General features: G+C 35.4%; 2 protein-coding genes across 2 annotated transcripts; both read right to left on the bottom strand.

Moving 5' to 3' along the window:
- Positions 1-15,187: 15,187 nt before the first annotated feature.
- Positions 15,188-24,054, bottom strand: LOC143632183 (structural maintenance of chromosomes flexible hinge domain-containing protein GMI1-like). Its single transcript, XM_077100757.1, has 36 exons — positions 23,670-24,054; positions 23,544-23,573; positions 23,375-23,461; positions 23,241-23,296; positions 23,073-23,147; positions 22,910-22,982; positions 22,771-22,822; positions 22,564-22,679; positions 22,396-22,464; positions 22,239-22,325; positions 22,047-22,097; positions 21,798-21,936; positions 21,660-21,721; positions 21,450-21,578; positions 21,237-21,330; positions 21,117-21,151; positions 20,944-21,022; positions 20,679-20,864; positions 20,453-20,611; positions 20,269-20,290; positions 20,051-20,159; positions 19,876-19,992; positions 19,454-19,774; positions 19,261-19,364; positions 19,010-19,187; positions 18,829-18,934; positions 18,617-18,711; positions 18,334-18,499; positions 18,154-18,239; positions 17,792-18,073; positions 16,621-16,815; positions 16,433-16,547; positions 16,144-16,354; positions 15,864-16,052; positions 15,474-15,785; positions 15,188-15,395 (listed from the first exon to the last, which is right to left on the bottom strand). The coding sequence occupies exons 1-36, from the start codon at positions 24,039-24,041 to the stop codon at positions 15,188-15,190; spliced, it is 4,767 nt and encodes a 1,588-aa protein (XP_076956872.1). The 5' UTR covers positions 24,042-24,054.
- Positions 24,055-42,100: 18,046 nt separating this feature from the next.
- Positions 42,101-45,671, bottom strand: LOC143632182 (uncharacterized). Its single transcript, XM_077100756.1, has 13 exons — positions 45,533-45,671; positions 45,308-45,469; positions 44,738-44,759; positions 44,552-44,666; positions 44,379-44,483; positions 43,977-44,297; positions 43,786-43,889; positions 43,442-43,557; positions 43,166-43,361; positions 42,900-43,088; positions 42,511-42,822; positions 42,214-42,428; positions 42,101-42,111 (listed from the first exon to the last, which is right to left on the bottom strand). Exons 1-13 carry the CDS (start codon positions 45,669-45,671, stop codon positions 42,101-42,103), a joined length of 2,007 nt encoding a protein of 668 aa, XP_076956871.1.
- Between the last annotated feature and the right edge of the window lie 26,418 nt (positions 45,672-72,089).

The following is a 72,089-nucleotide window of genomic DNA, read 5'->3' as shown; positions in this document are numbered from 1 at the left end:
AAACCCAAGAGTTAAAAATCCCAAAATAATTTCGTCAAAATAACATGTAAAAAATAAAATATTTAAAACGACGTTTATACGGTCATAAAACCTAGGTGTTGGTAGGACCCGAGCATTGCTGATCTCAGGCTTTGCATCGGTAAAATAAGGGTTGGTAATTGGTTGTCCGTCACTTGGACCAATGGTAGCCTTGCGTCACCAAAGTTCTCATTTATTATATAGTAATATTAATAATTGGTTTTTTAATATCATGGGTATTTTAGTCATTTTGTTAAAATTTAACAGAAAAGTTAACAGAATTTAATGTTAATACCCAAAACTCGTTACAAATTTGAAAGCTTAAAACCCAAACTTATCACTTTAAAACCTTAGTACCAAAATGTAAACCTTAGACACCATATATGTAATTGTGTCTTTTTTTTTATACATGATTTAGTTCTTAATATAACAAATTTATGAGTGACTATATTTGTAGGGTCAAGTTATTCTATAAATGAAGGCAAAAATGAGAAGGATGAGAAGGATTTTTAGCCACACGAAAAACCACAAAAAAATATAAAAAAAATTAAAAATCATAACTCAAATTTTAACAAAAAAACAAAAACAAATATGTTTCACCGTCTTCCTCGCTCTTAAAAAAACATAATGTTGAGGGAAAAAATCATTGTGTCTTTTTGTTTATCATTGTGTTTTGTGTTTATTTTCGTCATTGATTGTGTTTTTTCCTTGACATTGTGTCTTTTTTTTCTTGATATTGTGTTATATTACTCGACATTGTGTTATATTTTGCGATCTATTGTGACTTTTTTTAGTTATAATTGTGTCTTTTGTTCATTTTCATCATTGTGTCTTTTTTTCGGCGTTGTGTCCTTTAGGCATTTTTTTTGAACGGGAATAACGGGGCGTTTTAGTTTTTAAAATTTTTTTGTTTTCTATTTATATTTTGAGTTATGATTTTTTTATTATTATTTTAATTTTTTATGGGTTTCTGTGTGGTTACAAATCCTTCTCACTCTTCTCATTTTCGTATAACTTTTCCCATATTAATAAAATGTTAGTAAAATTGATATATTAATTATAGGGTTGAGTTACTCTACAAAGACAACTAAAATGAGAAATGTGAGAAATCATAATTAATTGGCATGTGTCAGGTGGGGACTAGAGGAAAAAGGATATAAAAGTAATAGTACATGTTTTCCCTCTCTAATTGATTAAAAGGTATAATATTTTATTATTTTATATGGACGAATATATATATATATATATATATATATGTAGTTTCCAGGATATATTATCATTTATATAAGATTGGTATGTACTTGAAGAACCTTATTTGTCACACAAACAACCATACGTGGCTATATCAAGAGTTATAAACATACATATATGTTACATTATCAAGAGTTACAAACAAACACGGACTAAAGATTTTAATTTTTGATAAATAATGTATACTGACCAATACAATCACAAATGTAGTGTACAAGGAATTACTTATTTGTAACATACTTGTATAATCTTAGTTATGTAATTTTTGTAATTTTCATGTAACATATGATCATTTTATTGATTGTATTTCACTTAATAATTAAAGTTTAAAATTTTCATCAGTTATCCGTGTAATACAGGGGCCTCAAACAAGTTTGACATATCCAAAAATTAAGTTTTTTTGTATTTATCATGTCCAAGTACTACTCCCCAAGTACACCCAACTCCCAGTCAACCGCCTAGCGACTTTTGCAACCTTGGACTTAACAACAACTGCCAACTGTGCGCCCGCGTCACGCAACACGAGTAAACCACCTGGTTTTCTCAAAACCATATTATTTTTATGCCAAATCAAATTATATATAAAAATTTTTAATAACTTATAATAAAAAAAACTTAGGTAGTGTTTAGTATGAAAGAATGGACGGTGGAATGAAATGACTTATTCCAATGGAATGAATTAAAACATATTTGGTTTTCATGTGGTAATGGAACGAGTTATTCCTTAAGGAATGAAACACTAGGATTTTCATTCCTTTAAGAAGGGGTGTTTTTTTTTCATTCCTTGAAGGAATGGAGATGACCCAATAATAATACTAACAATAATAAAAATAAAAATAATAATAAATAATAATAATTGTTATTATTAACATCATTATTGATTTGATTATAATATAACTATTATTATATTAGAATTATTATTATATTTAAATTTGGCGAGTTAACATTTCACAACATTCATGCGTGATTCAACGTTTTTACGATTATTTTTATTCGATTAAATAATCTCGTTGTAACGCGTGGGTTTTAAAAACTAGTTATTATGAATATTCATATTATTAATTATTACTATTATCTTCTACTAATATAATAATAATAATAAAGTGAAGGACCATTTCATTCCTACATGATAACCAAACATGACAATGAAATGTAATGATACATTTTATTTTTTTGTCCATTCCATTACCACGTACATTCCATTTTCTTATTCATTCCATTGCGCCATAACAGACATACCCTTAGTTTTAAAATAAAATATACATAGTAAACTATTGCATAAAAGAAATAAAAATGGTGTCAAGAAAATAGAAATTATTAATTTCTAAAATTAGGACATTATATATTTTTGTTATTTACCCAATTGCCAAATAATTTAACATTAAAATAAATGTAAAGTATTGGTCGTTAAAGCAAGGGTCCTGCTAGGGACACCTTCACACCCCTTAATACGCCGCGTATAGGTCTATACGCGGCGTATAGTGTACGATCTGACATCTAGCCTGAACGACAGTCATAGGGTTGTCGTATCATACCCTATACGCCGCGTATAGGTCTATACGCGGCGTATTGGGTTTGTATATTATTGGATAGCAAGCTTTAGGTTAAAAAGTGAGTTTGAAAAGAAGGAAGAATAAGTTCTTTAAGGTGCTGTTTGTTTTTTAAGACAAAAACTATCTGCAATCTGATTTCATTTGATTTGATGTCTGCATTGGCTGAAAATTAGCTACTTATCATACATATCACAGTAGATAGAAGTCATTTAACATCTGTAGACTAGTAAAATAGTTGGTGGTGGGCGATGGACGGTGGTGGTGGCGGACGGTGGGTGGTGGTGGGTGGTGGACGGTATTTGTGGCGGATGGTAGGTGGTGGTGGGTGTTGGTGGCGGATGGTAGGTGGTGTGGGTGGTGGTGGCAGACGGTGGGTGGTGGTAGTGGACGAAGGTTGTGGCCGACGAGTGGGTGGTGGTGGTGATGGATGGTGGTGGTGGTGACGGATGGTGGTGGTGGCGGATAGTAGGTGGTGGTGGTGGCGGACAGTGGGTGGTGGTAGTGGACGATGGTTGTGGCCGACGGGTGGGTGGTGGTGGTGGTGGACGGTGGTGGTGGGTGGTGGATGGTGGTGGTGGTGGTGGTGATGGGTGGTGGTAGTGGACGGTGGGTGGTGGCGGTGATGGACGGTGGTGGTGGCGGACAGGGGTGGTGGTGGTGGCGGACGGTGGGTGGTGGTGGTGGCGGCGCATGATAGGTGGTGGTGTTGTTGGACATTGAGTGTTGGTAGGATGTTAAAAAGTGTGAAGATGTGTAAAAAAGTTAAACAATAGCTTTTTTTTAAAACCATAAAAGCAGTTTGGAGATCTTATTTAAAAAAAAAACAGTCTTCAGAAACTTATGTCTGTGCGCCCGCAGACATAAGCCTCCTGCTGATGTTTTAAGCAAAAACAAACACCACCTAAATGAAATAAAGTAATATTCCTGCTGAACACGTCACGTAGCAACTACGGTCACTAAACAACACAACTAAATGGGCGTGTTGTGGGGTTTTTTAGCTTTAGAGGTGTGGATAGTTCAAGTCATAAAATCACCAAAACATGCTTAGGTAATTGTCACGTCAATTTTTCATAAATCCTTAAGAATACATATTTTCTCTACACCCATACAAATATCTTTACAAACCTTATTATTTCACACTATCATCACTTTTTAGATATTATTAATATATTAATCTAGAAGTGGCTGGTCTTGCTAGTGTTTTACCCATTTCCATTTTTATGCGTACAGTATAAGTCTTTATAGTATCTTTATTTTATGTTTGCAGGCCTGTTTATGTAACATTCGTAAACTTTTGAACCCAAAAACCTGACCCGTTAAAAAAAAAATTATATTATTAATTTCATTATTCAGTTTATTGTTATTAAATCGAATCAATAAAGTTACTATTTTTAGTTTTTGATCATTTATTTCATTCCGGATTAGTTTCATTTATTTTATATAATATTATAACTATCACTAATGCGCGAAACTCATCCTTAACCATGTTTTCTCCCAACTTGATTCACCAACCAAAGCCTAGGGACTAAATTACAATTAATTTAAACTTTGTTTTCTTTCTTCCATTGACGGTACTACCCCCTCCCCCTTTGGATTTCAGTCCCTCCAATTATGCGGGGATTGCTGGAATTGATCACCTATACTCATCAACTAATCCACCACGCATTTAATTTCGTGCTAAATATGTTAATCGACAACCAATTGATGCCTAATCTTCGTTAACAAACCCCGGGCTGAATCGACCCTGTAGCCCTATAAATACACATCTATAATGCAATTAAATGGTACCACACCCTCTCCACTGAATCCCGAAGCTAATGCCTATGTCAATTTTATAAAACAAAGCTTTCCTTGATTGATTTGAAGAAGTATTCTTGGCCGAAACCCTAGGTCACAATTCTCATTCAATCCATAACCAAATCAGGTAATTAAATAGAGTTTCTTGATCAAAATTTATAAGAGACCAAAATCCCTCTGTCAAATTCGATTGACAGAGGGCAAAACGTTTAGTTTGGATCGGATCTAGGGTTTGTTAGGAAAGAGGCATCGATATGAGTATGTGTTTAAGTATTTTATGTTGCAACAATCCACCAGGTTAGTCACATACCCTGGTGGTTGGTGCAATTCTTGTAAAGCTTAAACCTACCAGGAACATGGGTTCGGACCTCCCCTGGTCCGGTATGGTTATTTTTTTATTATATATTTATTTATTTATTTTATGTTTATTATTAGTATTATATATATGTAACTAATGTTATTCAAAACCATTTAAGGATCTAAACACCATTTATATCTCAAAACAAATTATCGTTTAAACTTTTTCGTACATGTGTGTGTATACATAATTTTATATTTTATATATACATAACTTTATATATATATATATATATATAGGAGATTTCTTTTGAGAACCAGGTTGAGTTTTTAAGTTACGCATCGAGTCAACTTATTATATAGGTGTAACGAACGTTTAAATCAGTGTAATCACCGTACATCTTTATTCTCTCTTCTACTTTAATTTTTTAATCACATTTAATCTCAACCAAATAATCTAATCTATTTTACTAAATATGTGGTCAAGAATGAAGTTCTTAAGTTATTAAAACTCAACAAGATTTTTAAAATATCTCTTCCCTATATATATATATATATATATATATATAAATTGTTTATGCATTTATTCAACTTTTTTAAAATTAGTATTAATAAAATAGTTTTACTCAAACCGATCTCTGCTAAGCTATTAAGAACAAGATTTTTGCTTAAAGCTTAAATATATATGTAATATTAAATAGACGATTTATAAAAATTTAAATTGTTTACATTTTTAACTCAACTTTATATCTTTAATAATATAAAAGATATGTAACACCTTATTGATCCCTAAATCCGTTAAACCCATCATGTCATGTGTTGTTCGTTTATATCATTAGAATATTCGTTTTAGTTATGCCTTTAAATTAGGACTCATCTTCGAAGCTTCTTGTGGAACTAACTAGTCCGCTTTACCCGCCTTCTCATTATCGCCTTTATTTATTTTAAGGCGAGTACATTCCTTTTTTTTTCTATTTGTTTTGGGGGCATTATAGATATTAGAAACTACTATTATTATATTATTTCACTCAAGCACAATTCCATTAATTGCGTGGTTATGATGTTGCTCGATTAATTATTGATTGCTATATGATTTATGTGTTCACTGTTTTATGGTTTGTTGGTATCTCATCATCATCCTTATCCTCATCCTCATAGTATAATCATACGCCGTCCGAGTAGACATATACAAATCTAGTGACATGTTCAAAAAGGCACACTTATTGGTTGCGAATCTATCCTAGTAAACATGTCCGAAATCTAGTGGCATGTTGAATAATATGCATCTATTTGTTTATATTAATTGATGTTATTCATTAACGCAAGGAATTGTTTTATTTCTTATTATTATTATTATACTAAATTGTGGTTACTCGCTCAACATGTGTTGTTGACATATTATTTTTACGCATAATGCAAGTTGTAAGAATTGAAGTGGAGACTTTAGATTTGGACTTTTGGCTAGTAAATAAAATAGAAAGAATGTTGTATTTTTCTCTTTAAATTCTTTGTGTGCAATTGTTTATGAATGAATAAAGTTAGATGTTGACACTTATTATTATTTTAGTGTCTTTGAACTATGATACAAATATTGTCACGTCCTGCCATGTTCCGCCATTAGGTTAGGGTGTGACGGTTTACACGTTCTTTCGGTCCTCTTCAGCATTTCTCTCTCTAAACATCAGAGCTCTCTGTCTTCTCTCTACTCGAGCCATTTCCATCCAGAGAGAGAGAGAGAGAGAGAGATGGACCAAGCTCTGTGTTCAATCCATTTCCGGTGACAAGGAGAGGAAAACGAATAGATGGTTGTTGGTCTGTTGTTAGTTTTTGTTTATGTCGGTGGACGATTTGAATCTATTGACTTCAATCTAACGATGATTTATAAGAACAACTGGTTGGTCATATGTCGCTGCAGCATGTCAGTGAAGGCAATGATGATACATCTGATACATTCGATTATGGACTAGTGATGTCAAGACATGTAACATAATGCACCGATAAGACTTAACCAATGTTGTAAAAGTTGGTTTACAAGGCCAAGTACTCCCAGAGTACTCGCTACAAGGTACGTCGTCGAGGGGAGTTTCTATAACTCCGCCTAGTTACTAATAATCGATCAAAGATGGTCAACCTTAGCCAGAATCACATGTAGTTAGTAAACTTGAGCCGATTTTCACATAAAAAATAAAACATAATTCTTAATTCTATAATATTATAACACAAATATCATTTTTTTTAAATTAATGATTAGTAATTTTTAGAATAATTTATTGTGTATTTATTCTATTTATATTGATATTTACATATTTTGTTATAAATATTAGTAAAGTAATGATATCTATCTACTCTAATAAAAGACTACCCACTATTGCCACTTGTCAATCTTATAGCCCTCATCACCTATTTTTCAACATATTTTAATATATGAACCCTTATCTTTTAAGTCATTTCAATATATGAATTTAAGTTTATTTTTATTGAATGTAAATCCTAACCAATTTATTCATTAACATTAATGGTGGGATTTATATGTTCAACTACAAATTGTTTTTAAACTTAGATGCGAGCAGCAGTGTATAATTTTTTTGTATAAGATTGGTTTCAAATTTTGATTTAAAATTTTCTTATATGCATTTAAACTCAGGAAAATGTTTATTTTTCTTAATTTTCTCAAAATATTTTGTATAAATATTGCAATCATGGAAAATACCTATTATATATATCTTGGTGTTTAGCATTAAATCATTATAGTTCTTTATTATAATTAGATCCATATGTATTAACGATTTACTATATGAACTATGTATATCATTTATTTATATGACTTTTTTTGTGTAGTATAAAGGGTTTTAGCAATACAAAGATCAAATTTATTTTTCAATATTTTATTTTATAACTCAGACCAAAATACTTCATAAACATATATTTTATGACTTGATTTATACTTTTTATATATATTTGAATATATATAATTTAATATGTTTTATAAGACAAATTACTTAATTAAAAGCATTCAAAATTTTAAACCAAAAAATCTATTTCAATCCCATTCCACTATTTTCTATTTCCAAAAATTATTTAGAATATTAAAACTTACAACATCATCTTCATCAGTTATTTACATAATTCGATATATTAACTTATTAATTTTATTTTTATACAAATACAACGAATTGGGGTTATGTTAATGTTACTTGTTGGTTAGTGCATAGTTAAAATGTTTATTATGGTTTATATTCAAAATATAAAGATATGCGCAAAATATTTTTAATTTTTTTTTTAAATTACAGTTATAACATTTATTATTAAAATATGTTATTAAGATTCACACCTTAATTATAATTATTTAATAGAAATATTTATTATTTTTATTTTTATTTTTACTTTTTTTATTTATAACTTAATCATGCTCCTCTTACATTTCAAGGATATTCCATTTTCACGTTAATTTAAAAAAAAATAGTTAATCCGGTTAAAAGTCATTTACCATGCTTCCATAAAATCTGATATCTTTGATTCTATATTTTTTCTTGCATGTGTGTGTGTGTCTATATATATATATATAGGGGATGGCTCATGCGAGAAGTCAAGTTACATCGAGAAGTGCGAGAAATCAATCTGGACCATTGATATGTGTAATCAATGGATTAGAAATGTTATGGCAAACTTGTAATTATGAAGATATTAATGTAACAAGATTTTAATGGAGAAGGGTAGTTTGGTATAGAGATGAGCATTTGCTACTTGGTACCGGTACAGAAATCGGTACCGTCGGTACCGAATCGGTACCAAAGTTTTGAGTTTCGGGATCGGTACGGTACGGGTATTTCCAGAATTTTTACCTTCAATACCGGTACCGAACCGAATATTCGGTACCGGTACCAAGATTTGGCGATTTTCGGGACCGGTATTTTCGGTACCGGTACCGGTCGGTACCGAGCTCATCCCTAGCTTGGTATTTGCCTTGTTGACTTTTCAAATGAAACTTAAGTCATTAATAACATTTATTTGTTATTATTACTAACTAATTGAATATTACCTATAAATTTTTTTAGTTGTTAATTTTTAATTGATGTTATAAATCAACTTAATGCTAAATAAATATAATTTTAATCAAATATTATAATATCTTCAATCATATTTTTTTAAATGTGTTAAATATTATATATTGAATATACAGATTTATGTACTACATACATAAAATAGTGTAGGTGGAAATCATTAAAGCGTATGTGAAAATTTTACAATTGCAGGCTATTAACATGATTTGTTATTTATTATATGTAGTTTAATGTGAAAATAAAAAAATAATTTATTTTGTACCGTGTAGGGTTTATATATGTACTGTGTGAGTGGTATCATGAATGTGTAAGTGAAAAATTTTACAAGTGTATGTTAATATCATTATCCATTTTTATTATATGTAGTTTAATGTAATAAAAATGTTTATTTTTTACTGTGTAGGTTCATATATGTACTGTTTACGTAGTATTTTGAATTGTATATATCTAATTTTTATCGTGTGTAGGTTCGCATATGTACTGTGTATTTGGTACTTCGAATTGTGTATGTATAATTTTGATTGTGTATAGTTTCATTTATTGTGTGTAGGTTCATATATGTACTATGTAGGTTCGTATATGTATCGTGTAGAGTATTTCGAATGATGTATGTGTAATTTTATCGTATGTAGATTCATTTGTGTAATGTGTAGGCTTGTATATGTACTATATAGGTGGTATTTCGTATTGTGTATGTGCGATTTTATTCATGTGTACATTCATTTATATATTGTATAAATTTACGGCGCTATTGAATTTTAACAACCATTATTTGGATATATGTATGAAATTCAAATTACAAGAATAAAAGTTTAGTATGGATAAATCGGAAAAAATGAATTTGATTAAAAAAAGAATTCAATATAGGTTGATTCTACTATATATTAAAAAATATTAAAACAAATTAATTGTAACTTCTCCATATATTATGACCTACCAAATATGAAAAATTACATCTTTGACTATAACACTCTTTTTCATTAAATAAATGATAAAATGAAAGAAAAAATGTGATTGGTTGGATTCATTTCTCGCACTACTCGCAATAAAAATAGTTCTGAAATGAACCTAATCCTATATATATATAATATATATATATTAATTAAATATTCCAAAAACTTCGCATAATAATAACTAATAACATGATATTAGTATTCCAAATTTGAAACGTTTCTTATCCAATACTTTCAACTATTTATAAATAAGAATCACTACCTTCAGTTTATGCAACTTTAAATTTTCTACTATTTTGCTAATTCAGAATAGTCACTGGTATTTAAACATGGTTTTAAGGTTAGTATGTCTTTGTCATTTTCTATTTATATAAATGAAATTTTAATTTTCGGTTTTATATGTTACTTAATTATACAATTGTTAATTGTAAAAGAATTATCGGCTTATATATGCACATACATATATATAGTAGATGTGCGGTATAAGAATTCATTGCTCGGACATAACCAGCACCAGATCGAGATATTAGTTTGATGAGTTTGAATCTCTCGGATCCGCGGTATCCGCTAACGGTAGCGATAACCGGAGCCCATACTTTGGAAAGAGAAGTGGAATTCGGCCATTGCTCCAACATAACGAGCAACGGATTGAGATATTAGTTAGGACTTACCTGAACAGGTTTGCACGTATGCTGGCGTGGATTTAGGTTCGGTGTTGACGATGACATTAACACGTTTGCTTAAAGCTTTCGTCATCTCCGGCATAATACACAATGAAGGCATAAACTCAAACAACAATTCATACAATAGCAATTCTCTTCATTATTTTTCTCTACTTTCACTCAATAGAGTACAAAACATGAAGAACAGACATTACTATGAAGAGAATTGTTGTTGTATGGATTGTTGTTTGAGTTTGTGCTTTCATTGTGTATTATGCCGGCGATAACGAAAGCTGTAAACAAACGTGTTAATGTCAGCGTCAACACCGAACCTAAATTCACGTCAGCATATGTGTCAACCAGTTCAGGTAAGTCCGGGCTAATATCTCAGGCTGGTGCTCGTTATGTTGGAGCAATTACCGAATTTCCACTTCTCTGTCCAAAGTATGGGCTCCTGTTACGCTGCCGTTAGTCGATACCGCGGATCCGAGAGATTCAAACTCATCAAACCAATATCTCGATCTGGTGCTGGTTATGTCGGAGCAATGAATTCTTATATCGCACATCTACTATATATATGTTTGTGTATATGTAAGCCGATAAATCTTTTAGCATACGCAAGATGATCAACTTACAATACTCACAATTAAACATTAAAGTAATAAGAAGCCTAAGCTTAAGCTTAGTGACGACTGATATGCGTTGAGTGAACCCTACTACCGTTGTCGGTGGTGGCCGAAGGCCAAGACAGCTGGAGTTTGAAGACATCGAAGAGCCGGATTTGAGATGCCGATACCGAAAGCATCCAAGAAAGGGTTCATTTGACACTGTTAGTTTTTCCCAAGGTAGTCGCTGTAACTTATCAAGTTGTCCATAACGGCATCAGCCATAAATTGGAAGGTCGCCTCGCAATGTCAATTTTCCCAGATAAGTCCTGCTACTGAGCGCCCTTTGCCGAGTTCCGAATGGTAATATGTTATTCATAAATAAAATAATATTAATAAAAATAATTGTAAATAACAAAAAAAAAGAAAAAAAACAATAAACATAATAAGACAAACTGGTGGGTTTTTCTAGAAAAGCCCCTAATACGCCGCTTATAGACCTATACGCGGCGCGTATTAGTTTGATGACAACCTGCCCTGCAAAAGCAAGGCTAGGTTGTCAACTCGTACCATATACGCCGCGTATAGATCTATACGCGGCGTATTGCTTTTGCTGAATTATTGGAGCCCGGCTCCCCTCCTTTCCTCTTCTTTCTATATTATATTATATTATATTATATTATATTATATTATATTATATTATATTATATTATTACTATTGTTGTTAATAAATTATATTATCTTATATTACACAGGTACCTACACAGGCTGATTGCGACGTCCATCGCGGGTCGCAATCAGGGTGCGGAGCACTTCAGCCTGCGCAACCTGTTTTTTTTAGGTGTCTGCTGACTCACACGCAATGCAACCTCGCTAGGGGGTTTGCAGACTATTTTGTCGGCTACCAGTTCAGGCAGGGACGAGGGTCCTTGATGGGTGGCGGGTACGTCACCCAGCTTGCGATATCTTTGGGCCATGGAGCCCTGGTAGATGGCCTGCGTATCGATCCGACCCCTCCGAGCGAGCTAGACTGCCTCCTTTGCGGCGGCATGCATATTGTGCGTTCGTTCACCGGGTCCAACGGCTCGTACGACCGACTGGTGGCCGGGGCGGGGGCACGTGTGCCTTACGTCCCGGTGCCTTTAGTCGAGCCTCCCCCGGTCACGGCACCGAAGGTGGAGCTTGTCCATGAGCCTGTCGACGCGGGGGAGGTGGCTGGCGGGGATTCGGACGACGGTGGTGATGGACGTGAGGATCCGGGCGCATCTCATGTACGTTTTAATATATTATCGTTTCTTTTAATTTGTCTTCGTATTAAACGTATTTATGTTGTTTTGTTGTTAAGGGCCGACGCAACACGTTCCACGCACATATCATGCGGTGCGTCTGGGTCCCACCACCGACGCTAGGTTGGAGGCCATTGAGTTGGAGATAAGGCAGATGTCGCGCCAGATAGACTGGCGGATGAGCCAGATGTCGCACCAGATCGACTGGCTTGTTAGCAGTCGGGTAGCGGAGCTGTCTGGACAGTAGTACACTGTGCCACCGCCAGCACCCCCCAGTTTTGACCATGAGGCGAGCACGTCTGGCGTGAGATGCGGACCGGGCGACGACGTGAATGCCGCGGACGGTTTGGGGCCTAGGCGCATGGGAGAGGACGACGCCGACGTTGGCGCGGCGTTTGGGGGCCACGACGACGGCGTGGGCATAAACATGGACGACTTCCTGCCGTATATTTTAATGTTATTTTTATGTTCTAGTTGTCGTATTTTCTTTTATTTGTACAGTTTAATAAGTCTATCAATATAACAATGATTTTTGGTATATATATGTGTTAAGTATTTTCACCGAAATAATATTAAATATTAAATAAATAATTAATATATAATGATAAATAACAATAACAATAATAACAAAATAAAAAACAAAAAAAAAATAAAAAAAAAACATAATAAGACAAAATTGGTGGTGTTTTCCAGAAACACCGCCCAATACGCCGCGTATAGCCCTACACGCGGCGTATTGAGCGGTGTTTTAGCAATCAGGGCGGTGTCCCTAGAAAATCCGTAAAGCAATGATATATACACGTGATTAATACATTGAAGAGGAAGGTCACATCACCGCTGGCAAAAAATCCCGCAAGGCGTGTAGCTTTAGGAAGTGATTCGACCAATATGTTTACTCTTTACTAAAGTAAACTACCCAAGTTTCGTATGGACATGTCCAAAAACATTGAAATCCAAAGATATATCAAACTCAAAGAAAACATTGCATAAACATAAAACACAAGGGGTGATGTTGATGGTGAGTTTAGACCAGCACTAGTCACGCACCACAAAATATGAAATTATTTTGATATTTTTCTTTAAAACGGACAATTTCAACCAGATTATGTTTTGGTCAACCTGTGTTGACCAAAGCCAAACTGTTTAAAAAAGATGAACCATCTAGACTCAGACTTGATTTGCTCTAAACCCATATTCACCCGTACTTGCCCGATTTGCTAGCATACCATTTACTATAAAATAAAAGAGTAAAGTGTCAAAATCGTCCCTAAGGTTTGATCAAATATGCAAATTTCGTCTAAATAGTTTATTTTTTGCTGTTGAACCATTGAGGTTTTTCATTTCTTGCCAATATCGTCCGAATCACTAACAGCGCTAGTATTTTTAACGTTAAATGAAGGGTAAATCCGTCTTTCAAGTTTTTTTTTATTATTGTATTGTTTTTTACCCACTTTATAATATATATTCTTTTAATTTTTATTCCATCTTATAAATCCTTATACCCAAACGCAATCATCATTCACGATCGGCAAACTTGATTCCTTATGCCACCATCAAATCAGAAACCAACAATTTCTTGTTTTCTTCGGCAGCAATCAGGATTGAGATGTTTTGGAGCAAATCGGAAAACCGCCATTCCGGTGAACACCAATCGATTTACATTTTAGGGCAAATTGGAAAACCGAAGAAAGCAGATCTGAAACTGTTAGCATGCTCAAAGTTTGCTATCGACTGGAGCAACAACAAAACGTAGATATGTGGTCGTTGAAGTAACGAAACAGATTTGTTGTGAAACGAGATCTGAATCGAATTAGGGTGTTGGTGAGACTACGACGGCGACGGTGATTATTAAGGTATAAACCCTTTCCCGGCGAGCATCAGATGGTGGTCTGTTGGGAGAGACGGTGATGTGGAGGATGACGAGGGCTCGGCGGCATGCTGGTTGTGTTGTAGTGGCGGTAGCTGTGGTCATGGAATGGGCTTAACAAACTAACGGTGGTGGTGACTGGTTACCATATCTGATACTATAAAACTTTTTGAATTTTGAATTTACATTTCATTGTATATATTATTTATTTTAATTTAATTTGATGTAACTCAGTTAATTATAGGTTGTATATATTTGTATTTTTTGTTTTTTTTTGTTTTAAACACTAAAATAAACAATGGAATAAACTAATAGGAAAAAGACTAAAATACCCTGACTTAACATGAAAAAACTAACGGAGTTAGTGATTTGGACGATATTGGCAAGAAATGAGAAACCTCAATGGCTCAGCTGAAAAAAATAAATTATTTGGATGAAATTTGCATATTTGATCAAACCTTCGGAAAGATTTTAGCATTTTACTCAAAATAAAATATGATATGACTTTGAACCTAATTAACTCTTACATGAATCTCACGATCTTGGATACACAAACCAACCCAAAAATATTTAAAACTGAATAGAACAATGCTAAGCATACTGCAAGGATATTACAAAACCACAGGAAATCATCATACCGTTATATATAGATTTAATCTACCATGTATGTACCCAAAATATACAATTTGCTAAATGATTGCTAGACAACTTACCATATGCCTAAAAGCTTCATTCACAGATGTTTGCAGATGCATATCATAACAAAGAGTAGAGTTATATAGCAGGTTTTACTTTTCCTCCAAACATATATATATATATATATATATAGCGATCTCATCAAAGCTTCATGTACTTGTAATAAAAAGCATGTTTCTTTTTGAACCTTTTCAATTCACATTCGAGGGATTTCCTATTTTCAGACAGCTTAGCAATCGTCACTTTCAGTTTCAACTTCAGGTCCCTATAACGATCCAACTCTCGTTTGTCCTTCTCAGAAAGGGGTTGATTTCTTACAGGTACCACAGGGAAAATAATATCGGGTTCCCTGAACATCAATCAATATAATAAGACATAATCAACTTAGGTAGACGATAAAACATTGGAAAATGAATTTGAAACTTACAAGCATCCTAGAGACACCACTCCATTGCCTCTTAGTATTCCACCATCTAACGAAACAGCACCATCTTTTATACATGAGATTGCACGTTTCATGTCATCTCTGGTTTCATAAACTTGTGTCTCCCCAAAAAGACGATAAAATAAAGTCTCTCGAAGGCCAAAACCAGAATCTGTTACGGTGTCCAAGTGGTCATCGTCTATATTCATCATATTCACAGCATACCCTAAAAAGCCTACTGGTGTGGATCCACCAGGAAGGGTTGGATCAGGAAACAATAGCTTTCCCTCAGCATCTTTATCTACCCCGCATGCCCTGTCGGTTTTAGACCAATGAAATATACATCTTTAATGCTGTTAAACTTACAATAAAAAGGATTTTGTTATTTGGAACCTTATGTCTTCAATGCAAAGAACATGGTATCGACCATTTATTGACTGACCAAGTTCTCGTGCAAACATGTGAAGTGCAAAATTGGGATTCAACCTCCCCTTCTTGTCATAACGTTCAAGTAAACGTAGGTCCTCATAATGCTTGCATACGACTGCAAGCATTTGATCACCAAGATACTCCGCAAATAGCCTGACAAAGGACAGGAACAGGACATTAATATCATGATTATACAATATACAATATTCAATAATCAGAATGACATAATAAGATTCAACCCAACCTGCTAAGCTCAAAAGTGGAAGTTGTCCCCAGAAGTGCAACAATGCCAATAATATTTCCCATTTGACCGTGACGATCTTGGTCTCGCAATGAATTCAAGTGTTTCATGACTAAAGAACCGGCACAGTCTGACTTAGATTCAACTCGTTCTATTATTACATTTTTCCCCAGTCGAACATGCGTGCCGATACTAAGAATTTGGTCCCTGAGACCTGGATTATGAAATTAACATTACAAGACCACTCAAATAATTTCATTTTGAACTCCTAACAACATAAGGAAAACATTACCTTCACATTCTGACAGGTTGACCTCAATTGCTTCTTGCTCACATACAAGCTTTTCTATTTCCGGTTCAAGTTTCCCAATCCTCAAACCGATGGCAAGAATCTCTTTCCAGAGGTCCTGAATATGAAGAGATAAATGGTGTGAGTAAATACATAGTACATTGATTTACTAACAAAGAAATAATATGTACCTTTTCTAACTGATAACAATTATCTATATAAGCTTCTTGTTGCTTAGCTGTAGCAGGGCATATATCCATTGTCTTTGGAGTATGATATTGGGGACTCCTGTAATCTAGAGGTGTCTCTGTTTTGACAACTGAGAGGACATTTAAGTTGTGACTGATATTAACAGGCTCTGTCTCCAGAGGAAGCTCAATCATAACCTGTGTAAGAAACAAGAAACTGTTTCAGCAATTGCATGATGTACATAAGTGTTTTCACAATCAGATAATCAGCCAGCACGCTGTAATAGGTAGTTTTTGTACGTCCCTCTCATTTTAAGTTCTGAAAATCAGATTATTTAATAACAGTCTTAACAAATTTTTAGTTGGAATGTTGTGTTTTAAAAAGCACAAGATATCCGCGCTTTAATAATCAGGCATCACTTGAGAGATGCACATGTTGGTTTTAAAACACAAAACAAGAGAAATACATATCAGGGGGAAAGTTAACGTACAAACTAAATTAGTGTGCTAACTGTGCAAACATGTAGTGTAATTATATATACAAGTAGTGAAATTATGTAATTACATCGTAATGTTATGCTGTAATTACACCACACTATAATTACACTATGTTGTATATATAATTACACTACTTGATTCGCACAACTAACACGTTAATTTAATTTGTATTTGATCCAAACCCTGAATATGAGTATATACTAATACACTTAGCATATATTAAATTATTAATATATATCATCACATGCCATAAGAGATTGGTGCAATGGTGATAAAATAACAAATTAACAAATTAAATTGAGGCATAAAGTAAATCATTCAGGATACTACTGCATGTTAATGCTGTACAGTTACCAACACTTAATTTGTATTTTTAGTTCTTGAAGACAGCATTTAAGGTATATTATTTCTTAAAAAGTAACATTTAATGTAATTCAGTTATCAAGAAATGAACATTTAATGTTATTTTGGTTTCAAGAATCAACATTGAGTGTCTTCTAAGTCTCTCAGCAATCATAATTGTGCATGAAAATTACAAAAAACAAGGTAACCAAAAGTAACTATATGAAGAAAAACAACTCGGAAAATTAAAAATGAGAATAACATCAACCCAACACTAAAAAGATTATTGTAAAAAGTTAATCAGATGACTAATTTGGAGAGAGAAGAATTCAACCTTGAGGGTCAATTGCAAGTCAGGGCAATGAGAATGAACAGCCACAAAAGTAAACTCCCCTTCCTCTGAAGGAACAGGAACTGCACGAACTATACATCGGCCTTCATGAAACGCATATTTGACAGATTCATCGATCTCCATATAATGTGATTTAATCGCAAGAGTATGTGATTGTCCAATCCCATCTTCATCATGAAAGTTTACATCCACTTCACCCTTGGAATTCACAACTTCAAACAAAAGGTGTTCAAGTTGGGAACCAGGAAAACATCTTTCAGGTATCTACAATTATAAGCATAACTACCATAAATTTGATATAAACGTATTTCTAGTGTGATGCTGTTAGATTAGAAGATTTAGACCTCTGATGAAATCCTCAACTGCCGTTTCTCAATTTGCCACTCCTTTCTAATAGGTGTTTCTTCATTTGAACAAACAGCCAGTGATACTGTGAATGAAAGTTGACTTTTCTAATGAGATCCATGATAACTTAATATAAAAAAAAGAGCATTATTTAAGGATAGGCATTTCTTGTATAATACCATTTTTTCCATAATAGCCTTCAGAAACCTTCAAAAAGCCACCAAGATCAATGCATCCACAAGCATCTACCTTCTTACCAGAAGAACGCTTCAACCAACGAAAGCCATCCACACGCAACTCCACCTTAGTGTTTTCTTGTACATGATTTCCATGTGCATCAAATAACTGTAATAGCATATTCAAATTTCCATCAGCAGATACGCAAAAAATAATGTCAGATCTTCTCTTTTACTTTTGAAATTAATAACACAAAGATATATGAAACGAAAATGGTGCATGTACCTCCAGATTCAGATCTTTAATTACAATGCCTGGAATCAATTGCTTCTCAAAGTTATCTGGTTGAACTGTGAACCTTTGTACACATCCAGGAAGAACTAGGGCAATATTGTATTAAACAGAAATAAGCCAAAAAAATGAAGTCCAGAAGGTACCAACAAAAAATTCAACAAATTTATAATTATGTAATTGAGTAATAGCTGGCATATGCAAACCTTTGATGGGGATATCTAATAAGTGTGAGGTAGGCAGAGTTAACACCATGGTGGCATCATAACTTGGTCGAATGCTGTCCAAATCAGAGCTCTCAATAACCAAACCCTACAGAAACCAACAAGTTAATTATCAAGATACCTTCTTGTTAATATATCAAAACAAATGTAGCCAAAACCATACCTCTATCACTAGGCCTAACTTATCTATAGAAATAGATGGGCTCCAATCATTAAGGATAAACCTAGCAGCGTCCTGGCAGTTGATCTGGATCGACACATCCGGAGGTTCCAAGAACGGAATTTGATTATCGTATTGATCAAACATTGATACAGAAATGGGCTTGCATGGACAACCCACCCTAGTCAACAATCAACATGTAAATAAATAGGCACGTAATCCAAATAAACACATTAGCTTGATACATGTCTTACGTTAAATTATATTGAGAGTTCTTCTTGGCAAGTGCCCATCTGTGGACCTCACGGGAAGGTTTCACCTGGACCTTCACCACACATTTCTCACAACTTGAATCTCTCTGGTGATAAATAAAAAAAAAAGATATTTGTTTAGCATAGTGAATAGATGATACCATGTAAATGTTAATAATCAGGAACACAGTGTTACAATGGAAAAAGTGAATGTATAAATGCCGGCTTTCTGAAACAGAGGATGTGACTTGCATTTTGGTTTGAATACATATAAACCTTGCAAGTCTCTTAATGTTGAGGCGACTACACGTCCAGAATAGATATTGGTTTCGTCCTGAGGCCTCTTGATTGCAGAATACGTAACCACTAGCGACATTTCAAAGTTGTTTTTCATCACATATTTCTGATCTAGATGTTTGGAAGGCGTCCCGGATTTGTATGTACCAGGACGAATCACAGCAACAATTTCAGCGGGTGATACGTCACTTGCATAAGTTTCAGATTCATCGGGTAATGACTGCAAGAATAAATATAAGTAAATTTTAGACGAGATATAAAATAATTAAATTTACTGACATACAGAATAACATAAAGGCCAATTTGATTGGATGAACTAACCGATTCCAGTCCCAGCTCACGACATTGCCTTGAAGTTAATATCTCAATTGTTGAAGGGCATTTCTGATATTGCTTCTCCATTTGTGTATTCCATTTAGAATCATCAACCGCTAAACACTAGAAAATAATTTTTGTTTAATAATAAGTAATCACTGATAATTACAAAATTCCTAACCTTTCCAGAATCAATGACACTCATTGGTATCGATACAGATTTTTGTATCTCAAATTTTTCCTCCACAGATTCGAGGAGACATCCATCTTTTTCTGGGATGTCAATAGTCCTTCCAGAATAACATCAATTTTGAAAAAAAAAATATATATATGGTGAGATTAGAGATACTTAAAGTAAAGAGCAAAATGTAGATGAAGATAGAGTTTTAGGTTGTTCACCTGCATATTATCCACGCATCCCCTGTTTGAGCAAAAATACGAAAGTTAGCCCAATTAATAAAAACTTAAATAAAAGAAAAGCAAACTGGTATACGGTCTTTATGCGGTCATATAGCAAGTAAAAAGTAGCTGATTAAATAAAAAAACATGTTTTGAGGAATTATTAGAAGGGTTTGGCACTTGCCAGCAGCATCCCCTTGAAACCCTTCGAAGAGGCTGTATTCTAATGTAGCATAGACATTCTGTTTGTGGAATCCACCACATGCTCCCTTCAGAATCTTGATTTTCTGCCCTGATTTCCATATTTTTTCTTTCCGCCTAAAAGCTTTATGAACTCTCACAACTGCAAGCATAATGAAAATTAAGTATAATGAAATAAATGCATATGAAACCAAAACTTGAATTCTCACCATCACTGGATATGTGAAGCGCCTTTTTATTTGAAGGGTTTACTACTATAAGAACAGGTTCATCAATTCCAGAATCACCTTCTTCATCATACCTGTCATGCATATCCTTAAGCCACATTTGGTACTGCTTATCCAGTTGTGTCAGGTTCAATGATTTTCCGTCTCTTCTAATGTCAACGTCAACGTCTGTTAACGAATACATATCTGTAAGGTCATTCCATTTAATATGGACTACATATTTACACTTTCAGAAACAAACAATTACCCGAATCTTTCTCCAATGATTGTTTGATGCCCAAGTTCCTAAGTGCAGTAGTAAAAGGGTTTTGATGTGCAAAATCAGTCTAGAAAAAGAAGCAAACAAACATCAACAACAATCAGCAGCAGCTAAATAGGTGGAATGTACGATGATATGGTCAATGAAAGACAAACACATACCTTCGAGGGTGTTGGGCTGAAACCAGCATCCGTCTCTAAAATCACAAAAATATGCACTCAACAATATAATCAATGGTACAAAGACGTAAATAATTTGTTGAAAAAGATGGTTGGTCATACCAATAAAACATTTAACTCTCATGGAGCTTCTCTTTAAGAAAACTTGTGATCTGTTTATGCTTCTTTGTCTGAAATCCATGAATGGAAGCCATGCCTGATTCAAAAAGACATTTATTGCACAAAATTAATACATGAGTTTCAGAATCTATGTTATTGATGAATGTAATTGGTAAATGAATCAAACCATATATGCAATTGTTTATATCTACTCACCCAGCGAGCATCTGGTAGTAGACGACCTAGCCGTCTACAAGAAACATGCCTAAAACTTCCGAATTCTTCAGTGCAATCATACCCATCTTCTTTCAAAGCATCCAAAACCCTCTCAATGCTTTCTTTACCCTGTTACGTAAAAAGGAAGATATAACAGAGATTTTGTTCCTGGGAACTTGTATCATGTAGATTGGATGTGCATATGCATACCTCTTTAACTGGAAGATACACACACCTAAGGCATGCATTTGCCTCGTCAGATGGTCTTGTTCCTGGAAAATTCGAAGGATTAAATTCATGGTTAAAATTTTGGGTTAACAAATTTGATAATGCAAAAATGAAACAAACCTTGACTACTTGTCATAGTAGCATTGTCATGCTTCAATTTAAAACGAACTTGTAGCACGAATTCTGGACCATTGCATGAAGATAGATTTGTAATTGCTACCTCCCCACCCGGAATTTCAGCTAGATCAACTCCATTAACCTTAAAGTGTCCATCATGCATGCAAATATTAGAGTTTAAAGACTAATAATTTTCAAAAAAACTCATCAGTACATGCAACAAAATCTTTTAAAAAGGAATAAAGTGCAAACCTCAAATTCAATTGGCGTAGAAGTTTTCCCCTTCTTGGACAAGTCATCACACTGTTAACAGGAACAAGCTAAGTACAATATCGAATCCTTATGTTTTTCATCATATAGTTATAAACATAGAACTGAAATGAATTTTTCTTTACAATCTAAAATTACAAATTATATCACCCCACTATGTATAAGCCAGCAAACCTGAATATAGGGGAAATAAATATCCTTTAATTTACATTTAAGCCGCCTTATGTTAGTGCTTCTCATCTTTGGTTCGAAAATCTCAACCTGTTCAAATGTTTCCACAAAAGTTAAATGTCATGTCAAATCTAAGTCTCTAAAAATAAACAACTGTTACCTTTGTGAAACTTCCCCCGGGAGATAATTCAAGTTCTTCCTTTGTGGGGTTTCGAAGACCACCATAAGTCTAAAATGCAAGAAAAAAAATAATTAATAGAAGATAAACCAGGATTAAATAAAGTAGATAAGAAAGAAGAAAATATGTAACAGAGATCAACACAATTACCCTCCAGGATCCTTTTGAACCAGAAACAGAACCACCAACAAGAGCATCTCTCTCAAGACATAACATATAAACTTTTTTATTGGCCTTTGTCTTGGAGGAAACTTCTGTGCGCCTACAGTAAGATAAACAACAAAAATAAATGATTAGAGCCAATAGAAGAAAAGTGGGCCATACAAAGAACTTAATCATTTCAATAGATATAACTTCCTAAATGCATTGATGCAATAAAGCCACCATATCCAAACATGCCAAATGCAGGCTGTACAGACCACCAGAAGGTTTAAAATAAGCATCATGAATAGGATGATAATTAAAGATGGCAAATTAAGTATTCCACACCATTTACCTTTAAATATGGAGGCTTGCCACCAATGGCTTGTGTTTTGTATGACCTATGCAGGGAAGCTCCCATCTTACCCCTACAAACCAAAAAAAAAAAGCATATAATAAAAACATAATTATGAAAATAAGAAACAAATAAATGAAACATCCGAGAAATAACATCTTACCACTTCTCTATGGAAGTAGAGTCCATGCCCAAGCCTGTGTCAAAAATAGATAATTTCTCATTTGAAACTTCGACACTGCAAAATGGTGAAAGTAGTAAGAATCAGTAGAAAGCAAAATCCCAAAAACTAAAACCAACAAAGTGACAATCCTTATGTTGACCCTTTTACCTTATTAACCTCTCATCTCCTTCATCATTTGTCCACACGGCTTGCAAAGAATTGTCCTGATGTAAAGAGTACGACATTATGAACCTTGAATATGAGTTTGAAACAAAATTTAATAAATAAAAATCATCTCTTACTATTAAGTCAGCCAATGCAGTTTCAAATGTATACTCTTCAGGCAACTCCATCAGCAACTCTGTATCAGGAGTTAAATCCCACATATTCTACAAACAGAACAAAAAACCAGAGTTCAATACATTCTTATTATAAAGAAAACAAGGATCTATATGATCAGCCCTAACAAACCTCATAGATAGTTGACGGCTGAGACCCGTCCTGTTACAAAAGCATTACACATTTACTAATTAGAAACAAACTTTAACAAAACAAAGAAGCAAAACTCAGAATGAAAAATTGAAAAGAGGGACTCACATCTAGTCTGAGAGTGTAGACTTTGTTCATCTCTAATCTTATTAACTTAATGCTACTTTTAAAAACACGATCATAATCATCAATAAAACATAAATCCTCATCCCATCTAACATTCTTCTTAGGGTTTGATGTTGTTTCTGCTCTATCACATTGTTGTTTCACTCTGTTGGCCAGCTCCCTAACAGTAATGAACTCAGTTCCTTCAGGTATCTTCACCAGTACAGTCATTCCGTTCGGCAAGAGAATTTTCAGCTTGTAAACTCCCTGACTACTTGCACCACCGGAACCCGGTGTCCTCTTGTTAAACCGCCATGTGCCTGAATCCTCATTTGGTCGCTTTTGAGGCGTTAGAAGTTGGCGTTTACCATCCATCTCCAAATCAAACTGCCAATTCTGAAAATATATACAGAAGTGAACACTGATTTCGATTTATACTTCACGATGCAAATCATTGAATATACAATGAACAATAACTTTGAAATCGTAATCAGAAATTTGAAGAACAACAGAGATGAATGTGAAGAGTATCATCAATCTATTAAGTTTAGTCAACAATGCTAGTGTGATTTCGAAACCCTAACTATACTTTACATTGGAAGAGAAATAGACAAAATTGGCATGTATAATCATAATCATTAGAACATTAAGTTTGAAATAAAATCTTCAAAATATCAAACAACAGCAAGTGAAGGCTGATATCGATCTGCTCAACAATGCTAGCTAGCTACTTTAAGTATAAAAATCGAAACATTAACTGCATACTTAGTAAATAAAAATCTGCATACTTAGTAAACAATGCTATGTGATTGACGGCCACCGCGAATCATGAGATTTAGAAAAGGAGCGCTAAACTAGAAACCCTAGGTAGAAAAAGGTGTAATCGGAAGGTATGATCGTAAAGGCTACTGCTAACTTTACTAATCAAGTGAATGAATATTATTATGATGATTAAAGTTGGGATGCAGATATTATTATTATTACCTGCTGCAAGTGTGAGTGTGAATGAAAATGAAGCAGAAGAGGGTTTGGGGTTTTCTAAAAACAGGGGAAAAGGGTGGGTTTTAGAGCAAAAACGGAAACGACGATAGATAGTGTGTATGTGCAAATGTGTGTGTGTGTGTGTGTGTGTGTGTGTGTGTGTGAGATAGTAATACTACACAGCAGGATGCTAAAATGAGCCTGGGGTGTAATCATCTCTCTGACATGGCGAATACGTCCAAATTAATTATATCCCTTCACCAGACATTTTTTCCATCTTTTACACCATCACTAGTTAAATTATCAGGCTGAGGGGTGTGGGGGCTCTAACGGGGGCGCGAGTGGGGGTTCCAGCCAATAATATTGTGACGTGTGGCAGATAGAGAAACTGGATAAGATGGGTGTTGGAGCCCCCGCTGGAGCCCCTGGCCCTGGTGTGGAGGGGCTCCAGCAGGGGCTCCAGCGGATTTTTTTTTTTATTTTTTTATAAATGTATTAAAAAAACGTATTATTAAAAAAACTCATAAATTATTTAAAAAAACAAACATTTTTTTTAAAATTCAAATTACAAAAAAAACATACTAAAAATTAAACAAACAATAATACTTAATAATAACACTAATCTAATACAAGATCATCGGGTCGCCCCGCCCACAAATGTTCAACCAACTCATGTCGAAGATCCCTGTGTATCTCACGGCTCTTGATATTTGCTATGTTATGAAGTTTTTGTTGATCACTGATTGTGGACGGTTGTGGCGGAATGTCACCTTGGTAGTTTTGGCAGATAGCTTTGCCCTCGTCTTCTAACGTCATGTTGTGTAGGATCAGACACGTGTAGACGACGTCCGTTATCCTCTCCCGAGTCCAATAGAACATAATATTGTTTTTTTATAGCTCCAAAAGCTCTTTCAATATCTTTTCTAGCAGACTCTTGCTTCTTCGTAAAATACTTCCGTTTGTCGGCGATTGGATCTGTAAAAGCTTGAACTAACAAAGCCCATTCGTTGTAAATACCATCGACCAGATAGTACCCGTACTTGAAGAGTTCTCCATTTGCAACAAAAGATTGAGGTGGTTCAACCCCGTCGATAAGGTCGTTGATCAAATGTGACTGATCGATAACATTAAGGTCGTTATTTGACCCAACAACACCAAAAAAAGCATGCCAAAACCAAAGATCCTGTGACACCGCCGCCTCAAGTATAAGGGTCGGCCCTTCATGATCACCACGGTGGAACTGACCTCGCCAGGCCGTTGGACACATAGCCCATCCAACATGCGTACAATCGATGCTACCTAGCATCCCAGGAAAACCATGTTTTTCAGCGTGCACCTCATATATGCGTTGGATGTCATACATTGTAGGTTTACGCAGATATCTCCGAGCGTAAGTCGATATGACTCCTACGTATAATATATATTACAAAATGTAATAAATATTTAATAAAAAGTAAAATTAATGTTTTTTACCTTGGCAGAAAAAATGAAGGGATTCACGTGCAACCCTTTTCGACATCTGTAAATACTCATCCAAAGCGTCCGACGAGATGCCGTACGCTAATTGACGGATAGCAGCCGTGCATTTGAAGAGGGGTAAAACCGGGGAGACCCCTAGCATCCTCCCTTTGTTGAAAAAATGGATACCGTGCCTCTAAATCACTTGCTATACGCATGAACAATTGTCTGCTCATTCGGAAACGAGTTCGAAAATCCGACTCCTCATATACCGGTTGAGGGCTAAAATAATGCCTAAACAAAGTATCGTTAGCACCCGATCGATCACGATCACGAGGTGGTGCTCTAACCCTCGGGAGTCGAGGTTGATGGGCTTGATTTTGCAAGAGATCGACCACGGTTGCGGTCAAAACTCCCCCTACATGAAGAAGCAAATCATCCTCTTCGGAGGAGTCGGAATCAGGCAAGTACGACGACATTATTTTTTAAAAAAAAATTGGGAAGATGGGTTGATTTTGGGTTTTATTTTGAAGTTGTGGTGATTGATATGGGTGAAATGGGGTATTTTATAGATGAAATGGGGTATTATATAGGAGTTTGGGTTTTTTTTTAAAAAAAATTATTGAGCTCCAACGGCTCTTTCTCTAGAGCCCACCATCTTTTCCTCTCTCTTCTCCCGCGAACACACTCAACCCTGCATGGATTTCCGCGCTCGCGCCCCGCTCGCGCCCCGGCTCGCGCTCCGGTGGTGTGGGGTTAGCGCCCCGAGGCGCGAGCGGAGGGGCTCTCGCGCCCAGGATTGCGCCCCACACCCCTCAGCCTTAGGCTGAGGGGTGTGGGGGGCTCTAACGGGGGCGCGAGTGGGGGCTCCAGCCAATAATATTGTGACGTGTGGCAGAGAGAGAAACTGGATAAGATGGGTGTTGGAGCCCCCGCTAGAGCCCCTGGCCCTGGTGTGGAGGGGCTCCAGCAGGGGCTCTAGCGGATTTCTTTTTTTATTTTTTTATAAATATATTCAAAAAACGTATTATTAAAAAAACTCATAAATTATTAAAAAAAACACACATTAAAAAAAACACATTAAAAAAAAAAAATTAAAGTACTAAAAAAACATTATTCTTATTCTTCGGCTTGGTCTTCTTCGATCAACCTCTTTCGGATACGTTCCTTTTGCTTTTCCATCAGCATTTGATCGACCGGATTTAGGTTACTGAAGTCTCTTGTAAGGAAGTCCAAATCTCTCATTCGACTTTTTTCCTTTTTGTCATTAGAGACCACCTCCATGGTTTTGTTGAATTTATTGAGGGATTCAACAAGATCGACGATGTTTACGGCTCCCCCCTCAGCCGGTTTTTTCCCCTTGGCGTCCCGTCCCAATGGCCGCCTCCTCGGCGGTGAAGACGTTTCCTCCCCCGCAATGTTTAGGTCGAATCCAACGCGGCAATCCGACCCGGCAGAAGTGCTTACGCTCCAGACGAACTAGTTTTAGTCCGTTTCGGCCCTACTTCCGCATCATGGTCCGGCGCCACCAGCTCAACCCACTTGGAACACCTTTTCAACCTCTCCCACAACTTTACATCGTCCCACGTCTTCACCGTCCCATACCTCCGCAAACACTCCTGCTTCCACTCTTCGACAATGAAATTGTAAACCGCCAAATCATCACTGCCACTTGGTCTCATACGACCGGCGTTCCTGTTGAAAATATTAGTAAACAAGCCGACAAATTTTCTGATTTCGGACCACCGACCCGAAATCATATCGGCGTTTCGCTCTGTACTCCCAACGAGCGTATAGAACGTCTCCCTAACCTTTGTCCAAAAAACCTTGCTTTTTTGGTAGTCGGCTGCAAAATGAATAATTAAATTAGATTTCCAGTTAACTTTTTTATTTAACTTTTTTATTAAAAATCATTTTTAAAAACGTTAAAACAATTACCGCAACGCCGATCCTCAGAAATGACTATCCAAGCCCGACACAAGGCTTCCTTCTCATCCGATGACCACGGAGTGGTTTTCCGTTTCATCCTCGGAGTCGAAGCCGGTCCCGGTCCCGGCCCGTCCGTTGCAAGTTGTTTTTTTTGGTGGACGCGTCTTCTTGCTCCCGTAGCATCACCGTGTGATTCTTGTGTCTCCGGAACAACAAAGTTAGGAGACGGTTGTATGTTGGATTGTTGAAAGCCGGATGTTTCTTGCGACCCCGAAAAAAACATCGATTGGTCTGGTGACGACCATAAATCGTCGTAACTATAACCTGAATCTAGGTTTGGGTACCAATTTCCAGACATGTTTTTAAAAAAAAGTTTGGAAGATGGGTTGATTTTGGGTTTTTTTTTGAAGTTGTGGTAATTGTTTTATGTGATTTTGGGTGTGGTAATTGTTTTATGTGATATTGGGTTTATATATATGAAGAATACTTTTTTTTTTATTAAATTAAAGAGCCCAACGGCTCATTTCTGTACTCCCAACGGCTCTTTCACGTCTCCCAAACGCCTACAGCTCCCGCGAACCACCTTGCGCCTGCTTTGAATTCCGTGCTCGCGCCCCTCTCGCGCCCCGGTGGTGTGGTGCTCGCGCCTGGGGGCGCGAGCGGAGGGGCTCTCGCGCCCCCGCTGAAGCCCCACACCCCTCAGCCTTATCAAGCAAATCACAAATCCAAACGTTTTTTTCTATTCTGTTATATACTGTGTTAAAAAACACACCCACACACGCCATTTTAATGTGTTTGGATATTGAATACTTGGTTAGTTTGGATCGGTTTATTCATATTTGAGTTTTTCTTTCTAATTTATAACCAAAATCTGAATCGATTTGAATTCGAAGTTGTATAACTGAAGGTTAAAATTGCAAAAACCAAATGTAACCGGCAAATCTAAGTTAACCTTCAAGTCAACGAAAGATCATCCTATGTGGAATCTGAATCCACGATAATCTTCAATCAATGTTGAAGCTGAAAACATAGAAGATTTATAACTTTTTTACTTACCAAAAAGGAAATTTTAAATTCATAAACTAAATACCATACGCAATATCAAGTTGCATTTAGCTAGCTAAAAACAAACAAGACGAATTTAATCTGATTTATGAACAAGTGTAACATATACATGGGGACAAACCTGAATCATTATGGTCATGTTTAGCATTTGATCGTTGTATTTAAGGCTGCCTACCAAAACTAGCTCATAATGAAAAGGTTTCATGAGCAAAAGTGCTAAAAAAGAGAAATGAGAGGTCGACGGGCGGATTTCAGAAATTAGGGCCGGCTTACCATAATGAGAGGTTGGAGGCGTGTATTTATATAATAATGAAAGGTCGAGAGGCGACGATGCATGAATTAGGGTTTTTGAATTTTGAACGATAAGGGAATGATGGGTTGGGTTGGGTTGGATTTGGGTGATGGGTTAGAATGGGTTTGGGTCAGGATGACTTTTTAAAATACAGGGTTAGGATGGGTATAGGTCAATGTGACATTTGTCAATTTCAGGTTATTTTATACTTGTATTCTTAATGTAAACCCGACCCGTTTTGTATCCCGAACCTTTCAATATTATCAAAATGATGAATTGTATGTTAAATATTTGTTTTATAGTTGTTGGATAAAAAAAACACCCTTTTCGGTTCTTAAAATTCCCCGAAAACACTCAAAACGAACTCCAGGGACTAAAACTACCAAAATGGAGACTTGAAGGACCCATTTGTAGTTTGTGCTTCTTGGGTCTATAACCAACCCATTTTCATGAAACACCCATTCAACTTACTCTATATATACACACCCATCTTCTTCATCTGTGCTTGCTCATTTCTTCATTTCTCTCTCAAATTATTGAATTCTAAGGTTGTTCTTCATAAGCTAATCTTTCATTTTAACTAACTTCTCAACACTTAAAGCTTGATGTTACAACATATATATAATATACACTCCTTGTTTACCTTCGGTCTTTCATTTCTCCGGTCTCGGCCGGTTGAAATGCCGGGCTAGTAAGGCAAGGTTACATGGAGGACTTTGTAGTCCTTGTTTATATATTTAACAAATCTAACCATATAACTTGTTATACTTGCTTAACTTCTACATATTTTAGTTTATTGTTCATATTTGTCAAGTTCCATGGTATTGGGTATGTGGTGACTAGCCTCGGTTTCATCCCGAGTTGAGAACCGAACCAAAAACCGAACTTTTGTTTAAAAGCATTATTGTTAACTTTTTGAATGTAAAACTTGAGTATTATTATTTATAAGTTATTTTACAAGTTCCATGGTAATTGGGTATGTGGTAACCATCCTCGGTCTTATTCCGAGTCAAGGACCGAACCAAAAACCGAACTTTTGTTTAAAAGCTTTATTGTTAACTTTTTGAATGTAAAACTTGAGTATTATTATTTATAAGTTATTTTACAAGTTCCATGGTATTTGGGTATGTGGTAACCATCCTCGGTCTTATTCCGAGTCAAGGACCGAACCAAAAACCGAACTAAACCGAGTTCACTCGCTTAAGACACACAAGTGTGTTTTTAGCCACCAAAACTCATATTTTTCTTCAAGATTATATTTTAAATCAATTTTAGTTAGTTTCTAAACATACTTGGCATGTCGGTAACCAACTTGATCTTATAACAAGTTCGAACCGATAAGGTCGTATACTCGCTTAACGAACGTTAAGGTTCTTCACAATAGAACTACATACTTGGTTAAGTCTATTTTGATTTTATTGAGTTATCTCATAACATTTATTATTTTGGGAAGTTAACTGTGAGCTTGGTCAATTATCAAGTCTCGAACCGACAAACCCGAACACTCGTTTAAACCTCGTTTTGGTATTCTTATAACCAAGGGTTTTGCAATATCGCATTTTAACCCACATTATTACTTAACATAGGTTGAGTAAAAAAAGAAAAAAACTAATGAATAGAATACCGAGACCAAAAATCCAAATGATTTATACTTGAGTCTTAAACCACAACACGTATTGTATATGTTTACTTAAATAAATGCTCGATTTTGTGTTATATGCTTTACATGATTATGTGCAAATTCTTGAATGCTAAGGCGGGTAGCCTCTTGAATGCTAAGGCGGGTAGCCTCATCAAAGTATGATCATACGTTAATTCCGAGTATATATGGTATCCCCATATAGAAAGGTGTCGTCAATGTATTCTTATTGACGATTTCATTATTGTCGTCAATGTATTCTTATTGACGGTTTTATTATCTAAATTGTTGCTATTATTTATTGTTTTCATATACTAGTTGTGGATTTCATACTATATACTTATTGTCCAAAACTATGAAAATTGTTCACCAACCTTCGTGTTGACAAACTCTATTTTATGCAATGTTACAGGTTTGATGTTAGCTTGATTGGATTATTTGAATAAACTTATTATCTTGGCTTTAGGATATTAGAAAAAAAAAGAACAAGTTATTTGTTTATCTATCTATTTGGCATTTTGTATGAACAATTGTTGTGTTATTTATGATGATATGGATTTAAATGAGTTGTTTAAATATTGTAACTTTATAGTGTCATTGTGCAATGAGCAATCATGTCGCGCCTCGATGTTTCCGCCTTCATTGGTCGGGGTGTGACAGTCAACATGGATAAAGTTAATCCATCATGACCCAAATAAAGATTAAAATACAAAAGGTTTCAAAAATCCCTCAAAAAAATATATAAAAACTTAATAAAAAATTAATAACTCAAAATGTAAATAAAAAACGCAAAAAGCAGAATAACTAAAATGTTTCCCCCATCGTTCTTTTTCATTAAAAAAAAAACTCGGTTTTGTCTTGGTTCAGGTTCGGTTATTTTCCGTTTAGTTTTGCTTTTTTCGTTTCAGTATCTATTCGGTTTCAATGTTTTTGTTTTTTGTTCGGTTTCGATTTCTAGGTTTCTATTTGGTTTTGGATAGGTATGGGTCAAGATGGGTAAAATTAACCCATCTTGAATCAAGTAAAGGTAAGATACAAAGGGTTTTAAAAACCCCTCAAAAAATTAATAACTTAAAATATAATTCAAAAACGCAAAATGTAAAAAAACTAAAATGTTTCCTCCGTCGTCTTCGTTCATAAAAACAAAAAATAAAAAAAAACTCGGTTTTGTCTTGGTTCAGGTTGGTTTTTTTCGGTTAAGTTTTGCTTTTTTTTCGTTTCGGTTTCAATGTTTTCGGTTTCGATTTCTCGATTTCTATTCAAATTCGTGGGTTTTGTTTGAAATAAAATTGGATGGAAGTTGTTTAATTTAGTCCATTCTAATTCATAAACAAACCCATTCTAACCCATAACCAAAAGTCACTAGCAATTTCTAAACCCATCTTAACCTTCTTACAAAATTCTTTTGATCCATCATAATCACTTTAATTTTAAAAGTTATCCAAATTGACCCAAACCAATCCATTTGGGTTTGTTTTGCCACCCCTAGTTGGGCTGTGCTTAAATGTGAAAAGAGTAAAAGAGAGGCGTGCACATTATGCATAAAAATTTATTCCTTAAAAAAACAATAAATACATGAGAACTAGGGCCAACTATAAGAGGAGTAACTTAAACTAAGCCTTTAGGCCCCTAGTTGGATAAGGCCTAAAGTCTAAACCAAAGTTAGCCCAGAAAAAAAGCATACTAGATGGTGAAAATGATCTTTAAGTTATTTGACAAGACAGACATATTCGTGATTAATTGTTTTACTCTATAATAATAAAACTTGAAAAAGAAAACGAATTCTTGTTTCGTTTCTAAAGAGTTGGGTCAGTCCTGATGAGAGCTACCAAACTGATAATTAGTATATAAGAAAAAAATACTAGATATTAGGGATGAGATCGGTACCGTACCGGTACCGACCGGTACCGGACCAAAAATCCCGGTCCCGAAAATCATAAATTCTTGGTACCAGTACCGGTACCGAAATATTCGGTTCGGTACCGGGACGGTACCGGTATTGAAGGTAAAAATTCGGGAAATACCGGTACCGTACCGGTACCGAAACTCAAAACTTTGGTACCGATTTGGTACCGACGGTACCAAATCGGTAACGTCTTCGATACCGGTACCAATCCTGAAAACGTTCATCCCTACTAGATATCTAAAGTAATGTTTGATAGAGATAAAAGAACATCTAGACTTCATTTAGTATTCTAGGTTATAAAAAAAAGGTAGAAAATATTATTTAATATTCTTTTTTAAAATATTATCTACATATAAATTTTATAATTATATTGTTAGTAATGATTATGGCACACAAGGGAATGAGGAATAAAAAAAATCAAGAAGTAGTACCAAATATGATCTACTAGCTTCGCATTATGTGGGTTATTTTTAGTATTTTTTTTAATATTATTATGAAAATATATTTGAAAATATATTATTCTTATATGATGTGTTAAGGTATTAGTTGTAGTTAAACTTTAGTTTTTTTGTTATGCAAATTCATCGTAAAGTGCATCTACCGCATATCAATAATTATAAGATATATAGTTAAGAACAAAGCGAAAATACAATAAATAAAATTATCAGATATTGTTAATAGTATGACAATTTACATTAACATTATAGAAGATAACAAAATACAACACACTATAGAAATAACATAATACCAAATGTATATTATTCATGATACAATGCTCATAACTGTAAGATAATACCAAACGTATATTCTACCAATTAAGGGTGAGCAGTTTAACTGTCATTACCGTTAAACCGAATCATAACCGGCATAATCGAACCGATTTTAACCGATGACCGACATAACTGGTGGCTCGGTTTAATGAGTTTTTAAAGACCGTCAAATACGGGTCGGTTTTGGTTAAAGATAATTTCAAAACCACCATAACTGAACCGACCCATTTATTTAACCAACAATATGTTTGGGATTAACTTTCACCAAACATATTGTTGGATTATATCATTTTGATGTTTTTGGTTCAACGTTTGTTATCAAATTAAGTTAAATTTCATTGTTTGATTATATAACGTCATTCCTTTTTTGAATTTTTGGTGTTGCTATTATGGATTATATACTTTGTAAGATTATTCCATGTCGTTTTTTGTAATAATTGGTACCAAACTTTTAGATATAATCACATTGTTTTGGTTTTGGTTAGGCAACCCATAACCGACTCCTATAATATAAAAAACCGATTAATCAAAACCGCCATAACGGGTTGGTTACGGTTATGGTTATCCATTAACTGATATATCGGTTATGGTTATGATTTTGGCTTAAAACTGCCCCAAACCGACCCATGCACACCTCTACTGCCAATAAAATGCTTTCCTTTGAGCATTTTATTTATCTCATCAATCATCCTCATATTAAATTGTATATGCACACTAAAAGGTTGAACTTACCAAAATCATCAACTTTGTAAAAAATCAATTTTATAAAGGAACAATATCGGCTGAAAATATCATGTTGACCATGGCTAAAAGTCAACCTTGACAAAAAAAATTTCATTTTGACGGTTTTTAGGTCATACTTGAGTCAAACCGTTAGTAATGGCTGTTGTTGAATGTAAACCATTAGTAACGGTTGTTGTTGACGGTTTTTAGGTCATAAGCCTATTCAAGTGTTTGAGCTCGTTTTCTAACATGGCTATGCTCTTTTATTATAAACTAGTTTTTGAATCCATGTATTTGTCAAATAATAAAAATAAATAAGTTTCGTTATTTGAAATAAATGAACAAAAAAGGTAAACAAAGAAATGAAATATATAGTACGAACAATAAGACTGTAATCTCAAATTTATAAATTTTAGAAAAACTCTTTATATACAACAGTTATTGTTTTATCACATGTGTTCTCATCCTCATCCAATATTAACAATTTTAGATCAGGTCTATTAGTTACCCTGGATAATGCAACATAATGTCTATAGGGAAACAACTGTACATTAAAGAACAAGCCAGCCATAGAAGAAGAGTGTTTTTGGCTATTTTCTACTTGTTTAAATTTCATATTTCTCATATGTAATAAAAATGGCTTTGATGCATAGCCCATGAATAGCTATAATGAATAAGATGAAAAATAAGAATATTATGAGTGAAAATAGACTATTTTATAACCCAAGTGCTAAAATGATTTTGACCTATAGATACTTAGAATGAATGAGATTAGAAGATTTGGAAGGGAAAATTAACCTAGAATACAATGTTGTCTTAACAATTCAGCCTCATTATTTACATTGTTAGAAAAGTAAGATAAGATGACATATTATATGTTACGATAATGTCTCGCAACGAACTTTTAAATCATATGTTAATGATGCAATTTGCAACCGAGTTGGATCAAACAATCACAAGAACGAACTGGAATCGGCTTTCAAATAAAATTAAGAAGAAAAAAAATATCTGTTACAACTAAAATAAAACTATTTAAACTAAAACCAACTCACAATTTAGGCACCAAACAAGGAATAAGAGTCATGATCAAATACAAAGTTCAAAACCAAATAAACATGCAAAAATAAAAGATAAACCAAAATAAAAGATAAACTAACGATTCCAGCTTGCAACCCAAGTCAGACTGTTCAACCACAACCCGTGCCTCCAATTAGGCCTCCAGTTGGCCCATAAACTGGTTCATGGCTCGAACCGGCCTTAATTGCATCATTCCCCCCCCCCCCCTCTTCGAAAGGACTCGTCCTTGAGTCAAAGGGATCATCTAGCTCAGCAACAAAAGGAGAAAGGTCAGCGACATTAAACGTGGCTGAAACATTATAATGGCCAGGCAACTCGATCTTGTAAGCATTATCGTTGATACATTCCAGCACCCGAAAAGGTCCATCAACCCGCGGGTTTAACTTACTTGCTTTTCCACCCGGAAATTGTTCCTTGCTAAGGTGCACCCAAACTAAGTCTCCTTCTTGAAAAATCACCCGCTTTCTCTTCTCATTAGCTCTCCTTTGATACACAATGTTGTTATTGATGATCGTGTTCCGAACCTGCTCATGAATAAGTTTAATTTGTTTGGCCCGTTCTTCCCCCTCAACACTATAATGCTCGACGGTTGGAGAAGTTGCAAGATCTAATGGCGTAAATGGATTCCGACTATACACAACGAAGAACGGACTCATACCCGTAGAACGATGAGAGGACCTGCTATATGCAAATTCCACCTGAGCCAACACGACATCCCATTGTCTTGGATTAGACCCAACTAAACTACACAATAAATTTCCCAGATTCCTGTTTGTTACTTTCGTTTGTCCGTCACTTTGGGGATGGTGAGCGCTGCTAAAATTAAGACGGGATCCTAGTCTCTTCCATAACGTTCTCCACAAGTGACCCACAAATTTAACATCCCGATCAGAAGTCAAGGACCTGGGAATACCATGCAAACGGACAACCTCCTCAAGATACAATCGAGTTATTTGGCTGGCGTCATAAGTCTTAGCACAAGGTTAATGAGCCATCTTTGAAAAACGATCTACCACCACCATTATAGAATCATTATTACGTTGTGCCCTGGGTAGACCAACAACGAAATCAAGACTGACATCCTCCCACGGTCCGCCAGGCACCGGTAACGGCATATATAACCTGGCATTTGAATGGTGATCCTTCGCAATATCGCAAGTACGACACCAATCAACTATTCTGTTCACATCCGCCCCCTTCTTTGGCCAAAAAACCGCTCCTTAATTAACTTGAGTGTTTTATCCTGACCAAAGTGGCCGGCCAAAGCCCCCTGATGCCCCTCAAGAATAATCAAATCCCATAATGAACACTTGGGCACACACAACCATGTGCGTTTAAACAGAAACCCATTTTGAAGAGAATGGCCCAGTGCTGGAGCGACCCGACACGCATGCCATAGTTCTGAAAAATCTGGGTCATCGGGGTATAATACACAAAAATTATCAAACCATTCCACCCGAACTCAGAATGAAGTAAGAAGGGCTCGCCTCCTACTTAAAAAATCCGCAACGGTATTAGTAGCCCCCGATCGATGGCGGATCACAAAAGAAAATTCCTCTAAAAATTCAACCCATTTAGCATGTCAGGGATTAAGCTTGAGTTGACCTTGAATATATTGAAGCGCATGATGGTCCGAAAGAAGAACGAATTCTGCATGGACAAGATAGTGACGCCAAAATTCCAAACTTCTAACGATAGCGTAAAATTCTTTATCATAAGTACTAAATTTTTGCTTGGCCTCACTAAGCTTCTCGCTAAAGAAAGCGATGGGTCGGCCGTCTTGACTCGGCACACCACCAATCCCAGAACCGGACGCGCCACACTCAACTTGGAAAGTCTTTTGGAAATTAGGTAACGCGAGAACAGGAGCTTGCGTCACACATCCTTTCAACTCGTCAAATGCTTTGGCAGCTGCTGGCGTCCATTGAAACGTCTTTCCTTTCAGGCAGTCAGTGACGGGAGCCACGATTGCACTAAAGTTACGAATAAAACGCCTATAGAACGATGCTAACCCGTGAAAACTCCGAACTTCAAATAAAGTAGTCAGAGCGGGCCTTGTAAGGATTGCCTCAATCTTTGATTCATCTATGCGAATTCCATTGGCTGAAATAAGATATCCCAAAAATAATACCTCGGAGGACAGGAAACAACACTTTTCACCGTTGGCATAAAGCTTTTGGTCTCATAAGATTAAGAAAACCTGCCTGAGATGAAGCAAGTGTTGATGTAGATCAGGACTAAAAACCAAAATCTCATCAAAGTAAACGACGACACACCGACCAATTAAAGGTTTAAATATATAATTCATGAGGCGCATGAAGTTACTTGGTGCGTTCAAAAGCCCAAAGGGCATAACCATCCACTTGTACAAACCATCCCTCGTTTTAAAAGATATCTTCCACTCATCCCCAGGTCGCATCCTTATATGGTGATAATCGCTGCGTAAATCAATTTTAGAAAACACCCTAGCCCCGTATAACTGATCTAGGAGGTGCTCAAAGCGGGGAATTGGAAACCTGTACTTAATAGTTATTTTATTGGCTGCCCCACTATCAACACACATTCGATACGTACCATTCGCCTTGGGAACGAGGAGTGCTAGTACCGCGCACGGGCTCATACTTTCGCGAATCAGCCCCTTTTCAAGTAATTCACTAACTTGACGATGAAGTTCTTCATACTCTTTTGGGCTCATGCGGTACGCGGGTTTATTTGGAATGACCGAACTAGGTATGAGGTTAATACAGTGCTGAATTTTCCGAACTAATGGTAGACCCGCTGGTATGTCTTTTGGAAATACATCCCCAAATTCGGTTAAAAGAGGTTGTAGTTCCGTTGGAGGTTGTAGGGCTGCTGGATTAGCTTCAGCTATTACCAAGGCGAACATGAAAGGTGGTTTGGCAGCTCGGGTAAAGTCCAAGAAGGCCAAACGATTAAGGACCAGGGATGAGCAAAAATCGGTATGGTACCGGTATCGAACCGGTACCGGTTCGGTACCGAAATCGGTACCGATTTGGTACCGTCGGTACCGAATCGGTACCAAGGTTTTGAGTTTTCGAGACCGGTACGTTACGGTACCAGTATTTCCCGAATTTTACCTTAAATATCGGTACCGGTACCGAACCGAACATTTCGGTACCGGTACCAAAAATTTGCGATTTTCGGGATCGGGATTTTCGGGACCGGTACGGTACCGAGCTCATCCCTATTAAGGACTAACGCCTCGGTTCCTTTACCACGAGAGTCAAGAGGAGACAATAGTACACTCACGCCATCCTTTTTAAACTAGTAGGTATTTTGAAAACCATCATGACGGTTCGCCTATCATACTGCCACGATCGTCCCAACAAGAGATGACACGCGTCCATGGGAATGACTTCGCACCACACCTCAACGGAATATTTAGAGCCAATGCTAAACTGAACCAAGCATCGATGAGTCACCTTAACAACATTGCCCTTTTTTAACCAAGTTAGCTGATAGGGGTCGGGATGAGGCTCGGTTTGCAAGCCTAATATTTCCACCATTGTCATTGCGACCATGTTATCACAACTCCCGCCATCAACAATAACCGTACAAACTTTACCTTTTGTGGTGCAACAAGTTTGAAATATGTTATTACGAAGCCAGAGTGTGTCATCAACGGTCTTGTCAGGTGCAATACTGAGTACCCGCTGAGCAATTAAGGTTCCGCCCTTATCAGGAAAAATAACCTCTGGTTGTTCGTTCCCGGCTTGATCATCCTCGGTATCATACATTGGTGGTGAGTGTTCTGTGAGTGTGACTAGCTGGGTGTTGGCACAATCACGCGCAAAGTGTCCTAACCCTCAACATTAAAACATCGCGGTGCTCTCGAGGGTCCTGTAGAATTGTTGGCTGTTGTCTCAGATTTGGCAGAACCAGACCGGCTGCTCGTAAGGGTGTTGATAGCAGGCCGAGGTGCATCGCCTTTAACTGGGCCGCGCGACACCTCAGTTTTGAATGGGCTGGTCTTCGTGGGCATCTTTCCTTTTGATCTGAGTAGTTTTTCCACTTTTAAAGCCAATTGACACACATCATCAAAGGTCCAGTAAGGTTGTAATTGGACAGTATCAGCAATCTCTGGTCGCAAGACTCCGAAGAACCGAGCGATAACCTGTTCTTCTGGTTCATCCGCACCACACCGCATTCTTAACCTGTCAAAATAAGCAATTGATTCCTCAACAGTTGTTGACTGTTGGGTGTGGTTTTAATAATCTAAGAAAGCCTCTTGACGATAGTTGGGTGGCAAAAATTTCTCACGCAACAATTTCCTCATCTTCTCTCAAGTTGTGACCCGAGACCGCCCCCTTTGAGACCTCTTTTTCTTTGCATGTTCCCACCATAATAAAGCATACTTGCGAAGTTTTATAGCCACGAGTTTTACCTTGAACCTGTTGGGGATGTCGCGGAGGTCAAAAATCCTCTCGATTATATGGAGCCAGTCAAGAAATTCATCTGGTTGCATCTTTCCATTGAACTCAGGGATTTCAATTTTGATCCCTAAGTTTCGCAGCAGGTCGAACTGTGGTTCCCGCTGATCGAAGGGGTTCCCCCGCCCATGTTGAGCAAAATGGTTATAGTCTTGGTACCCGGCCCAGTCATCCCAGATGTCCCGGTCCATTTCCGTCTCTTCACCGAAACGCTGCTCATGCTGCACTTCGAGATCCCGGATCCGTTGCTGCAGATAAGCAATCTCTTCGATGTCACATGGATCGCGACGATAGTCTTTGTTGCCTCATCGGCGTTCTACGATCTTGTCAATGAACGCGCCTTCCATGTTCTGCTATAGTTGATCTTTGTGCTCTTATACCAACTGATGCAATTTACAACCGAGTTGGATCAAACAATCACAAGAACGAACTGGAATCGGCTTTCAAATAAAATTCAGAAGAAAAAAACTGTCTGTTACAACTAAAATAAAACTATTTAAACTAAAACCCAATCCACAATTTAGGCACCAAACAAGGAATAAGAGTCATGATCAAATACAAAGTTCAAAACCAGATAAACATGCATAAATAAAAGATAAACCAAAATAAAAGATAAACTAACGATTCCAGCTTGCAACCCAAGTCAGACTGTCCAACCACAACCCAGGCCTTCAATTGGGCCTTCAGTTGGCCAAGAAACTGGTCCATGGCCCGAACCATCCTTAATTGCATCAGTTAACTTTGGGGAAAAGTTAAAATACAAAGAGAGACAAAAATGAGAAGTGTGAGAAGGATTTATGACCACACAAAAAACCCCTCAAAAAAAATTCCAAAGAATTAATAAAAAAATCATAACTTAAAATATAAATAAAAAACAAAAATGTTTCGCTCGTCATTCTCATTCCAAAAAAAACGCCGAAAAGATACAATGCAGAGACAAAATACACAATCACAAAAATGAACTTTATTTCAACCGTTGGTCAATTTTAATTACCCCTATCAAATAATTATTGCAGAAGTCGCTAGTAGCTCCCAAGTCTGTCGACCGGAGAGTTGCGATTCCTTGGTTAGGCGGAATAATTAAAAGAAATTATTTTTTAGAAAATAATATATGCGTTAAATATCATAAATTTTTACTAATATTTATAACAAAATATGTAAATATCAATATAAATAAAAAAAAGATACGTCTTTTAATACTAAAGTATTATAAATATTGATAAATGTTAATTAAAAAATGATATTCATTCTTTAATATTATAGACACAGGAAAATAGTAATTATTTTCTTTTTTATTTTCTTAAGTTAAAATTGGCTTGAGTTAACCGACTAGATCCAATTTTGACTGAGATTGACCTTATAGCGATTACTCGCTGAGTACTTGATCTTCTAGACCTACTTTTACAGCATAGATGCAAATCATGTCTTTATGATGAATATAACAATAACTTGTCAACACCATAGCCTTTAAACATATGTTAGTGAAAAGGACCGATGTGCTATAGTTTGGAAACAGTGAGAATCAAAAACGTAATCAACGAGGATATTTATAGTAGCTAAGAGTTAAAATAGAGTAAGTGTCAAAATCGTCCTAAGGTTTGGCAAGTTTTACTATTTTCGTTCAAACAGCTTCTTTTTTGCAATTGGACCATTCAGGTTTCCTAGTTGCCGCCAATTTCGTCCAAATCGATAACTCCGTTAGATTTATAACATTAAGTTAAGGATATGTTGATCTTTTCACCTACTAGTTTACTTTACTGTTTTTTAGTTAAAAAAAACTAATAAATACAATTATATATAATTAAACTAAAATATAACAAGATAATAATCAAATCAAATAATCGTCATCCACCATCTGATCTGCATGGCCACTATCTGGTCAACCAGCAATCCACAATAATCTCAAATTCTCAATTCTCCATCGTCACCACTAACCAAGCCCAAAAAACTAAAGGCCGGAACCCTTGCTAGTTTCCGATGTGCGGCGATTTTGCTTGAGAAACTGACGCCGTTCTGCTACTTCTCACCATGGTCAGAAATATCAGCGGGCATGTTGACACTTTACTCGTTAAAATAATAATAAATGCACATTTCAAATGCTTGCTCTTTACTAATCTAAGCAATGAAAGTCACATAATTAAAATTACACCATGTCTGCAACAATGAAATCAAACTCAAACTAAGAATGTTGTATATGTAATACACAAACCTACTCTATCACAGAGAATCAAGTGATTTAAACTTCCTGGAGCTGACAGATAGAAGAGAGCCGAACAAAGAACCTGACATATAAATCACGTCTCTCATAGAACCTTTCCAAATCACTCTCGTTAGATTTTATTTTTCCAACCAACTCACGAATCGTCTCTTTTAGTTCCAACTTCAGTTCCCTACAGCGTTTCATCACTCGCATGTCATTCTCAGAAAGGCGATTTCCTGCAGGTTCTACGGGGAAAATAACATCCGGTTCCCTGAAATTATTAATATTTTAAAGGATCAATTAGGCAGCAGAACAAACATTACAAAATGAAATTGAAATTATGTCACACTTACAAGCATCCCAGAGACATAGCTCCATTGCCTCTTAATATCCCACCATCCATTGAAACCGCACCATCTTTTATGCATGATATCGCACGTTTCATGTCTTTTTTGGTTTCATAAACTTGTGTTTCACCAAAAAGACGATAAAATAAAGTCTCTCGGAGGCCACAACCAGAAGCTGTTTTGGTGTCCAAGTGATCATCTTCTATATTAATCATATTAACAGCATAGCCCAAAAAGCCTGCTGGTGTGGATCCGTCAGGAAGGGTAGGATCAGGAAACAAAAGCTTTCCTTCAACATCTTTATCCACATCACACGCCCTGTCAAATGAAATATATATTGTTTAACTAAATAACAGCATTTGAAAAGAAAAAAGATATAACTATTAAATGGGAACCTTATTTCTTCAATGCATAGAACAAGGTAACGATCGTTTATCGACTGTCCAAGTTCTCTTGCAAACATGTGAAGCGCAAAATTAGGATTCAACCTCCCGCTCTCATCATAGCTCTCAAATAAATTTATGTCCTCATAATCTCTGCATACCACCGCAAGCATTTGATCACCAAGATACTCTGCAAAGAGCCTGACAGAGGATAAGACATTAATATCATGTTTATATAATATTCAACAATCAGAATTACATAATTAGAATTAAACGACCTGCTAAGCTCAAACGTGGGGGTTGTTCCCATATGTGCAACAATCCCAATAATATTTGCCATCAAACCATGACGATCTTGGCCTCGCATTGCATTCAAGTGTTTCATGACTAGAGAACCAGCACAGTCAGACTTAGATTCAACATACGCCATTATCTTATCTTTGCCCAATGAACCAAGAATCTGGCCCCTGATCTCTGAATGACAAACACTAATATTACAAGACTGCTCTAATAATTTCATTTTAAACTCCTTACAACATAAGGACAATAGTTACCTTCAAATTCTGACAGGTTGGCCTCAATTGCTTTTTGCTCAGCTTCAAGCTTTTTAATTTCCTTTTTCAAGCTCCCCGATCCTCGAACCGATTTCAAGAATCTCGTTCCAGAGGTCCTGAAAAAGAAGGGGCAAATGACGTGAGTAAATATAATACAGACAAGACAACTTAACAGAATATGATAATTTACCTTTTCAAATTCAAGACAAGATTTATTGTCAGGTTCTCGTACCCTAGCCATCTCCGGAGTACGATGTTGGGGACTACTAAACAACAGCCAGCATGTAAATATACAATATTACTATCAAATAGAGAAAACACAATAGATTTGATACGTTTCTCACGTTAAATTATGATGAGAAATCTTCTTGGCATGTGCCAATGTGTGGACATCACGCGATGCTTTCACTTTGACCTTCACCACATGTTTCTCACAAATTGAATCTCTCTGAAGATGAAAATTAACTTTGTTTAGCAAATTAGACAAAAATGATACAATGTAAATGCGAATTATCAGGAACTCAATGTTACTCACAATAGAAAAGGTGAACGTATAAACGCCAGCTTTCTGAAACAGAGGATGCGACGTGCAGCTTGGTTTGAATACATACAATCCATGAAAGTCTCTTAATGATGAAGGTTCCACACGTCCAGCATAGACATTCTTTTTGTCATGAGGTCTCTTGTTTGTAGAATATGTAATCACAAGTAACATCTCAAACTTATCTTTCATCACATATTTCTGATCCAAATCCATCGTCACAGATTTGTAAGTAGTAGGACGTACCACAGCAACTATTTCACTAGATGATAGTGATACATCATTTGCGTAAATTTCAGTTTCATCAGGTAACAACTGCAAGAATAAATACAAGTGTAATTTTAAAAGAGAGAGAATGCAATAATATACAATGCTAATTAGATTGGATGGACTAACCGATTCTATTCCTAACTCATGGCATTGCCTTGTATTTAAAACCTCAATCGAGGAAGGGCGTTTCTGGCATTGCTCATTCCATTCACAATCATCAACTGCCAAACACTAGAAAATAATGTTTTGTTAATAATTAATAATCATATTTGTCGTTTAATAATTACAAAAGTGCTAACCTTTCCCGAATCAATGATATTTATCGGCACTGATATGGATTTTCTCAAATCAAATTTTGGATTTTCTTCGACAGATTCAAGGAGACAGCCATCATTTTCTGAGATGTCAATGGTCCTACCAGAATAGCAAAAAAATATGAACAAAAATAATATGAAATTAGAGAATTAGCTAGCTAGGTGGCTAACCTGCAAATTATCCCTGCATCCCCTGTTTTGAGCAAAATTATGTAAAGTTAAATAAACAGGAAAGCAAACAGTCTATAGTTGAAAAATCTATAACTAAAACATAGTTCTGTTTGTTTTTTGTCGGTTTTAAACCAAAAACTGAAACTTGTGTTTTGAATGCATTTTGAAAACCGTTAAGTTTCGGTTTCGCTATTTGAGCTTGAAAACCTTGGGTTGTAATAAAATTTTGGCCCTGAACTTGGGCCTAAATCATTATGTTAGTTAACAACTAACCGATTATTATACATTTGCGTAACAAAATAAGAGTTACATATTTATTAAATTCTTATAAATTACTTAAAATAAAATAAAAAATCTACAAATTCGGTTTGGGTTTTTATTACACGCAATACCAAAACCTAACCCATATGTTCAGTTTTAACAAAAGCATAAAGCCAGATGGTTGGTTTTTGTTTCTGTTTGATTACATTATGGTTTGAATTATGAATGTTTAGGAATTTATGGACATATAATACCAAGTTTAAAGCAGATAATAGTTAAATAAATAAATAAATAAAATTGAATACTAACCAGAAGCATCATCCCCTAGAAAGCCTTCAAGGAAGAAGTATTCCAAAGTAGCATAAACAGCATTATTATTATTGCGATTATTAATTCCCTTGAGAATCTTGATTTTTTGGCCTGATTCCCAGCATTTTCCGTTACGCCTAAAAGCCTTATGAACCCTAACAACTGCAATCAGGAAAATGAAGTTAGAAAAAGAAAAGGGCAAATGAATGTGATGAAGTGGCTTGCCATGAGTGGATCTGGATATACGAAGTGGTCTTTTGTTAGAAGGGTCTACGATTATAAGAACAGGTTCATCCATCTGTTTGAAAACCCCAGGGCCGGATTGTAGAAATTGCAAGCGCAAATGAGCTGGGAAACATTCCATGTCTCACGTCCAAAATTAAAACCCATCCACGTATTTTTAAATTTTAAACTAAACGGACGAGGGCTTATATGGGGCTATACGGTTTTAAATTTTAATGTATTCTATCCTCTCATACCACTTGGGATCCTACACACTATTTTTTTTCTCTATACGACTTGTATAGGACTATACGAGTCGTATAGCACCTGAATCATGTATGTTTGTGTCGGAGTTTGTCGGTCATTGTTTGTAGTACCTCGTATAGCCCTATATACGGGCCGTATAGGGCTATACGGGCGTATAGACAATTTTTTGGACACTATTTTAAATATTAATACGTTAATATCTTACATTTTAATGCATTAAGTTACATTTTAAAATAGTCTATACACAATAATCAATCAATGATTAAGCAAACAAGAAAACATTTGGTTAAAACATACTAATAAACATCTGGTCCACATACATAAAAATAAAAGTGCACCCCAAACATTTGGCAAAAGTATTATATACGGTTGTATAGCCCTATACGACCATATAGGTTTTATGGTGTGTCAGCTAGCAATAAGAGCCATTTAACACGTACGCGGCTCATATAGGTCTATACGGTTGTATAGGTTGAAAAAAGCTGTTTTTTTATCCCTTGTCAGTCATGCGTAGCCTATACGATCGTATAGGCCTATACGAGCCGTACAGACATAATGGGAGTGGTGTATGAGAATCACATCCCATTCTAATACCCACCAATCACTTAATAGTAATACCATGTTATTTTCATCTTCCACTACCCTAATTCACTTAAATATATAGAGTCACTCCACTAATCAACTTCGCCAAAACTTTTTTACTTTTTAAAAAAACTATTCCATTAAATAAAAAAAAATACATGATTTAAAAAAAACATAAAAAAGAATACCATAAAAACATTTAAATTAAAAAAAACATAAAATTAATCCTCCACTTTGGATACGCCGGAGTCGGCGTCGTTTTGAGATGAAGTAGGAGTCGGAGCCGCAAATCGGGGATGATTTCTTAAAAATATCCCACGGTTCAATGCTTAAAAAAACCCTTGTGATTGATAGAGCTTCAGTAGTCACGTTGCTTTTGTGAATACGCATCTTGTTCGGGCATCGCAACAAGTGCCCATATGTAGAGTCGGCGGAATTGACCAACTTTGTTTTTAAGATCATTCCACTTTGTGTTGATTTAATGGACAGTACGATCGCCAACACCCTCCAAACTGAACATACACTGTTTGAACCGCATGCCAAAATTGGTCTCTTGATGTGCCGTTTTCCGTTGCATACATCCAATGTTGTAGAAATCACGAGGCGCTAGTCGGGCGGTGGGGTAGGGACTAACGATTAATTGGGATTAATCATATTGAAATTTATATGTAAATGTTCAAATACACATATATATTCCAAATTATACGTATAAAAATTTCAATTTTTTGACCAATTTTGGACAAATGGGGATTGATCTGCTACAAGTTGATGGTGTAGCGACTAGCTATTAATTGGGGATTAATCGACACATAGTCAAGATTTTTACAACGCTGCTTAAATCCAAGCATTAATTAACGTGACCTCGTTGTCATAGCTCCACGTCGATGGTGCAACTCTTAGAGGCATTTGAGAAGGTTGAGTATTGTATAGGAGATGTTTATTGTGCATGAAGATTGGAATAGAATATAGGTGCATAACCGGTTCCGAACCTGACTCAGAACCGGTTTCTATCTGTACCTGACCCGCAGGTACAACCCTACCCTACCTGAAACCCGGAAAACCAGGTCAAATACGTGACTATACCCGGAACAGGCTCCTCCTCGACCCGATTATGACTTTTGTTGACTATACCCAAAACCAGTTTCTATCCGGTTCTGGTTTCTGAAAATACCCGGTTTATACACCTATAATATAGAATCTGTAGAATTGGGCGTGTACTTTGAGTTGTGTAGATAAAATGGTAAATGGTTGAATATTAAATAGGAAAAAGTTTATTTTTTCTTTTTCTTTTTTTTTCCAATGCCCAATAGTAAACAAAATTCGTAACGGTCAAATTTTAGATCGGGTTCTTGTCCAACATTTGACGTCACCGAAATGGGTATCGAACCAACGGCGGCGGTGTTACCACTCGTCATGGGGTGTGATTTGATTATACCGCGGACACCCCTCTCCTACTAATTAATAACCATAAAATGAATAATTAATTAATTACATAAATGGTTTAAGTAGATTGTTGGCTTGGCTCAGTCTAAACATTTAAGTTTAGATATTACAAGTTTAGAATTTACGTCTTTTAATTTTTTTCACTGGTGTTTCAAGTTTAAATTAAACTTACGTTAGTTTTTTGTCTACTTAAATACATTGATTGGTCAAAATTATTTGGTTATTATTTAAAAGCCAAATATTACAAAAAGAGGAACATATGAGGCTACGGGTTATGGCTCAATTTGGTCATTTCACTTCATTCGTTACGTCAGTTTTTCTTCTATCATTTAATCTCACCCTTCAAACTTTGGTATGTATCGTTCCTCTCATTCTCCGTTTTCTATTTTTCTTTTCTATTTAATACAATCTATAATATTTAAAAATACATATTTAAAATTATAATATTATAAAATAAATTAAAATGCATATAATAAAAAAGTGAAAATGATTACATTAATTAAAAAAAATTACAAATTATAAACTAAAAAACTAGAAAAAAAATCTAATAAAAATTAAACATAAACAACTAAAAAATAAAACTAGAAAACTAGAAATGTTCTATTTTTTTTTCGATTTTTCGTTTCAATGCCAACACCAACTCGAGTTCTTCTCTGTGAAGATGGCTAAGATCTTGCGTTAAGAGATCGAAATCTTTCCACTCGGCCTTGTCCCTTCGCTCTGTCACACTCCAACCTACGACGGAATATGCCGGGGCACAACCGATTGCACAGTAACTCACAATACACTATTAATAATAATGACAATAACTAATTAATTTATTTCATGAATAGAAACACATTGCAATACAAACAAAACAATCCATAATTCAAAACAAAGTAAAACATGTCCTTTAAGTGGTGAATATCCTAAAGTCTAAAACTACTAGCTTCAACTTCAATTAGAGCATTCTTAATCCGTTCCCCATCTCTATCCCTATAATTACACTAAAAAACACTACACTTCTCTCTCATGCTTAATTAAATAGTATTTTTTATACATTTATCATTACAGTTTTCTCTCTCCTCTACTCACAACCAATCCAACAAATATTAAAAAATAAATATTGAAAACAATGTTTCCCCAAATTTACAAAAAATCACTATATTTCTCTTTCCACCCTATAATTTACACTCACAACCACTCATCACCCCACCCTATAATTTACAAACTTCCCTCACATATTTATAGAGAATAGGATGAGAATGTTCTTATCTAATGTAAGTACCTACAACATGTGTAAGAATAGATATACCTCTTAACACAAAGGTTGGTGAGCAAAAACACGGTTTGATATATATATATATATATATATATATATATATATATATTTATTTATATAGGGGATGGATCATGCGAGAAGTCAAGTTATGGCGAAAAGTACGAGAAATCAATCTGGACCATTGACTATGTGTAATTAATGGATTAGAAAAGTTATGGCAAACTTGTAATTATTAAGATATTAATCTACCAATCTTTTAATGAAAAATGGTAGTTTAGTATTTGCTTTGTAGACTTTTCAAAGTGAAATTTAAGCAATTAATAGCATTTATTTATTATCATTACTAACTAAATGAAAGTTACCTATGAATTTTTTATTTATTATTTTTTAATTGATGTTATTAATCAAACTAATGTTAAACAAATATAACTTTAATCAAATACTATAATATCTTCAATCATGTTTCTTCAGATGCATTAACTATTATATAATGCCTACATAATTATGTATTGCATGCACATGCATATTCATGTATAATGTATATGGAATCACGAATGCGTATGTGAAAATTTTAAAATTGTAGGCTATTAACATGATTTGTTATTTATTACAAGTTATGGCAAACTTGTAATTATTAAGATATTAATCTACCAATCTTTTAATGAAAAATGGTAGTTTAGTATTTGCTTCGTAGACTTTTCAAAGTGAAACTTAAGCAATTAATAGCATTTATTTATTACCATTACTAACTAAATAAAAGTTACCTATGAATTTTTTATTTGTTATTTTTTAATTGATGTTATTAATCAAACTAATGTTAAACAAATATAACTTTAATCAAATACTATAATATTTTCAATCATGTTGCTTCAAATGCATTAACTATTATATAATGCCTACATAATTATGTATTGCATGCACATGCATATTCATGTATAATGTACATGGAATCACGAATGCGTATGTGAAAATTTTAAAATTGTAGGCTATTGATATGATTTGTTATTTATTATATGTAAAAAAAATAAAAAAAATTATTTTGTCCGGTGTAGGGTTTATATGTACTATTTAGGTGGTATCACGAATGTGTATGTGAAAATTTTACAAGTACAAGTTATTATCATTATCCATTATTTATTATATAGTTTAATGAAATAAAAAAAAGTTTATTTTGTATTGTGTAGGTTCATTTATGTATTGTGTAGGTTCGTATATGTACTGTGTATATGGTATTTTGAATTGTGTATGCGTATTTTTTATTGTTGTATTGTGTAGGTTCATTTATGTATTGTGTAGGTTCGTATATGACTGTGTATATGGTATTTCGAATTGTGTATGCGTATTTTTTATTGTGTGTGAGTTCATTTATGTACTGTGTAGGTTCGTATATGTATTATGTATCTAGTATTTTGAGTTGTGTATGTGTAAACTTTATCGTGCATAGATTCATTTATGTACTATGTAGGTTCATTATGGTGTAGTGTAACGTCTGTGAATTCCGACAAAAGATTTAGCCTTGTAGTGTTATGTACATCTTTCGGGCTTGACCCGGCATTCTCCCGGGAGCTCCTTGCAAACCTCGTAAACGTTCTCACTTAACTTTCCACCCAAGTTGCTACATACTTCAATTTGGAGGGACTTGGATGTAACTATTTTATATCATAAAACAAAAGAAAACTTAAACCCTAAACCTATTTGTAACCGTCGGACCTGGACCCCCCCTGCTCGTTTTTCTTCTGCCTAGCCAAGTTTCAGCCGTGAAAACTTCAATTCAAGGTCGGTTTTATGATTCCCCATGTCTTTTACACCTTAATTGATCATATGAACGCGCTTATTGGTCGTTAAGATTGAGTTTTGATGATAACAGCTTGCTGACAGATTCGTATACGTTTATTGTAGGGTGTGTAACGCGATGTTAATCCACTGTTTTTGATCGATTCTTGATTTCATGATGTTCTAATTTGAGTCTAGTTTTCAGAAAGGTATAATACGTAATTTTTGGACGAGATTTGAATAGTTTTTATTAATTTATAAAATCGAGTGTCAAAGCTGATGCGGGATGACGGATTCTAGTCTGTCTACCCGACATCATAACCTTTTTTTGACAAGTATAAATTGGTTGGTTTCACTTCTGGAAGTTAATATTTTGAGTTAGGAACCAAACCCAATTGGAATCGTTTAATTTGGCTGGGTAATGAATTTTATAAAAATAAAACCATTTTGTTGCGCAGCTGAAATAGCTGCACATACCTTTCTGTGTTAGAAGAATTTTTATGATTTTTGTGTCCACTAGAAAAATATAATAAAAATATTTTTATAAACTTAAGATATTTATGTAACACTGGTAAAAATTTAATAATTTAATTCCATAGTTTTCCTATGTAATAAAATACATCTTTGCATGCTAAAATCTGCATGTTATATTCGTATTGATCAATAAGTTCGTTTTAGGCTTAACCGGTGGCTGCCCTTTCTCGCATCTTTTGGGGCTGTTATAATTGAAGTTCGTACTCCGTTATATTCTTAGGTATGTCACTTACAATATACTAAAATTTCATGGCCAATGGAGGTGTTTAGGTCGGTCAATCGATTTTAGTTCGAAAACTAGGATTGAATTCTCGTGTCATAAGAAAAAAAAGAAGAATCTGGGAAGAAGAAAAATTTTTTTTGAACGTGTTGATTCTAGGATTGACAATTGTTGAGTTTGATGCGTTAAACGATCGAATGACCGACCGAATCAGTTTGTACAGCCCTAGGGGAGTTTAAGGGCTATGGGAAAATTATATTTTTGATGCACGGGGCTGTTGGGGTTAGTGTTTCGTCAATCGAGTCGGCGGTGCGTGAATTTTCGTTTAAACGTTAAAGTAAGAGTCGTACAAAAGAACCGCCAACCCTATCAACTCGGGTGACATAATCTTGATGAATGAAAAGATTTAAAATGGAATTTGGTCCATTCGGGGCTGATTCGTTTAACAAATGGTTTTAAGGTTTATTTCACGCGCATTCGACCCGATTTGATTATCGTTGGGCCTTAGGCCAAGTGTTGGGCCTTGGGCCAAGTTGTTAGGCTTAAACGGCCCATTAGGCTAGAGTGTTCTTACAGTCTAGTTTAGTAACGCGTTGTGTATAATTTACAGGCCCTTGCTTGTAATTGTGCACTTAGGGATTTCCTAGCTCATTGCAGGTGTTCGGTTGATTCAGGTGAGTTCATGATGCCCTTTTTACTCTTTTACGTTTTGGGCTAGCATACACACCGAAATACAATTTTAAACGATTTTACTCGTTACAATGATTTGAATAGTTTTACATGGTCTCACTCGTGATGGTGCATTTTGAAAGCTATATTTGAATTATTTTATATGCCTTAGGATATTTTAGACTCGTTCATGGTCTTGTGTCCTTAAGGTTACATACACTATTGATGGTCTAGACTCGAGGACGTTAGCAGACTTGGTAGTAATTGAATATGAGTAGACCTATCTACTTAGTTCCCGTATGGGATGATATATATATATATATATATATATATATATATATATATGTAGGAATATATATATGTATGTATATATGAAGGTATGTATGTACGTATGAGGATGTGTACCTTATAGCCTACGATTGTGTAATGATATTTAGTTTCTCATGACTAAGAATGATGTATGTAGGCTTATTGTTGTGTGTGTGCATGGTGATTCACGGCCGGGTCAAATATATTACTCGGGTTGTACCCGTGGTGAAGAGGCCCGTGTGACGTGATCATCATTTTGGCGGGTCAAATATATTACTCGGGTTTTAAAATCCCGTGGTGAAGAGGCCCGTTGGATGTTGAGCCGTGATCGGGTCAAATATATTACTCGGGTTGTACCCGTGGTGAAGAGGCCCGTATCACGTGTTTGGATGTGTGAACCGGGATCGAGTCAAATATATTACTCGGGTTGTACCCGTGGCGGAGAGGCCCGTATCTCGTGCTCGGATGTATAAGCTGTGACCGAGTCAAATATATTACTCGAGTTTGACTCGTGGTGGAGAGGCTCGTGTCACATGCTTAGGTCTTATCGCGTCCGGGTCAAATATATTACTCGAGTCTTGACTCATGGTGGAGAGGCCCGTGTACGTGTGTTCGACGATGATTGTATTACTTGGTGAATTATATATAATTTATTTTATTTATACCTTCTCTATTGTTTATAACTATAGCTTTGAAATAAAGTATGAATTATTGTTTATGAAAACTTGAACTCACTCAGCTCAAGCTGACTTTGTGTGTATGTTAGATTGACTTTCAGGTTGAGGATTAGAGATTTCCGCTTGGACGTGCTAGAGACTACTCGGACGGTTGAAGGCACATCTAGTCGAAGAATTAATAACGCAAACTGTTTCTTTTAAATTATTACCATAAGTATTTAAATTTTAATTTTGGTCACTTTCCTGGTTTTGGAAATTTTGATGTTATCTATTCCGCTGTTTACTACTCTGAAACGATTTTAATGAGATGAAGATTTCAAATAAAACGAATATTTTATTTACATTTGATTTTTGCACACTTGCACCCGTGTTTGGGATTTTTAATACTTAAAATTTTCCGCTGTTATTTACTCTGAACTTGTTTTAAATAAAACGAATCGATTGGTTTTAAATTTTTGTGAATTTGGGGAGGTGATTACCAACTGTAGGAGTCCCGGGATTCGAGGTCTTACATGTAGGCTCATATATGTACTCTGTAGGTGGTATTTCGAATAGTGTATGTGTAATTTTTATCGTGTGTAGGTTCATTTATGTACCGTGTAGGTTCATATACGTACTACATAGGTGGTATTTCGAGTTTTGTATGTGTAATTTTGTTCATGTGTATGCTCATTTATGTAGTGTGTAAATATATCGGTGCTATTGAATTTAAGAACCACCATCTGGATAAAAGTATGAATATCAAATTACGAGAATAAAAAAATGATATTGATAAACAACAATGTTGGATATGATAAAATAAAAAAACAAAAATTACTTGTAACTACTTCATACATTATGACCTACCAAATATATAAAAAATGTTCATTTTATTATAGCACCATTGTCATTAAATAAATAATAAAATAAAAGAAAAAAATGTGATTGGTTAGATTCATTTCTCGCACTTATCGTAATAAAAACACTTCTGAAATGAACCAAATCCTATATATATATATATATATGGGAAGTATAGAATGAAAACTCATTTGAGTTGCGAAAACCCTATGTAACATCGTTTTTTTTTTGTTTTTATTATTTGCACATGTAATATATGTTGTAATATTTAATACAAAACATCGAAAAATAAAAAAAAATTGTTTTGTTATTTTTTTAACATTTTTTAACTAATTTTTATATATGTTTTTAGGAGAGATAAAAAGTTATATTTATGTTTACATTTTTTATTAACTTTAATTGTGGACTACAAAATTCAAACTTTAATTAAAAACATGAGATTGTGAATGAGTTAGGTTAAAATAAAACCCACGTGAGTTGTGAAAACTCTCAAAACCAATTCTCAACCACATATTTTTAATTAAAGTTTGAATCTTGTGGTACACAATTAAAGTTATTAAGAAATGTAAACATAAATATAACTTTTTCTCTCTCCTGAAAACATAGATAAAAATTAGTAAAAAATGTTAAAAAATAGCAAAACAATTTTTTTTTTAATTTTTCGATGTTTTGTATTAAATCGTGTGAAAAAAAAAACGATGTTACATAGGGTTTTTACAAGTCAAATAAGTTTTCATTCTATATTTCTCCTATATATATATATTTATATAACAGTAAAAAATACAATTCATATGCGGATGCAGAATGAGAACAATTAATTATAACAATAACAAATAATAATACATTCATCATAACACTAGTTCGGTCAAGCTACTAAGACGGGCGTAAGATCTTACCATTGAGGATGAGGATGGGACCACTAACAATAAAGCAACAAACATTTATTAATATAACCTGCAATAACTAATCGAGCAATACACGCAAACATATATATCAGTGTAACAACCCTGATTTTAGGGACTGAAATTTTTTTAAACACATCAACTTGAACGGGTTTTTAAGGGAAACAAAGTTCGCTAATAGAATACAAACACAAGGACTATTTTATTAGTTTTCAAAGTAAAACAAACACGTAAGACGTGTGAATGAAGATATTATAATATGTTGAATATAATTGTAGGGTATAATAACGCAATGCTATAAAATGATAAAATGTTAAATAGATTAATATATTGATTACTATCAATAATTTTTATGAGTATACAATTGTGGTTATCTGGGCATAACTTTATATGAGTATATTGTAGGCGACCAATACCCACACCGGTGTTAGACATGACCACATGTGAAGTAATATTATATTGTTTATATTATTTGTCTAATAAGAATATTGCCTGTAGTAGGAATATTAATAATTCACGGTGTAGGTAAAATTAAGAACGTGATACGAGCCGTGTCGGCTCTTAAAGCCGATTGCGTGTATATACATGTATGAATGTGATATATGTGCTATTTGATAATTATATGAAATATATTGATTGTAGTTACGCATATATAGACTTATTTATGAATACATATTCATTTATTATTAAATGATAGTTACTACCAAATAAACATTATATTAAGTAAATGTTATTAAAGTTTAAATTTTGCAAATGAGACATTGAGAACTATCGCATCATCTCGTATATGTGGTATAATGCTGCTATATTAATGATAGAACAACTAAATGATGATGTGCACACTTTTAATTAAGGCTTGGGAAGTACCTAGAAACATCGGTAACAATTCTAGCAAAAACAAGTATATAAAGTGCTAAGTCGAGAGCAGAGCGTTAAACGATTACGGAGTATCCTTCATTGTATAAATACTGACTTCCTTCTAGAATCTCTATTAAAAATCAGATACTATTAGTATTTTATATTTATTTTTGAACAACCAAATATATATTTGCAAACCACCGCTTGTGAGGATCGAACCCTTAACCATCATTTCATTCGATAGTAAACCATCTTTGCCAAGATATTGTTAGTATTATTATGGTTATTAATTTTATTTAGAATTATATTTTATAAAAAAATTATTATAATAAACAAATTGGGTGGTTGGTGGTGTTATATCGAAAGCATGCATCCAATCCCTGCACTGTCCCAAAAATTCCTTTTGTTTAAAACTTGTTTTATTATGTACCCAATACACTCAACCCCTTTCTCCATATCCAAGAACTGTTCCAGACTTTTCCTCAAACTCAACATACTATATAAGGCTGAGGGGTGTGGAGCGCTAGAGGGGGCGCGTGAGCCCATCCGCTCGCGCCCCGAGGCGCGAGAGGGGCGCGAGAGGGGCGCGAGCGCGGAAAAAGAGGCAGGCGCAAGGCCAGTAGCGGCTGGGAATGGGCGTAAAGTGGGCTTCGGAATGCGTGCATGACCGTTGGGGCTTTATAAATTGAGCCGTTGGCTCTTTAAGTTTATTAAAAAAAATTTTTTTTTCTCTATATAAACCAATATCAACCCAATATCACATACCACACCCAAAATCACATAAAATACTTACCACAACCTCAAAAAAACCCAAAATCACCCCATCTTCCAAACCTTTTTTTAAAAACATGGCTGGAAATTGGTACCCAAACCTAGATTCAGATTACAGTTACGACGATTTATGGTCGGCACCGGACCAACCGATGTTTTATTCGGGGTCGCAACAATCATCCGGCTTTCAACCATCCAACATACAACCGTCTCCTAACTTTGTTGTTCCGGAGACACAAGAACCAGAAGGTGAAGCTGCGTGACAAAGAAGACGCGTCCATCGGAAAAAACAAGTTGCAACGGACGGGTCGGGTTCGGCTTCGACTGGAAGGACGAAACGGAAAACCACTCCGTGGTCATCGGATGAGAAGGAAGCCCTGTGTCGGGCTTGGATAGTCATTTCTGAGGATCGGCGTTGCTGTAATTGTTTTAACGTTTTTAAAAATGATTTTAAAAAAAAGTTAAATAAAAAAGTTAAATGACTTACAAATTTATTTATGCATTTTGCAGCGGACTACCAAAAGAGCAAGGTCTTTTGGACAAAGGTTAGGGAGACGTTCTATTCGCTCGTTGGGAGTACAGAGCGGAACGCCGATATGATTTCGGGTCGGTGGACCGAAATCAGAAAATTTGTCGGCTTGTTTACTAATCTGTTCAACAGGAACGCCGGTCGTATGAGACCAAGTGGCAATGACGATTTGGCTGTTTATAATTTCACTGTCGAAGAGTGGAAGCAGGAGTGCCTGCGGAGGTATGGGACGGTGAAGACGTGGGACGGTGTAAAGGTGTGGGAGAGGTTGAGAAGGTGTTCTAAGTGGGTTGAGCTGGTGGCGCCGGACCTTGATGCGGAAGTAGGGCCGAAACGGACTAAAACTAGTTCGTCTGGAGCGTATAGCACTTCCGCCGGGTCGGATTGCCGGGTTGGATTCGACCTAAACGTTGCGGGGGAGGAAACGTCTTTACCGCCGAGGAGGCGGCCATTGGGAAGGGACGCCAGGGGGAAAAAACCGGCTGAGGGGGAAGCCGTAAACATCAACGATCTTGTTGAATCCCTCAATAAATTCAACAAAACCATGGAGGTGGTCTCTAATGACAAAAAGGAAAAAAAAAGAATGAGAGATTTGGACTTCCTTACAAGAGACTTCAGTAACCTAAATCCGGTCGACCAAATGCTGATGGAAAAACAAAATGAACGTATCCGGAAGAGGTTGATCGAAGAAGACCAAGCCGAAGAATAAGAATAATGTTTTTTTTAGTACTTTAATTTTTTTTTTAGATATTAATGTGTTTTTTTAATTAATGTGTGTTTTTTTAAATAATTTATGAGTTTTTTTAATAATACGTTTTTTTAATACATTTATAAAAAAATAAAAAAAAAACCGCTCGCGCCCCCTCTCGCGCCCCTCCACACCATGTCCCGGGGCGCGAGCACCACAACCAACACCCATCTTATCAAGTTTCTCTCTCCGCCACACGTCACAATATTATTGGCTGGCGCCCCCACTCGCGCCCCCTCTCGCGCCCCCCCACACCCCTCAGCCTAATCTTCTCAAACCTAATCTCAAACTCATCATTATCCCATCCTTATTCACATACTAACTCACCCAATCTTTATTATAAAACTAATTTCTCTCACTTCTATCTACTCAATCCAAACAAACCAAACTTTTTATACTCATTAGCAACCAGTGGCGGAGCCACATTCAACTCACCGGGTTCGGCCGAACCCGGTTCATTTACGGTTTTATATATAACTTATAGGTATGATTTAACGAGCGAACCCATTATTTTTCAGCAAACGAACCCAGTGTCACGAAATCTCCGCAAACATTTCACCTTTCATCAATGAAAAAACAAAAACTTGAATTTTACAGAGAGACAACGATGTCGTTTTCTTCAGCTACTTTGTCGTTTTTTGTGATATTTTGAGAACATTCCACTTAATTTTAGTGCACTCATGGAGAAGTAGATGATATGGTAAGTTTTATCAATTTCTCTAATTCATAAAATATATGTACAAATAACTATTGTTTTTATTATAAAAATATTTGTAGAACCGCATTTTGGTAATGGTTGTCATCATTCGTCCATATATTTTTTAATTTTTTTAAAAGCTAAAATATTATTAAAAAAACTCCAATACCAAGCAAAAAGCTTGAAATAAAGAAACATACAAACCAAATTTCAAAGTTTTTAATTGTGAAATTACACAAATTCGACTAATCAAGTTATTCTCTTCACCCTTATTTTTAACCCGTAAGAATGTACTCCTTTGGATCTCTATTGTCATTTTAAAAACATATTCGAACTACTCGGATGGGTAGTGGCTATATGAATGATGTTGCATTTGCTATATTGAAAATGAGTTCTTTCTTATAGTCGCAATCGAAGATGTTACGAATCGTTTTCAATACATGAAAAAGCGTATGTAACAATTATAATAATGTAAACCTTTTTATTTAATATGACTTTGTTTTTTATTTTAATGGCGACGATATACTTTTGTTATGGTAATGATATTGGTGTTAGTTATTTGGCTGAATGATCGACCCTACCTATCCAGGCCCAAAAACTTTGATGCTGGAAAAAAATCTAACACCAAAAATCCCGAACCCATAGAAAAAAATTCCTGACTCCGCTACTGTTAGCAATCCAACCTACACTATTTTTTATTAAATAAATATTATTTATAATTATTGTTTTTGTTATTAAAAGTCACTAGAAGTATAAAAAATAATTGCTTTATTTCAAAATTAACAATATGCTAATTTAAAAATACTTAAAAAAATAAAAAAGATATTTATATTAATCAAACATACTTAATATTTATTTTATATTTAAAAAAAATATTTTTTACAATCTCTATTTTAAAAAAAATTTATATCGATGTATTCACGAAAAAAAAGCTTAATTATTGAAAGTTATTAGATAAAAACAATATTATAGTTAAAACTAGTAACTATGAAAGAAAAACAAAAAAGAAATTAAAAGAAGGTCCATTAAAATGTTGATAAGTGACAATGAATTGATTTGCAAATTGGTTTGCCACATCAAACTAGTTTGGTCAATTTCTTTTCTTTTTTAATTTTTTTTATTTACAAATAGTGTAACAAACCATCAAGGGTTTGTTGATGGGAGTTGTAACACCCCGGCTTTAAGCGGAATACGCCCAGGTGCAACGTAAAGATCACTCATAAGCTCGTAACACTATTAATATTGACAATATATTTATTTTATTCCATAATATCACAAGTACACAAATAGTTTGATAATGAGACAATCAACATTACATCTAAATGAAACAAATATTATTCATTGGAATAATCCTAAGGTATAACTAGTTTTCTTGTCTTGGCACTTCATCGTATCAACCTGCAGCACGTTTAAAATAATATATTTTGTCAACAACACATGTTGGTGAGTTTTCATAAGTTTTTGCGTATATAAATATATATAAAATGCGCGATTCAACGATCGTCATGCAATAAATATTCAAGCATAATATAAATGAAATCAAATAGTGTCGTCCTCCCATTCATTTAGCCGAAGCCGTAGAAGTCGGGGAAATGAGAACCACCTTACGTAAACAACCGAAGTCGTAACGTTAGACGGCGCATGTACGTCCCGTCGGACCCCCCCACTATGTGTATGCGTTTGCGTAACTTCCACCAATAAAACAATAAACAAGTTGCAAACAAGTTCACGTATAATCATAAACAATATGCACGAATAATATTAACATGTACGATATAAGTGAATCGGTTTGTAAACAAGCGCATAACTAACGAAATAAAAACTTGTGACGTGCTACACCCCAAAACATTATAAAGCATTAAACATAGGGTTATGAAGAACTCACATGTTAAATATGCAAGAATGAGTAAATAAGCGAAGATGTCTTTAAGCGAGTGAACCGACAGGGTTCGGTTCAATAAGTGACCCTAGATAAATAGATAACTATGATCAAAATAAGGTTGAGGAAAGATAAGATATAGATGGCCGACATGTTCGATTTATAATTCTCAAACGAAAAGTTTGTTAAAAATATATTTTTGTTATATTTTTATAAGTTAAATGAAATAGGTTAGTTATTTGATTTTTAATCAATTTTATTTTAGTTTTAGAAAAAAAAATATAGAAAAAAATAAAGGTTATAATAATTATTAGTTAAGTTTAATGATTTCGATTCATTTCCGAGCCGAATATTATTTAATAAAACAAGTTTAACAAGTGGTTCATGTTTTTGGTTGGACATGAACTCGGTTTGATTCGGGTTTATATCTAACATGCTTGAAATGATAAGATGACGTAACATGTTGGAAATTCTTAGTCTTGTTTATTAGTTTTGCAAAAGTTACTTTTTAACTTAAAACTTATTTTTAATCGAATATTAACGTGCCGACGAGTGATAGTGAAAACACAACCACGGTTGTTAATTTAGAGTGACAACATGATGATGATCACATGATATGTTGTACATAAATAAGACAGTAATTACCCGAGAATGGAATATCAGAGAAGAAAGAAGAACTTGAAACTTGGATTAATTTTTGCACCATTTGAAAAGCAATAATACAATTGAAAGTTTAAAGTGTTGTGGTGAATGATTTGTAGAAGTTTGAGAGGCTTTATGTAGGCTTCAAATCGTTAATAACAAGGTTGAAGTGATTAATTGCATAAGCTAATCATAAGGCTAGTCTTAAGCAATATTAATCACCAAATTAATGAGCTTTGACCCAATTTGGTGAATAGGAAGTTAATTATCAATAATAAAATAGTCTAGGTTCATCCAATACTTGGTAAAACGAGTCAAATGGCGATAATTTAGAGAGGATGAGAAGAAGTCGGTTGATCCGTCTTGAAGAATACCAATAATTATAAACAATTAAATAACACAATCAATACTCAATAAATACGGAGATTTTATTAATAATCCAAAAAGTATCAAAATTTTAAAATGATTTGGGTTTTCGGGTTTTAAAAAATGACGAATGTCACAGGAGTGGTCTTACAAGCTATTGACTTAGAGAGAGAGAGAGAGGGGGGGGGGGTTAAGATGCATATTATATTATAATATATATCTAGTATTATATATCTAATAACGAGCAGTGGAGAAAGAGACCGCCTACTCTGGTGAGCCTTTCCGGCGATACCCGGCGGCGACTACAGCAGCCCGGACACTAAACAGCAAGTCCGGTACATCCCCGCGACCTCCCGTTACCATTGAACTATGACGGTGACGAGGACTTTCGGCGATTCACAATGGCGGGCATGGAGGACGAAAACGATGAGGAAGATGGTGAACGGCTTTCACGGCTCGGGTTCGGTTCAATACGATCAATGAACCTAATATAACTTAGCAAGCGAGGTATAAACACTGGTTTTTAATGTATCGATCATTCAAAACCCGACTAACTTATTAATTGTTGTGCGAATCGTTGCATTGCGCGTCCGGCTGAGCTCTATTAAAATAAACCAACTAACTTAATAATCTAAAAAAAAATCTTATAAGTATACATACATACATATAGTTTTGATATATACATACTTAATATATATATATATATATATGTATTGATAATTGATTAGTTTAGTTAATTTGGCTATCTGTCTAGTTTGCTAAGGGATGCTGATTAGTTTGGAAAAGTTGGATACTTGTTTGTTGGGAAAAATCGGATAGTAAAACCAGAACATATATATGCTATTCACACCAAGTCAAGGATGAATAAAACCGAGCATGATTGTGTTAGTTGTACAATATTATAGATATGCACCATACCTGTGCTGTGTGTTACAATCAATTGTTGATAACTTGTGAAAACTTGGGTGTCCATATGAATATAAAACGTGCTTATGTGTAAAATACATAGTTAACGCATAACTACAAAGAGGCAAGGTGGGAACTTAAGTGTGGCTCCTTTCGTTGACACAACGAATCGATACCATTAACCATACACACACACGATTAGGGACATCACAAATTATTATAATCGTCAATGATACTAAAACATTATTTTAACAAACCATTACAATTATTGGATTTACTATCAGCCTAGTTATTTTCATGAATCGCTTTTAACATATTGATCATCTTACAAACCGCATATTTTCCTAACGTGCTATCTTTAATGTGATTATATGCTGGATGTGCTATTACTTGCCGTATCACCGTTGCGACCAGCTTAACTTATTAATGTTCATTGCTTGTTTTATTACTCGTTATAATTGCTAACGCTAAGAACATAAATGTTATATTGTTTTATATAACTTTGATATTTTATAAAAATGATATAATATGTGTCACAAACCGATTTTATAAAATCAATAATAATGAAATTGTGACATTTGTCAATTTCGGGTTATTTTATACTTGTATTCTTAATGTAAACCCGACCCGTTTTGTATCCTGAACCTTTCGATATTATCAAAATGATGAATTGTATGTTAAATATTTGTTTTATAGTTGTTGGATAAAAAAAAAACACCCTTTTCGGTTCTTAAAATTCCCCGAAAACGCTCAAAACGAACTCTAGGGACTAAAACTACCAAAATGGAGACTTGAAGGACCTATTTGTAGTTTGTGCTTTCTTGGGTCTATAACCAACTCATTTTCATGAAACACCCTTTATGAAAAACACATTCAACTTACCCTATATATACACACCCATCTTCTTCATTTGTGCTTGCTCATTTCTTCATTTCTCTCTCAAATTCTTGAATTTTAGGGGGTGTTTGGTACAGAGAATGGAAAAGGAGAGAAAATAGAAATGGAAATGGAATTGTAGAGAAAGAGAATTGGTATGGAAAATGAGAATCACTTCTCTTGTTTGGTACACGAGAAAATAAACAGAGAACTCTACCATACCCAACCCCACCTCCACCCAACCTGACACCACTCACCACAGCAGCCCCACCACCACAGCACCACCACCACAGCCCCACCACCACAGCCCCACACCACCAGCACCACCACCACGGCCCTTTCTTCAACCACAGCCCACCACCACCGGCTGCCGCCACCAAATCCCCTTCTTCAACCACAGTACACAAGAAATTAAAAAGATTCAAATTTTTGGAACATAAGATATAGAAAAAGGAGGCTCAGATCTGTCATCACTGCCTCTTTGGAGATTTTGTGGTGGTGGTTGTGGTGGCGATGATGATGATGATAATCAGAAGCCACCTGCTACCACCGCCGATTTCCACCACCACTGTCACCCACCTGCGACCACAATCACCCGACCATCTGAAAACCCTAACCTACCACGAACCACCACTTGAAACCCTAATCTCTGTTCACCCGTACCACCTGCAACCTACAACCGGTTACCATCTCTGTGTTCACCACTGCGAACGGCGGAGACGGGGTGGTGGTTGCAGACTTGGAGACGAGGTGGCGGTTGCAGACTTGGAGACGAGGTGGCGGCCGGAGACGGGGTGGTGGCCGGAGACGGGGTGGTGGTCGGAGACGAGGTGGTGGCCGGAGACGAGGTGGTGACATGCTATGAGGAGGCTGCTGAGAAATGGATTTCTCTTTGTTTTAAAGAGAAATGGAATTCTCTAGTTTTAGAGAAATAGAAAGAGAAATAGAAATGAAAAGTGGAAAACAAACAAAAGAAATATTTCTAATTCCATTTCTCCCCAATCAAATCCCTCTACCAAACACCCCCTTTCTTCATAAGCTAATCTTTCATTTTAACTAACTTCTCAATACTTAAAGCTTGATGTTACAACATATATATAATATACACTCCTTGTTTACCTTTGGTCTTTCATTTCTCCGGTCTCGGCCGGTTGAAATGTCGGGCTAGTAAGGCAAGGTTACATGGAGGACTTTGTAGTCCTTGTTTATATATTTAACAAATCTAACCATATAACTTGTTATACTTGCTTAACTTCTACATATTTTAGTTTATTGTTCATATTTGTCAAGTTCCATGGTATTGGGTATGTGGTGACTAGCCTCGGTTTCATCCCGAGTTGAGAACCGAACCAAAAACCGAACTTTTGTTTAAAAGCATTATTGTTAACTTTTTGAATGTAAAACTTGAGTATTATTATTTATAAATTATTTTACAAGTTCCATGGTAATTGGGTATGTGGTAACCATCCTCGATCTTATTCCGAGTCAAGGACCGAACCAAAAACCGAACTAAACCGAGTTCACTCGCTTAAGACACACAAGTGTGTTTTTAGCCACCAAAACTCATATTTTTCTTCAAGATTATATTTTAAATCAATTTTAGTTAATTTCTAAACATACTTGGCATGTCGGTAACCAACTTGATCTTATAACAAGTTCGAACCGATAAGGTCGTATACTCGCTTAACGAACGTTAAGGTTCTTCACAATAGAACTACATACTTGGTTAAGTCTATTTTGATTTTATTGAGTTATCTCATAACATTTATTATTTTGGGAAGTTAACTGTGAGCTTGGTCAATTATCAAGTCTCGAACCGACAAACCCGAACACTCATTTAAACCTCGTTTTGGTATTCTTATAACCAAGGGTTTTGCAATATCGCATTTTAACCCACATTATTACTTAACATAGGTTGAGTAAAAAAAGAAAAAAACTAATGAATAGAATACCGAGACTCGGTTTCGAGTAAACTTATTTTACAAAACTCGTTTCTTTAATTTCTCAAATAGTTACATTTTAAATCCTAAACTTTATTTATTTACTTTATTTGTCATGTATTTTATTTTAAACCCTTCCAAGACTACCTACTAACACAAGACCCATTTAATATAGGTCTTGCTCGTTAAACAGATCTCTCCGATTATTCACGACACTATCTTTCAAGTTACTTGTTAATGTGAGTACGTTTTCATCCCCCGTTTTCCATCTTTCGTTTTGGGGGTGGCATTGCATACTTATTCAAATTCAAATGATTTATACATGAGTCTTAAACCACAACACGTATTGTATATGTTTACTTAAATAAATGCTCGATTTGGTGTTATATGCTTTACATGATTATGTGCAAATTCTTGAATGCTAAGGCGGGTAGCCTCTTGAATTCTAAGGCGGGTAGCCTCATCAAAGTATGATCATACGTTAATTCCGAGTATATATGGTATCCCCATATAGAAAGGTGTCGTCAATGTATTCTTATTGACGATTTCATTATTGTCATCAATGTATTCTTATTGACGGTTCGTCAATGTATTCTTATTGACGGTTTTATTATCTAAATTGTTGCTATTATTTATTGTTTTCATATACTAGTTGTGGATTTCATACTATATACTTATTGTCCAAAACTATGAAAATTGCTCACCAACCGTCGTGTTGAAAAACTCTTTTTTATGCAAATGTTACAGGTTTGATGTTAGCTTGATTGGATTACTTGAAGAAACTTATTATCTTGGCTTTAGGATATTAGAAAATAAAAGAACAAGTTATTTGTTTATCTATCTATTTGGCATTTTGTATGAACAATTTTTGTGTTATTTATGATGATATGGATTTAAATGAGTTGTTTAAATATTGTAACTTTATAGTGTCATTGTGCAATGAGCAATCATGTCGCGCCTCGACGTTTCCGCCTTCATTGGTCGGGGTGTGACAGATTGGTATAAGAGCCATCGACTATAGGATAGGTGGTTAGACGTAACAGCCTAGTATAGTTTATGCTCTAGGGTCCCTATACGTGTGCTCATACGTGTTTACCCTACTTGATTGTTTATTGCATTTATTAATTATTTATAAACTTGTTTAAAAATCTATCTCATCAAAAATGTACACATACACACACTTTCAATAGTATTCTAAGGTATTTTTACCTTAAAACAAAACATTAGTTTTTATATTGTATTTTATGGATCACAAGCTTAACTTGGATCTCGTTGTTTACAATCTCCTTAAAGCTAGGTTCTATAATTTGTTTTGTGACGACCATAGGGAACGAAACACTTGATTCGATCATTTGACAAAAAGATTCCAAGAATCGAAGGTGATTTACTTACCTGGGATGATTGGGTTTAGTGTTGGTTTATAGGTTAAGCAACTCAAGTTATATGAGCCGACACTTTAAGTTGTCGTATGCGAGCGTTCCGGTCGCCTCCTTATTTTTGGTGTTGAAACCATAAAAGCCACGGTGATACGTGGACAAGTGTTTTTAGCATCTCGTTGTATCTCCGTTTTATTGTATGTTATTATCATGATTTGAGTCAACAACATGAAAGACGCGGTGATACGTGCACATGTTCGACTCCATATATATTACTTTTACATAAGTTTTGTTGCCGGGATATCAAATCATGGTGGTTCATGTACGATTTTCCCAACTATATATATGTTTACAAGAAATTTTGTTGTTTTTTTTTTTCGGAATATCAAATCATGGTGGTTCATGTACGATTTTTCCGACTATATACAAATTTCAACACTTCAAAACGTCCAAATTTTAAATTCTCGAAACTTTGAAACATATACTTATATATACGTTTTTATCATTTGGTTTATGTATAAACTTTATTTCTACTAACATTCTCATCCTTATGACACTAGGATTCACGTAAAAAAAAAATGGTTACATACATCTTCTATTTTAAACTCAATGCCCTCAAACTCACTACAATTCTTTATAATTTTTAGAATGCCTCCGCTACGACGCCACTACCGCAAGGACTCCAGACGCAAGATGGCCGCTTTAGTAGCCGAACAAGTCGCCGCTGTGATTCCCAAACTCTTAACTCACTTGCAAGCAAACCAACCTCCACCCGTTGTAGCACCCGTTGAACCCACACCCGCTCCCTACTTGTATAAACAATTTACCGGTGATAACCCAACCAAATTCCTTGGTACGAACTGTGCGACTACCTTGTTGCCATGGTTTGAAAAGATGGAAAGTGTGTTCCGACACAGCGAGTGCCCCGAAGCGAAGAAAACTAATTTCGCTTCGAGCATGTTTGAGGAAACTGCTTTACGTGGTGGGGTAGTGTTATGCATCTCCAAGGGGGGGAAATTGTCATGGCGCTTCCATGGACCGAACTTAAGGAACTCATGATGAAGAAGTTTTGTCCCAAACACGAGCTCCAAAAGCTTGAAGCCGAATTTTGGGAATTGAAACAAGAAAGTGGTGATAATGCCGCTTACTCGCTCCGTTTTCATGAATTGAGCACCCTTGTACCTCATTTGGTTACCGCGCTCGAACGTAAAATCGACAAATACATCGGGGGTTTACCCATGCTAATTCGGGACTCAGTCATGAGTAGCAAACCCAAGAACCTTGAGGATGCAATTACTCTAGCCGGTGCGCTATCGGAGAACCATGTTAAGGCGAGTACCCTAACCATCAAGAAGAAAAGTGATAAAAGCAAAACCGAACCCGCACCTCAAGCCAAAGTTGACCCACCACCTCAAGCCTTCAATTACTCAAACTCTTTCCGCCACAACAACAAAAAGAAACCCAAACAAAACCACCGAAACTATGCTGTTACCCAACCGCAACCGCAACAACAACCCCAAGCTCCCCCACAAAATCGAAAACCCTATACCGGTACTTTTCCACTATGCAACAATTGTCAACTTCATCACCCATCTCACTTACCTTGTCGCCATTGCACCATTTGTAACCGTTTTGGCCTCTAAATAACACATGTCGTTCCGCACAATGTACTCAACCCAACAAACCAAGAACCACTCCACAAAACACCCAAAACCGCTTTGTACCTTACCCGCAAAACCCTCCTCAACAACCCCGAGCTTGCTTTAACTGTGATGACCCAAATCATTTCCGCAACAATTGCCCACGACTCACTTTTGCAAACCAAGCCCAAACCGTAACCATACCCTACTATCAAATCCAAGCCTACCAAGTCCAAACCTACCAACCTCAACTTCCCCAACTCAATGCACCACTCATCCAACCCATGCAAGCAATCCAAGCACCTCCTCCTCCACCACCTCATGCACCTCAAGGAAATCCCGGTTGTGATATTCGTCAATTTTCGATTCGGATTTGTATTTGTAAACCCGACCCGTTAGGTCATTTCGATGTATCAATTATTATTAATATAAGTGTTCCCGGTATTTATCGTTCAATGTTCGTTGTTATTCAAATGTTTATAATTTTCCAAACCTTAAAGTAATCGAGCCGTACGGGTTAAATGCATAAATTATCCAAAACCAAAAATTATATAATTCATTTATAAAAGTCCAAGGTTAGAAATGAAAATTTAATAAATAATTTTCAACTTAAAAGATTATGAAATTTGAGGGGCTGAAAGTGTAAATATGAATTTTAAAATATAATAAATATATTAATTAACCTTACCCAGCCCCCCCACCCCTTCCCCCGTCCACGCTTTTTCGGCGGGCCTCCGGCCACCGGAATCCGGCGCCAGAGGTGGCCGCCACCCCCTTAAAACATATTTTGTAACCGAATAAATTATATAAAACTCGATAATCGTCAATATAACATCCTAACAAACTAATTCACTGCGTATTAACACCGGAATCACCCGTGATACTCGCCGGAATTTCCGGATAATCAAATTAATTACATAAACGCATATACGCTCCTCTACCCAGTATAAATAGATGCCTAAGCTCCTAAACAACTAGGTCACTCCTCTTAATCCCCCTCTAATACACGGATTTTCTGTAATTGGGAGCTTCTTTATTTTATTTTCCGGCAACCGGGTTTCGGCCAAAACAAAACATATTAAGGTAATTGTTATGTGTATTATAATGTCGATGAACCAATAAACAGAAACCCCAACTTAATTATAACGAACATGGAACAGAAACCCCAATTGATAAATTAGGGTTTATGTTCTTGAAGATGAAGAAGATGAATTCTTATTATTATATATATCTAATGTTTTTCAAGTATAAAATGAATTTGATATACAGCCCAACTGGTTAGTCACTTGGTTAACATAAGACAGACCCGGGTTCGAAACCCGGGTCACGCACCCTTTCTTTTTATAAACTGTTATATATTATTATTATTATTATTAATTAAACTAATTAGTATGTAAATAAAACTGAAAACCATATCATAACGGATGACTTTCCCAGAACACTTGGTTAAAACACTTGGCTTTCACAGCCAAGACCCGGGTTCGAAACCTGGGTCAATCACTCTTTTTTTTTTATTTAAATTTTTCAGTTTATTATTATAACTAATTTATCCTTTTTAATTAATTAAAAATCAAAATAAAATTTATAAGAACCTTTTTGAATTAAATAAAAATTATGTAAATTAACTATAAAATATATCTCACCATTTTATATCTAAAAATCAAGTTCCTAGTTTTCGTAAGTGTTTGTTAAAAATCGTTTAATAAACGTAAAGTAAACTTTAAATTCCTAAAAATTGTTTTGCCAACGCAATAATTGTAACTATAACTTATAATCAATAGTTCAAGCTTTTTGAACATATAAACTTCGTTTTCTCGCCGTTAAAATATTTAAATCATATTAATAATCGATTTCCGTTAAAACATAAATAATAATATTATAATCAAAGAATAGAAAATAATATAGAGTTTTCATTAGAAGTTCTACAATAAAAACACCCCGTACGATTATCGATTAAGTCTTGTCCTTACTTATTTTAGATCACACGTTTCGGCTTTCGTGACGCGTTCGGTTGCTTGCATTCTTCAACGCTTTCAAGCTTCTTTTATTACCTTATTCATAATGTGAGTTTTTCACCACCCCTTTTTAATGTTTTAATGTTTTGGGGTAGCATATGTATCCTTATAAATATTCAAGTATTATTTCTTCTCTTACAAAACTACAATTCGTATATGGACTTGTGTGTTACTTGTATTACTTGCACGAATATTACTTGCACGATTGGGAAGCCTCATTAAGTATGATCATACGCCCCCCTTTGCACTCCGGTCCATTTGTATCGAGTGGAAAAGGGCCTCATTATCTAAGTACGTTGGTTGTTACTAATTGGAAAGGACCTTACTTGCGCGATTATCCAAGTACGTTGGTTGTACCAACTGGAAAGGACTTAGTTGCTCGTTTACCACATGTCTATGAATTGTATGGTTTTTATGTACGTATTTAAACTGTGGAAACTCACCAGCTATATTTATAGCTGACCATATTTTATACATATGTTACAGGTACCGTGATTAGAGGTTGAAGTATTGAAGACACTTAGATTACTTAGGGTATTTCAATAAAAGAACTATTGTTATGGTTATGTTTTGGTTTGAACTTGTATTGTTACTTTCGAACTTGTGTTAATTGGCTTATTTAATGAATTAATGTTATTATGGTTACTTAATAGTACCACGTGTGTTTGAGCAATCTGTACGTCACACTCGGGCGTTTCCGCTTAAGCCGGGGTGTTACACCGGTAACCAAGGACGAGCTTTTATGATGAATGCTAATCAAGCTCAAGTGGCAAACGATGTTGTGAACGATATGTTTTTAGTGAACTAGCATTTGGCTTCTATATTATTTGATACGGGTGCCGATAGAAGTTTTATTTCATTAAAGTTTGAATCTACTCTTGCCGTACCTCACACTAAACTTTCTCGACCCTTTTCTGTTGAAGTCGCCAATGGAAATTCTATCACCATAAACTCGGTCCTTCGTAATTGTTCTCTCACTCTTTGTAATCGTAAATTCTCCATCGATCTCATTCCGATGCAAATGGGAAGTTTCGATGTCATAGTTGGCATGGATCGGTTATCTTTGCACCGTGCCGAAGTCGTTTGTTATGATAAATTCATTCGGATTCCTCTTGTCAACGGTAAAACTCTCACGGTCTACGGCAAAATGTTTCCTAAAAGGCTCAATCTCATGTCGTGTTCTCAATCGCAAAAATACTTACGCCAAAAGTATGTTCCGTTCCTAGCCCAAGCGGTGGTAAAAGATCACAAGGAAAGAAAAATCCAAGATATCTCCATTGTTTGTGATTTCCACGACGTCTTTCCAGATGATGTTACCGGTCTTCCACCCATTCGTCCGGTTGAATTTCGAATCGATCTTGTGCCCGGTGCAATGCCCGTGGCCAAGGCTCCTTACCGTTTAGCCCCGTCGGAAATGCAAGAGTTATCAAACCAACTCGAAGAACTTTCCGAAAAAGGATTTATTCGTCCAAGCTCCTCTCCTTGGGGCGCTCCCGTCCTCTTCGTGAAAAAGAAAGATGGCTCATTTCGCATGTGCATCGATTATCGTAAACTCAATAAACTTACTATAAAAACTCGTTATCCTTTGCCACGAATCGACGACCTCTTCGATTAACTCCAAGGCGCAACGTGTTTCTCCAAAATCGATCTTCGATCGGGATATCATCAGTTGCGTGTTCGCGAAGAAGACATTCCAAAAACCGCATTCCGTACTCGATATGGACATTTCGAATTTTTGGTCATGCACTTCGGGTTAACCAATGCACCCACGGTATTTATGGATCTCATGAACCGCGTTTGCAAACCATTTCTAGATAAATTCGTTATTGTCTTTAATGATGAC

Source organism: Bidens hawaiensis, unplaced genomic scaffold (genome assembly GCF_021521415.1).
Source record: "Bidens hawaiensis isolate Kalapana, Puna unplaced genomic scaffold, B.hawaiensis_p1.1 tig00006368_1, whole genome shotgun sequence".
Taxonomy (NCBI): Eukaryota; Viridiplantae; Streptophyta; class Magnoliopsida; order Asterales; family Asteraceae; genus Bidens; species Bidens hawaiensis.
The sequence above is the reverse complement of the archived record's forward strand: the minus strand, read 5'-3'. Positions and strand labels throughout refer to the sequence as shown.

Bases quoted from the DNA above. Each gene is read 5' to 3' on its own strand.
- LOC143632182 (XM_077100756.1), bottom strand. From the start codon at position 45,671: ATGGAATGTTTCCCAGCTCATTTGCGCTTGCAATTTCTACAATCCGGC. The intron at 42,823-42,899 runs GTTCCCATTTAA...TTCATTTGACAG, and splicing joins CTATGCATTGAAGAAATAAG to GGCGTGTGATGTGGATAAAG. The intron at 42,429-42,510 runs GTAAGTGTGACA...TAATAATTTCAG, and splicing joins GCTATGTCTCTGGGATGCTT to GGAACCGGATGTTATTTTCC.
- LOC143632183 (XM_077100757.1), bottom strand. From the start codon at position 24,041: ATGGATGGTAAACGCCAACTTCTAACGCCTCAAAAGCGACCAAATGAG. The intron at 23,574-23,669 runs GTGAGTCCCTCT...CTTTTGTAACAG, and splicing joins TCTACACTCTCAGACTAGAT to GACGGGTCTCAGCCGTCAAC. The intron at 19,775-19,875 runs GTTAGTTCATCC...TTATTCTTGCAG, and splicing joins GTGAGCTGGGACTGGAATCG to TCATTACCCGATGAATCTGA.